This window comes from Sinocyclocheilus grahami, unplaced genomic scaffold (genome assembly GCF_001515645.1).
Source record: "Sinocyclocheilus grahami isolate Dianchi unplaced genomic scaffold, SAMN03320097.WGS_v1.1 scaffold47.1, whole genome shotgun sequence".
Taxonomy (NCBI): domain Eukaryota; kingdom Metazoa; phylum Chordata; class Actinopteri; order Cypriniformes; family Cyprinidae; genus Sinocyclocheilus; species Sinocyclocheilus grahami.
The window spans coordinates 3,507,475-3,578,301 of NW_015505226.1; the positions used below are offsets into that span (position 1 = coordinate 3,507,475).

At 37.7% G+C, this 70,827-nt stretch overlaps 6 protein-coding genes and 2 long non-coding RNA genes across 11 annotated transcripts; 1 reads left to right on the forward strand and 7 right to left on the reverse strand.

The window, feature by feature from the left end:
- Positions 1–262: 262 nt before the first annotated feature.
- Positions 263–5,410, reverse strand: LOC107582743 (transmembrane protein 106B-like). 3 transcript variants are annotated; one of them, XM_016268715.1, is made up of 8 exons: positions 5,216–5,410; positions 4,251–4,380; positions 4,095–4,155; positions 3,833–3,986; positions 3,601–3,741; positions 3,411–3,454; positions 3,199–3,252; positions 263–670 (listed from the first exon to the last, which is right to left on the reverse strand). In XM_016268715.1, exons 2-8 carry the CDS (start codon positions 4,372–4,374, stop codon positions 556–558), a joined length of 693 nt encoding a protein of 230 aa, XP_016124201.1. In that variant the 5' UTR covers positions 4,375–4,380; positions 5,216–5,410; the 3' UTR covers positions 263–555. The 3 variants fall into 3 exon arrangements, with proteins under 3 accessions (XP_016124201.1, XP_016124200.1, XP_016124202.1); XM_016268714.1 differs by having other exon boundaries at positions 4,251–4,417; XM_016268716.1 differs by lacking the exon at positions 5,216–5,410 and having other exon boundaries at positions 4,095–4,159; positions 4,250–4,315.
- A 655-nt stretch (positions 5,411–6,065) lies between these two features.
- On the reverse strand, positions 6,066–15,962 carry LOC107582742 (next to BRCA1 gene 1 protein-like). The gene is made up of 21 exons (XM_016268713.1): positions 15,735–15,962; positions 15,250–15,312; positions 15,050–15,068; positions 14,921–14,943; positions 14,593–14,775; positions 14,349–14,426; positions 13,959–14,173; positions 13,650–13,769; positions 13,090–13,341; positions 12,682–12,841; positions 12,349–12,594; positions 12,108–12,230; positions 11,143–11,218; positions 10,929–11,039; positions 9,904–10,080; positions 9,656–9,787; positions 9,030–9,495; positions 8,825–8,907; positions 8,222–8,288; positions 7,696–7,798; positions 6,066–6,980 (listed from the first exon to the last, which is right to left on the reverse strand). The coding sequence occupies exons 1-21, from the start codon at positions 15,834–15,836 to the stop codon at positions 6,801–6,803; spliced, it is 2,979 nt and encodes a 992-aa protein (XP_016124199.1). The 5' UTR covers positions 15,837–15,962; the 3' UTR covers positions 6,066–6,800.
- A 415-nt stretch (positions 15,963–16,377) lies between these two features.
- LOC107582747 (proteasome activator complex subunit 3-like) lies at positions 16,378–20,275 on the forward strand. Of its 2 annotated transcripts, none has more exons than XM_016268720.1 (11): positions 16,378–16,546; positions 17,172–17,204; positions 17,303–17,365; positions 17,473–17,577; positions 17,690–17,741; positions 18,291–18,409; positions 18,493–18,561; positions 18,804–18,871; positions 19,086–19,140; positions 19,230–19,316; positions 19,460–20,275. In XM_016268720.1, exons 1-11 carry the CDS (start codon positions 16,505–16,507, stop codon positions 19,538–19,540), a joined length of 774 nt encoding a protein of 257 aa, XP_016124206.1. In that variant the 5' UTR covers positions 16,378–16,504; the 3' UTR covers positions 19,541–20,275. The 2 variants fall into 2 exon arrangements, with proteins under 2 accessions (XP_016124206.1, XP_016124207.1); XM_016268721.1 differs by having other exon boundaries at positions 17,693–17,741.
- LOC107582748 (uncharacterized) lies at positions 19,756–28,812 on the reverse strand. Its single transcript, XR_001608973.1, has 3 exons — positions 28,711–28,812; positions 21,286–21,379; positions 19,756–20,976 (listed from the first exon to the last, which is right to left on the reverse strand). It is a non-coding gene; the product is annotated as an uncharacterized lncRNA (long non-coding RNA).
- A 17,290-nt stretch (positions 28,813–46,102) lies between these two features.
- On the reverse strand, positions 46,103–47,198 carry LOC107582848 (uncharacterized). Its single transcript, XR_001608981.1, has 3 exons — positions 47,152–47,198; positions 46,440–46,465; positions 46,103–46,213 (listed from the first exon to the last, which is right to left on the reverse strand). It is a non-coding gene; the product is annotated as an uncharacterized lncRNA (long non-coding RNA).
- Positions 47,199–52,176: 4,978 nt separating this feature from the next.
- Positions 52,177–53,416, reverse strand: LOC107582849 (homeobox protein Hox-B1b-like). The gene is made up of 2 exons (XM_016268863.1): positions 52,718–53,416; positions 52,177–52,605 (listed from the first exon to the last, which is right to left on the reverse strand). Exons 1-2 carry the CDS (start codon positions 53,289–53,291, stop codon positions 52,271–52,273), a joined length of 909 nt encoding a protein of 302 aa, XP_016124349.1. The 5' UTR covers positions 53,292–53,416; the 3' UTR covers positions 52,177–52,270.
- An 11,019-nt stretch (positions 53,417–64,435) lies between these two features.
- LOC107582850 (homeobox protein Hox-B5b-like) lies at positions 64,436–65,688 on the reverse strand. The gene is made up of 2 exons (XM_016268864.1): positions 65,106–65,688; positions 64,436–64,683 (listed from the first exon to the last, which is right to left on the reverse strand). Exons 1-2 carry the CDS (start codon positions 65,686–65,688, stop codon positions 64,436–64,438), a joined length of 831 nt encoding a protein of 276 aa, XP_016124350.1.
- A 1,386-nt stretch (positions 65,689–67,074) lies between these two features.
- LOC107582852 (homeobox protein Hox-B6b) lies at positions 67,075–68,220 on the reverse strand. Its single transcript, XM_016268866.1, has 2 exons — positions 67,800–68,220; positions 67,075–67,328 (listed from the first exon to the last, which is right to left on the reverse strand). The coding sequence occupies exons 1-2, from the start codon at positions 68,218–68,220 to the stop codon at positions 67,075–67,077; spliced, it is 675 nt and encodes a 224-aa protein (XP_016124352.1).
- Positions 68,221–70,827: the final 2,607 nt, after the last annotated feature.

Here is a 70,827-nt window from a genome sequence, read left to right on the forward strand (position 1 = left end):
TAATTAAAAAGCTTATAAGGTGGAGATGATTCAGAAAAGGCGGCATCTACATAAGAGGTGTGCTTCATTTGCTCTAGTCCCTGCAGTATTCACAGCAATGGTGAAGATGAAGGCCAGACTACTGGATACCACCAACTGCAATATCAAGGTGTATTTCATCAAGCACCGGACATTATTATTGGGTTTCATAATCCTAATTAAAACAGAACTGGGTGTCTAGTCTAACAGTTCTGATTGGATTTACTCAATAATTCTCACCAAATAAAACATAGGTCATTTAATGTGCAATTTTGTGTTGTGCAAAATTTAAAACACATTTATCTTATGTAAACACTAATTAACAAATCAACAAACAAGAAAAGTGGTCCAAGTTAACGGCACACATTCATTATTTCAGTGATATTTACATTGTATCATGTTTCTATCATTATAGTCAAAAACCATTTAAATGACCTGTAGTAAACTAAGGCATAAAATGACAATATTTTTGAAAGCAGCCTATTCTGATTTTTATAACATCAGCATTCCTGGCCATACATTGGCAATGGTTTTGTCTCAAAGCAGAGGGAAGTAATGAGGCACAGTTGAATTCACTCCACAGTCAATATACTCATAGGCATCCGTAGACATCTGCTCTGAATGGGACAGGTAGGAGACTTTGATAGTCAGTCTGTGGAGAACACAAAGAATTTTACATTAAATACTAAATATTAATTGTTTTTTTATAATGTTATCTATAAAACCAACCACTTAAATGTGACATGGTTAAATGCATAGTTTAAAGTAGAACATACTTATTCGATTTATCCTTGAGTATGTATGGTACAAGTACTTGCAACCCAAAATAAATAATGTCATATCATATGATGCGATTTCAAGTTTTCCTTTCTCTTTGGAGTGTTACAAGCTGTTCATGAATAGATAAGATCCCTAAAGTTGCAAAGACTAAAGAATCAAATCCAAAGAGATATTCTTTATAAAAGTTAAGACTCGTCCACGCCCTCCTAAAACGCCTCGTTTAAACATGCCCCCACACAAGTCTACATCACTGTGTGGGAAGATTTGCATAATACCACCCAAAGAAAGAAGGCGTAACTTCGATTCTCGCTGTAGTATTGTTGCTGCCGCCGCCATGTCTTGGAGACACTGTGTTTTGTTGTGAAAGCGAAACTACTTTGTTTGGCCTTCCAAAAGAGAACAGGACTAGAAATCAGTGGTTAAGTTGACTGTTCCAGAACAGTGCAAACCAAATATTCAGATGTGTGCAGCGCATTTTACGGAGGACAAGGACTGTTTCCTGGGAGAGTAGCCTACAATGCCGGTGTTCTGACAAATAATGCTCACAGCCTGTAAGTAAGTTTTTATATTTAAAGAATTTGCCACTGACAATTCAAACGCGAGTTTTGAGCAGTGTAGAGCAGTACTAGTTGTTTGTCATTTCTCCGATCACAAATGCAGACATGGTTTTATGTTTACGCGATGCAACGCGTAAAAAGACAGTATAAGTCATTACAATCAGTAATTATGTCCCCACTGGATGCAACAAATGCCTCGTTTATAATGGGTTTTAATGTTTTTGTCTCGTCGCGCCGGGACACGGCATCACAGTATGGTAGGGGCGTAACATTTCCGTCACACGCTTGAGGAATTCGGCCAATCACAACACACTGGATAGCTGGCCAATCAGAGCACACCTCGCTTTTCAGAACAATGAACTTTGTAAAAATCGACACGTTTCAAAAAGGCGGGGCATAGAGGAGAAACAATAATGTACAGTATGTGGAAAATTGTTTTTTTTTTACCTTGAACTGCATAAACATTTCATTACACCAAATACACAAAACAATGTTCATTTTTAGCAATGTCATATGACCCCTTTAATATATATATAAAACATTTTAATTAATTATTAATAAAAATAGTCAAAAAATATTTTGTTGTCACTATTTAACAAGGATGCATTAAATTGATCAAAATGCAGTTCTTTTAAACATTCTATCCATCAAGAATGATGAAAAAATTTATCAGTTTCCACAAAAATATTAATCAGCGCAACTATTTTCAACATTGATCATAATAATATGAGCATCAAATTAGCATATTAGAATGATTTCTGAAGGAACATGTGACTCTGAAGGCTGGAGTAATGGCTACTGAAAATCTACCTTTGCCATCACATGAATAAGTTACATTTTATAATATAATAAAATAGAAAACAGTGGTTTTAAACTGACCCCAAACTTGAACAGTAGTTTACATATTTTACTATGGGCGTGTATTGTTTTATGTCATGCACTTTATCTATAAAATGTCAATATAGTCCATAAAGTTCACATGACTGACAGTCAGAAAAAAAAATAATATCTCACTTGGTTTAACCAGTGACCATTTCTGTGTCATGGCCTGTAACAAATTTGAGTTATAAAGACATTTTTTTTTTTTTTAACTCAGTATTTCATCTTAGGCTGGTCCAAGCTCTTTGAAACAAAAACTGATCTTTAGGGAACATTTCATGGTACATGAATACAATAACTTGTGCTTGTAAGGTCTACAACAGTGGTTAGGGGACCTCAGCAAATTTCTAGGTTCCCCTTGGAAGTTTGTTGAGGCCCCCTAGTGGTCTTCAGTGCCCTACTTGAGAATCACTGCTCTAGACCTCACTGAATAGCACAAGCTATTGTATGTCAGTCATAATTACAAGCATTTACTGTGAAATACTGTACTTTCTATTTTTTATTATGCTTGTATTACATCTGTTAATTTATCAAAATTTACACCACTATTGCTACACCAAGTATTTGTGTGTTATGTAAAGATGAACATTGCTGCATATTTCTTTAGAGAGACTGCAGTGGCTAAATTTAAACTTGTTTAACCTGTTCCTATAATGTATCAGTAAGATTCAACAGATCTAATCAACTTCACATAGAATATAAACTGTTTATACTCTAACATGATTTAACATTACAGATGGACTGAAATACAAGTCATTGGTTGAATCAGTGCTGACAGTGAATAGCATTTAGATACATTTACAAGTTACACCAAATATGAATTCAAACAATTCTTCAATGAGAACCTTCCGAATTCTAGCCTTCAACACGTCAACCAGAGCTGACCAGTGTTCAGTGATTCAGTCAAATAGCATGCGAATAGAAATCTTAAAATAAAGCTGATGCAATAAAGATGAATACTTACTGCAAATGCAAGAATAAGGTGTGAATCTGAATGGAATGTGACTTGCAGTAATTACTGTAAAAGGAACAGACATTAGAGAAAGTTTCTAAGTATATTTTGAGTACTTGAGAATTTACATGATGTCATATACATTGGGATTATAGTGGAAAACAGAACATAATGATTAAAGACCTTAATGATGAGACATAAATATTGATTGAAGTATTACTTACTTAAGGCCAGAGTCCTCAATAACAATGTCGGCTATAACTTTAATCTGAAAGATGAAAGAAAAATGAATGACATCTTTATTTAAGACTTGTTTTGATTGTCAGGATCAGAGACTTTCAAGAATTATTTTTTTAATGCATATGAGAACATAGAAAAATGCTTTATATTATATACGTTTGCTCAAAGTTTTACCGTTTTCTGTGATCGAGGAGGCAGTATGGTGACATTGGGGAACTTGTTGTTGCCAACCACCGTCTCAAAAATGAATGATTGCACACTAAGATTATCAGCTGTGATACTGACAAAGTTTTGGTTGGTAAGGTTCATTTCATGCTAAAGAATGGATAATACAGACAGAGGATTACAAGTTATATATAATGCAATACAGCAGGCAAATCTTAGTGTGACATTTACACACACTTACCGTGATCACCATTTTTACTTTATCTGGAGTGAAATAGACCATAGATGACTTTAGCTCCACAGCTGACATATCCATACTCCGTGGGAAGAGGAAAAACAGGATCAGTGAGCAGATCAAGAGGCAAAGCCCCACTGATATAAACACATACAGTTTCCTGTGGGACATGAAACCATGTACATTAGTTTGAGATAACTGACATGACAAGCACATTTTATTAATCCCTGAAACTGACAATTACAGAAGTAGAGTTAGTGATACTGACGTGTGGTGAGGTTTCAGCCTTTGGTCGCTACAAGGAATGACTGCCACGAGTTGGTTCTGACCTGAGGATGTCAAGAAAAGATGGACAGAATAAGAGTGGGTGCGTTTAAAAGTCGAAACTACAAATAAAACGTTATTTGCAACCACTGAAACTTGCCTCTCGGAATGCGTCCTGTGCCCTGACAGGTAGGACATGGATCCGTCTGTCCTTCTCCACTGATACTGCCATAGTCCAACCATTTGGAAAGCCTCCGTTTCTCTCCATGTTTATTCTGGGACATACTGCTCTATTTCCAGAAGATGCAGGATCAAAACTAAAGGCCTCTACAATTAACAATAAGACAGCTTCACTAAGGTTTGCCTGTTGTAGGTACGTAATTGCAAAGAAAATCTTTTACTTAAGGTTACTGTAAAAGCGATTGTATTGTTCTAGTTCTACATTACACTAATGAACCAAACTGTCTCCAAAACATCCACTGTAGGTCACACTGTAAAGCTACAGTAAAACAATAAGCTCCACAACCATAAAACTCCAAAGATCATTATGAAAATGATTCAAAGTTTCATAATTTGATCAAAGACCTTAAATGGCACAGTTTCCGTGACAGTGGAAAAGTTCACTTAGAATTGTTATTTATATAGTAATATTTATGCAAGTCATTATGCTCTCAATTTACATTTGAATTAAAGTGGCATGGAAGAGTGCAGCACAATAGTTCATCATTCTACGTTACAAACAACGACTATGGTAGCTAAAGATGACTGTGCGGTAAATGCAATGAAATGTTAAAATTATTTAGCGTTAGCTGAGTTATTTCGTCCAGCTGTAAAACATCAAAACAACTGATAAATTGAGCTGCTGCTCGCCTAGAAAGCATTTGTAGCTCCAAACGCGTCTAGGTTTGCCTAGGTAGGCAACAATAATTATGCGTTTTAAACAGTCATAATATGTCAAACTAACACCATTTTAAGAGAGATAGAAGTACACACTCATCCTCACAATGTCGGATAGTTTTAAATCACAAAAGACTGTGCGAATTCATGTCACTTTCCTTAACATCATCATGACACTTCTTCTCGTGTCAAAACATTACTAAATGCGTTTGTCAAATCTCCACCTACCGTGAATTCATCGGAACATTCTTGTTTTATATTTCGATTTACTCTTTCCCACAGACTAAGGTCATTTGTTTCGTGAGTTATTAAAGACTCTACACCCAACTTTCCTTCGAGACTCGTTTATGAGCTTGGAGCTTTCGAGTACGCAGCTACTTCCCTCTTTGTTCCTCTTCAGCTGTTTGGTGTCGCCATCTGCTGCTCATAATCGATACTGCGTGTTGATGGACTACGGATGAATACAATCTCGTTAGATACTACAGCATCTTGTAGGGAAATTGCATACATTGGAATTATCATATTGGAATTAGTGTCAAGCCTTTGTAGAGGTTTTCTAAATGTGTGTTGTAAAGAATTCACCAAGAAAAAACGTTATCAATTAAAAAATATATTGAAAGAGAAGTGAATTTTGAAAAAAAAAAAAAATATATATATATATATATAATTTTTTTTCTTTCTTTTTCGAAATCTGACAAAAAAAAATTGTTATATCTACTGTGATTATTTCAGTACAACATGTATAACATTCTTTTACACAATCCAATAAAGCTTTGGGAATCCAAAAAAAATAACCATTTGAAAAATTTTTGTTTAATCATTTTACAATTAACAGAAATATAATTTAAACACTATAACCAAAAACAAAATCTTGTGGGTTGGGGAATCTGTGCTCAGTTCCTGTCTCATATGAGGAAGCTGGCTAAAGGAGTAACTATCTTAATCTTTATAACATTCCATCGTTTCAGCGAGTCAGATGTACATTAACCAAACATAGTTTTGCTGATTGGGGTGATTTGAACAATAGCAAGAACATTTATGATTATGCGATGCAAATAACTCAAACACACAGAAATGATAATGGAATGTTTTTTATTCACTATGCTGGACACAAAAAGCCATGTTGATAAGCCTTCAGTTCATAGTAATACATTGCACATGAAAATGACCAAAACTGGTGCCTAGCAAAAACTTTGACCAATCAATCACTGGTTGTGTTAAGCATGACTAATACACTCATTGCACATTCCTATAAGTTTGGCAGCCCACCACCTTAGTGTGATATATGAATTAGTGTGATTTAAAATAAGATATACAAATATAGAGGTCACTGTGACAAAAAACTAAATCAATGCAGGCTTTTATTTTTATATCTTTCCTCTGAGAGGCAAAAGTGCTCAAACAAACTGAAACCCTCTGGGCATTGTCTCAAATGTATCCTCTTATCTAATCAAGCAGTACAAAAGATACCTGAAGCCTAGCTAACAGCAGTCTATTCGTGTTAGGTGGGCACACACACTGAATAAAGAAAGCATTAAGACTGCTTATTAAACTTTATGTTGTTTCCTCATTCATAATGTCCTATATAAACATGAAACTAAAATTGTACAATCAAGTAATTGCATCATTGCAGCTATGGTCTGTTATAGTGATACAGTTCTCTTTTTCGAGAGTCCAAACTATTTCTCTAACAATAGACCATCAGAGATCATTTCAATATTTCACCATTACCCCACTCCTGTTCTGACAGAATGCTGCAACATGATGAAATCGTTTACAATTCTTATACTTTATTGAGGTTGCTCGGTGCGTCCTAATGTCTAGAGATGTGCCATTCGCTGTCGGTCAACTGCACCAGCTCGTTGACCACATCAAGCAAATTGTAGTGATGCTTCCTCAGCAACCTTTGATTGAGCGGCTGGTTACTGAAACCCATCTCCTGTAATACAGCCATCATGGAGGCATCCTCGCAGGCTGGGTCAACAGCAGGCCGCTGAAAGACAATCAAACCAAAGTTAGTATGTTGAAGGTCACTCACATGTCAAAGCTAGGATTTAGAGATAACAAGGAATGCAGAAAATCCAGACTGAAGTACACAAGGCATGATGCAACTACCATGATTATAGGACCAACTTTTCATATACAGTTGTTTTCTAGAAATAGTATACTACTGTTCAAAAGTTTGGGGTCAGTAAGATTTGTTTTTTGAAAGAAATCGATAGTTTTATTCAGCAAGGATGCATTAAATTGATCAAAAGTGACTGAAGACATTTATAATGTTACAAAATATTTAGAACTTTTTACTTAAAGAATCCTGAAAATAAAAACATGGTTTCCACAAAAAAATTAAGCATCACAACTATTTTCAACATTGATTATGATAAGAAATGTTTCTTGCGTATCAAATCAGCATATTAGAATCATTTCTGAAGGATCATGTGACACTGAAGACTACTGAAGAGTAATGGCTTCTGAATATTCACAGGAATAAATGACTTAAATTATAAAATTATAATGATATTTCACAATATTACGTTGAATGTATTTTTTATCAAATAAAGCCTTGGTGAGCATAAAATACTTATTTCAGAAACATCTTACTGACCAAGGTCTTTTGAACAGTAGTGTAATAAAAAGAAAGTCATTATATGGTGGCTGGTTATGTTCTGGTCTAGTGTGTCGTGCACTGATAAGGAAAAATGTCTCACCTGTGCAGGTGTGCTCTGGCCTGTAAAGAGTGCTTTATAAGCAGAGGCAGCCACAGAGAGAGCTCCCTTCACCAGCCCCTCTGTCAGACCACCGTGACGTGCCCTGCACAAGAATAAAAAATAAAAACAGAAACAAAAGGTCATGCCATAATAGTAGCGTGCCAACAAAACAGAAGGACTAGAGAGATTAACTCTCATGAAACCGTCATGAAGCAAAACTAAAAGAGAAACAGCTAAGTGAACATGCATAACTCGACCCAACTGGCTAAATGGTGTGCATGTTTAAAGGAATTTAAAAAAAATGACAACAAAGAAAACACTGGTCAACCACAGGGGGAAAAAAACTGTCTGCAGAGCTACTTCCTCCTCTGCTGAAATCAAGCTTTTATGTAGATATTCAAAACCAGATCTTTCTCACTTTCCTGAATATGTACATGTATCCTGAACTAAATATTATAATGTGATGCCTGTAATGCATGCAAGCAGAACAACAGCTCAAAACAATGACCTCACTGTGTTGTTATACCTGAGATCCTGGGAGCCGCAGGTCTCAAAGGCACTAACAGGGGCCTCTAAATGAGCTGATCTGCAACCTAGGGCAAAGAACAGACAAGCTATTCTGTCACACATTTTTTTTAAATGGCTTAAAGCTACACAACTAGTTTAACTACACAACATTTTGTTAAAATGTCAAACAATGTCTTACTGATTATTTAAATAAATAAAGGTACAGAACTGAAGAAATATATGCCTGCCTATAATAATAATAATAAATATTTAATAATAATTTTTACATCTCTTTGAATATATTTTTTTATTGTATTTATTGCTTTTACTGAATTCTTCATACCTCCACACACTTTAAAAACGTATAACCTATAGAGGCTTGACACTACTTCCAAAACAATAATTTCACACACACACACACACACACACAAAATAAAATAATAATAATAATAAAGTATGTTTTTATTTATTTAGTTAGTTAGCTAAATATAAATAAACATTTTCAACCAAAATTATAACATAGTATGATGTTAACTGTTGCATACAATAGAGAAACTTCTAACCAACATTTGATTTACAAATTTTTTTTTCACACAACTGACACCGAGACATGGGGACTCACCACTTGAGTCATCGTCAAGTTGATATGAGGTGTTGTCTTCAGAGGCCCCTGGTCCTGACTCAAGATCGTGAGATCTCACTGATCTGCAAAATAATCATAAAGCGATTAAAACAAATTAAAGTCCATGTATAATAATATATGGCATTTACTGTGCATTATTAATTAGTAAAAAAATTATTTTCTAATTCTCTGAATGTGATTTAACCTGTGGGTTCGAAGAGATGGGGGTGGCGAAAGAGCTATGGGCGGAGGTACTATCTCTGGAATTAGAGGAGGAGTGTCCAGTATCTGAGAGGTGCAGAGCATCCGCTTCAGGCTGTTTTGAATAGCTGGAAGGTGGATGGGCTCCTCGTTCTCTCCTTCAGCCATGCTCTGGATTTGCTGTGCCTCTGGCTCTTTGGCAAGAGGGACTGCAGGCTGGGACATTGCTGAGCTATACATTGATTCTCCCAGGGGCCTGGAAGTATCGAAGCAGTCAGGCAGGATGACAATGTAGTCCTCTGATGAGGCAGAGGACACCTGGCTGTTGACCTCATCCCACTCTCCTGCTTCTTCCTCTTTTTCTTGATCATTTTCATGTCCCTTTTGTTCCACTTCTTCTTCATTCTCGTCCTGTGCAGCTGGGTCGGTATAGAGGTTTTCATTTGAGCCAATAAATGCTTCCGAAAAGACTGTGAAAATAACCAAGTGTAAATTGAAAGAAGGTACAGCTCAAGTAGAAAAGGCATGTTTATTTTTAGCAAGCCCAAGCAGAAGGGCACACTCTCAGTATGTCTAAGCAACAGTGACATACATTTTTTTTTTAAAACAACGAAGGAGGAGCATGCACACCTGGTATGACAGTTTCCTCTGTTTTAACTGGCTTTGGCACAGGGACTGGGGCCTCAGGCCTGTTTATGATTGCCAAAGGTCTGTCGTTATTCACCAGTAATGATCTCTCCTGAAATCGAGCAGTGTCATGAACTGCAAAATAATTAGAAGCAAAATTTACAAAATGATAGTGACCTCTGAAATATCTATTGGGTAAATGAACAAAGCATTGAGTTCTGTAAGCACTTATACAGCAGACAGAAGCTCACCGTCATGCCTCCTCAGGTTGGGCCAGGCCCTGCGTTGAGGCTTGCGCTCTGGTTCCTCCTCAAGAGTGAGAGAGCGAATCACAGTCTCGCACACAAACTGGGTCCCACTGATGTCTTCATCTCCTTCCTCATTGCCGGGAACGTCCAGAAGTTCATTCTGTCTCTGAGGCTGCAACACTAATGGAGAACAAGCCACATCAGACTATGATTCAATCACAAAGGCTTTGATTTACAAAAAGATCATTTTAAATCTGTTTGTTAAATGTAAAAAACTAATTGGAGGTAATTTATCCTCCAGGTACATTGTTTGTGCTACTCTTATGATGTTTTAGTAGAAAAGTTAATGAGATAAAGTGTAGTATCATTTATTGGCAAAAGCCACTTACAAGTTCATTTTGAACTACAATTCAAAAGTTTGGGGTCAGTATTTTTTTTTTGTCAAGAAATTAATTATTTTATTCAGCATGGATGCATTAAATTGATCAAAAGTGACACTTATTTCAAATAAATACGGTTCTTTTGTACTTTGTATGAATCAAATAGTTCTGAAAAATGCTTCACATTTTCACAAAAATATTAAGTAGCATTAATTGATTAAAGTAATGTTTCATGAGCACCAAATTAGCATTTTAGAACGATTTCTGAAGCATCATGTGACAATTCAGCTTTGATTTCACATGAATAAATTACATTTTAAAATACATTAAAATGGAAAACAGTTATTTCAAACTGTAATATTTCACAATATTACTTTTTTTACTGTATTTTTGATCAAATAAATGCAGCCTTGACGGGGGTAAGAAACTTCTTTTAAAAATATTTAAATCTTACCAACCCCAAACTTTTGAGTGGTTTGTATGTCAAATACTGATTTCCGAATTTATGAATAACAAATGAGTAATTCTGCTTTAGTGCAACTTTATAGGAACTATCCTTCTATTTAGACATTATTTAGATCTAATCTATAGGGGTTGTTAGATGTAACTACAAATCAGTCATTCAAATTCCACTTAAGATGCTCTAACCTTGACTTTTTTTCCTGCCTGAATGTCCAGCCTCGACTTTGCTTAGCCCCGTTCCATGCTTTCCAAACAAGGGTCCATGATGAAAAGGTGGAGATACACAGGGGGTCATATCTGAGGAAATTACACAATTTGAGGCCAGACTAATTATGCACATGACGTTGAGGAACAGACCCTGAGGAAATATTATATAATTGTGACCAGTATGAGGCCTTACCAGCTGGAGTGTTGGCTGGGACTTTCTCCAATTCTTGCACAATGTTTATATCCAGCAACTCAAAGGACAACAGATCCTGGAAAACAACAAGACTTTGGACATTAGTTGTTAAGCACACTAGGGCTGTCAAAATAACTGAAAAACTAAATTCAAATTTAAAAGGCATAATTTCAGTTAGGGGGGAAAAAAGCTTTTGGCTTCTTTCCTGAGGCCACAAGAGGGCGCATGGAGCAAAATATTATGCACGTTTCTTCAAAGCATAATAAAATAACACGACTATCTTTGAAAAAAGTGCATAATGTTTAAAATAATGTTTATAGACCATATATAATTAATAACGTTGCTTAAACAATTAGAAAAAAAACAGCACCATGCATGTATTTATAGTTTAATACAAAGGACCGAAAACCAAATCACAAAGAGTAGGCTACTTTCTTCATTTAAAAACATGAGATACAGTGGGATGGGGAAAAATCGCCATAACGTCTTTAGACATGTTTTTTAAAAGTTGAACTTGCATTAATTTTACATGGCTTTCTAAACATGCCGCTCTCTGCGAGACGCGAGTGCAACGCTGATAGATGTCCCTCTAGAAAATGTGATAAATATGCGTTATGTGTAAACGGCTTGGTTTCAGTTTTGACGTAAACAACATCTTCTCCACACTGATGCTCTCATTTTCCGCAATATATGAATGAACAATGTAGCAGCGCCGCATCTAGTGGGTTCAACTGGATAGGCTAACAAAAGCATTCAAATGCAATCAATGACACATACATCGTCATCGCATCTCGTGTGCCACTGATAAGGCTGCCTGACGGCTGACGCAGACCTTAAATTCACTGTGGTTTTTTTGGTTTTTTATTCGACAAATATTCGAAATTCAAATTTTTTTTTGACAGGCCTAAAGCGCACATCACTAAACAAACATACAGTGGTGTCTTTGTGTCCAACAACGCACATACCTGTGCCATCAATAAGTCCACAGAGGGGAAGTAGTATTCTCTCTGAGAGCTGGTAGACACTTCACAATCTCTGGTGCCTGACCAGAACATGCCATCTTTCCTCATTAGACAAAGATCAGTCCTCTATAAGAGAAGATAGTTAAGCATTTAATCTCTCGCAATACTGTTATAACATGACCGTTAAACCTTAAAATAGCAATATTTGAAAACATCAAGGTACTGTGGTTTAAAGTTGACTCACCAGTGATTTGCTGCAGTGGGTGGGTTTCTGCTCTGCACTTGGCACCACTATAATGCTACACCACACTCTGGGCCCAAACTGCACCCCGCAGTGTGCCAGGCGCCAGTGAGACGTGTAGGTGCCCTCCACCAAGGGCGCCACAAATGCCACGCTCACCACACCAACCTGACCAGGCTGCAGAAAGGGCACTGCGACTTCTTTTTGCTCCCGTGAGCCCAGGGTCAGGTTGCCCCACATAAACTTCAACTACGAAAGACACAACACACATGCAAACGCAGCCCACAATGTGTGGAGACACATTCTTTTCAACCTATAGTGAGTTTCAAAAAGTACCTTGGTCTCTGAAGTCCAGCTGATGTTGCCAGTGTTCCTCATCTTCCAGTATTTGATGAACTTGGTGCCTGGCTCCAGACAAGTGCCATCTGGTAGATTCTCATCCAGAAACAAGGCAGTCATTGTGGGCACCAAGGTGGAGCAGGAGACCTTGGGACCCCTGGTTTGAGTGCACAGAGGATCGTCAGAACAGCTTTGTTTCAGTGTCTGTCTTTTCCTTGTAGCTCATATCAAAAAAGTACAAAAAGGACGTAATACATAAAGGCAGCGGGTGCATTTTGAGGTAGTTCCATCCACTTGCCAGCGATAACTCAACTATAACAGACAATGTGATAATCTTGATAATGATTGTTCTGGACTGGGTAGGGAGGTCAACCCAGCCCTGACCCCTCTCAGTGTGGCCCTTACTCTGGACTGGATGTTTGAGGGTCTGGGCACAGGGCCGGAGCTGGGGCTGGACCTGGGCCTAGAGATGTGGCGGGAGCGGGGGCAAGGCCCGAGCTGCCGGTCCCATTGGAGGCTCCACTCCACAGCAGACCTCTCTTCTCCAGCCTCAGCTTCTTCTTGATCTCCTTCACCTCGGCCTTAAGCTGCCTCCGCTCAGCTTTTAGCCGCTGTCTCTCCGCCTTTCGCACTGTCCTGTCACCCCGCCTCAGAAACCTGAGAACGAGCAGAAATTAATCAAATTATCAAGTGTAATTATATCTCTTAACACCACTCAGACTAAGTAGAAGATACTAGGGCTGGGAATCGAGAATCAATTCCAAATCGATGGAATCGATTCCATCAGAGGGACCTGACTCCTCTTTAATAGCCATTTTAAGTTCAGATTAGTTGATCACGTTCTTCACAAACAACGGTGAGGAATCAATTCTAGAGTCCCAGGAACAGGAATTGGAGTCATTTCCTAAAATGTTGAATTTGAACAGCCCTAGAAGACACACAACATCGTGATTATTTTGGCTTGCCTGGGTTCTGGAGTAACTCCACGTTCAGGAACAGACAAAGGAGTCCATGTTCTCTTTAGGTTGTGGCTGGGATCGTGTTTATGACTACATGGCTCACATAAGATGCAAGATGGACAAACGCTGCACATAGAAGAAGGAAAATGTTTCATATTGAGCTTAACATTCGACATCATGTAATTCAGTTTTTTTTTTTTTCAAATAGTGTGTGCTTATTAATTATTTTTATTTTATCATTTATATTTATATTAATGTATATATATTTACATCAATTATTTATAGTATCATTTGTTCGTTTTAGGACATTCTCACCTGCACTGATATCCTCCTCCAGTGGCTGGTCCTTTACAACTACTGCAATTTGGAGTTGAACTAGAGGCCCTTAGCGTGGTGGAGCTCGTAGCTTTCTGAGTGCCAGAGGTGCTTGGCTCTTCTGCGGGAGGATCTAAGGCTCTGTGTGTGCAACACTGGCCAGAAAACTCACTACACATCCTGTCCACCACCTCCCTTACCACTTGATCTTTAAACTGCAATGATGATTGAGAACAATTTTGCAACAATTTGGACCAGATTCAATAGAAAGTAATGTGTTTATTATGAGATGCTAGTTTCTCATGTTTTCTCAGGTGCAATTTTATTGTTACATGCAAAAATCAAAGCAAAGATCTATGAAATTATAAGACTTTCTTTAGGATACAGTACCCTGTCCATGTAGGATTTAAACCACGTTGGTACTGCTTCCTCGTCGGTTTTCATCCCTTTGTTTTCTTTGGCCACAGCCTGTTCAAGGAAAACAACTCAGTCTGAAATGATCTCAGCCTGTAATAAGTCCAGTCCATTATTATTCACAATGTCTTATTCAACAAGATATGCATGAACTAATAAGCAGCTCACACTATAAAGATGGCATATAGTATGTTTTATTAAAAGACTGCAAACTGCTTACCGAGTCCCGCTCGGGGGTCACCTGGGTCTCCTTGTCTGCCATCTTGACCCTTGCTCGATACGGCGGAGCTGGTCTAGGATCTATCTTTAGTTCTTTCAGCTCTGCCTTCACTGCACCACCTTCTGCCTGACCCTTCATCTTATAGACATTAATGTGTAGCTGGTTGGCCTGCTTAAATGCACTCTAAATAAAATAATAATAAAATAATATAATAAAAATGTGTTAAAAGCCTGCGGATTTTTTAAAATTATGATTATAATGATGGCATAACTTTTCACAGCATGGCTCAGATTTGGCTTGTGACTGAAAAAAAGATTGGTGTTCTTACCTTTAGAGCTTCTGTATACTCATCTGTGATGATAATAATAACATACAATAATAAATAATATAGGCAATAATATTTTATATTCACTATGATATCAATATTTGAACACTACAGACTGAATGTATTACATACCTTGACAGTTTATGCACACCTGTAAAAATAAGAAGACAATATCAATAGAAGTACTTTTGAAAACAGATTTATAACAATAGTCAACCGACTTTTGTCAAACTCATACTTTAAAAAATATATATAATCCATCAATGTAAAACTATGAAATCGCAGATATAATCAAAATGATATAAACTCGTTATTAAACTGTTATTATTTACCTCCTCGTTGTCCTCGTCAAAATATTTCACTTGAAAATGGATCAGGCCGAATGTAGTTTTAATCTACAAGTTATAAAAAGGCACTAAGTCAGCTAACAATGTAAACAAACACCATCAGGAACTGCAGACTTTCTTAAAGACATCGAAGAGTTACAGGCAGATTAGAGTGAAAATCGCTATTCTCCAACGTTATTATTTATTTACAAGCTGTCATCTGATTTATGGCCGAACAGAAAGGTCAAGAGCAAATGACAGATACAGTTGCAATTGATATCACTGGGGTTTGTATAAAAGACCCAACTGTGATATATGTTAATACATATCTATTATAATAGGATTAAATATTTTGACTGAAGGTTAAACGTCTTATACGTTACCCCCCGGTTAAGGTTTGTTTATGTAGGCCTCGGCTACGGCCTTCCAGAACCAAGAAATGTAAACGTCCCCACATAAACGCCACCCAGCAAGGCTTAATGACTCCTTACCCAGGCCTCCACAGTCTCCCACTGTGCTTTGTTCGTGTCCAAGACTGGAAATTTCTTCACGTTGCCCCTAAAGTTCACTTTGACAGTGACGGGGAGGTTCATGGCTGTTAGCCAGAGTCAACTAGTGCGTTTGCTGCGGGGATGTGACGCTCTATAAATGCCCGTGGTGGTGTCAACACTGTCAGACTTGTCTTTTGCGTTCTTGTTTACATCGCGAGATTTGTACACGCCCCCAAAACACGTCAGAGGAAGTGTCTCGGATTTACTTTAGGTCCTAAATAAATAATACAATTAAACATATTTGAGGGCTCGTGAAAGTATTTAACAGTTTCTTGTAAGTGCTTATCTTGTGATTCCATTAAATAATATTTTTACAGAGAAAAATATGACGCACGCATGCACACTACGTCTTTCGAAGTCGTCCCGAACATAGATGTGTGAATAGGTAGATACCGTTTTAGCACGGAAGCTATGCTGATTGCAGCGAATCGTCAGTATGTACACTATACTGTATTGATTTGGTTTTGTCATGAATGTCAGATGATTCTGCGTATTCCAGATGATATCAAATTCAAAATGAATGAAGAGTAAATATTACTCTTCAGGCAGAACAGATTTGAAGGCTATGTATTGACATCTATGGTCTCGAAGTGTTTACGTCATCTAGAAGCGCGCGAGTGCCTTGTGGCTGACAGCAGTTTAGTGAGCCACACGGTTAGTTAATGCTTTTAGGACAATCCATTACTTTTATCCTTTATTGAATCGAGACGATGTCTTCGCTTCTTAAGGTGGACAATGAAATCAAAAAAAAGGTAAATGTCTCGCCGCTTCCCTTATTTTAAGAGAGAGCACTCCGATGAAGCGTTTGTAAATGTTAGCTTGCGGCTAGCCGGCTTGCGCGTGTCACCTCGTGAGCGTGTTTGCTAACTTTTACTCACATATATGCTTGTGAAATCAGTTCTGTTTTAAGCAGAAAATACATGTTGTAATAAAGTATGTGAGGATTGTACATATCAAATCTTCAGGGTGAAGCCAGAGCTCCCACATGCGCGTTAACTGCGAGTGTGTGTGGATGAAGCGTGTTTTAGCACAGCAGCATGCCGCTGCGGGAGAACTGCATAGTGGTTTCAGCACGATTTTAACATCATTAAGCTAAAAGTATATTAAAGGCGTTTGTTTATGTTGTCAAGCGATTACGGTGAAGATCGCGAGGAAGGCTAACAAGTCACGGGAGAGCGGGAAACGGCTCGATTTCATGGGAACGTTACATGTTGTGATTCAGCGTCTTGAAATAGAAGGGCCGCCGGTTGCGGTTTTTCTTCTGAAAGTGCTTGACTTTCAAAGACACGACATTATAAACTGTGACAACAAAAATCTGATTGTGTATTACATGTCTTGTGGTTTATAGTTATATATGAATAATTGTTGTCTTGCCAGGTTGATGCTTTCAGGGAACGAATTACAGCAGAGGTAAACCGCTGCATTTACCCAGAGTTTATATGCATTTATATATATATGAATGGTTTTGTGACTGTTGGACCGCTTATGGTTTAATTATTCAAATTTAGGCTGAAGACTTGGTTGCAAACTTTTTCCCGAAGAAACTGTTAGAGCTGGACCAGTTTTTGAAGGCAAGTTTAATAATGGAAAAATTATGCATTCTTGACATTTACTTATTCAGATGAACACATTAATTTGTGAGAGAGCCGTTTGATTACATCTTGATTTTTTTTTTAAGGATCCCACAATTAATATCCGTGAGCTGAAAGAAATTCATTCAGAGATCAATCTGACGGTGCCAGACCCAATTCTACTTACAGACATCCATGATGGACTGGAGGGGGTAAGAAGCCATTTTTCTCTTAATAGGATAGGTTTCTGTTGCTTTGTGCAAAAGATTGTCTGTTTGGCATGAAACTAAAAGATCAGCCAGTAACCTTGAAACATTTTCTCAACAGCAAAATGCTAAAAAGAGGAAACTTGAAGATGGTGCAGGAGATGACAAAGGTGAGTTTTCCTTCCTAATAAAAACAGTATCTTGAATTTGGAAGGTGAATAAAATAAATTTGAGACCTATATTGATACCAAAACATCTTGCTCTCCCTCTTCCCTACATTATCCTGTGGCCCTGTTTACACCTGGTATTAAGATGTGTTTTTGTCAATCCAATCAAAAGTGGACAACACTAAATACAGGTGTAAACGGGGTCTAAAGCATTTTACTTTTGACCACTTTCAGAGGTAGCTGAAAACACGTTAGATTGGATTGCTTTCATAGTGTAGTTGGACCAAACCACATGAATTATGATCTCATTCACTGGCTTTCCTGCTCACTTGTACATTCAGTAATACTCGTGCGTCACACTGAGTGCTAATGTGAATGTGATGTTGAGTGTGACGACGAAATCTGAACACAAGTGGTCAAGAGATGCATTTGAATGCATGTTGATTACCAGGTGAAAAACATTAATGTGTCTCGCCTGACCACTTGTGATCGAATCACTGAAAATGCATGTTAGTACCAGGTAGAAACGGGGCCTATGATTTCTGTTTGTAGTTGGCGGTACCAAAGTCTTTGTCATGCCTGGTGGAATGATGAAAAGCAATGGCAAGCTGGTGGAGCTGATTGAAAAAGTCAAGCCTGAAATCAGAACTGTCATAGAAAAATGCAACACGGTAAGACCATGTAACCATAGTCTCAGACATGCTCTCACTCTTTAAAAGTGTGTTGGATAAATGTCATTTGCTTTGTTTTCTAGGTCAAGATGTGGGTTCAGTTGTTAATCCCAAGAATAGAAGATGGCAACAATTTTGGCGTCTCAATTCAGGTACGGTGCCACATTTTTCATTTCTTCATTTGGTACATTGAAGGTCTTGTATCAGCATAAGCTATATTTGTTGTAGGCAGACATAAAAAGACAAGCAGTGATTCTTCACAATTTATTGTATTTTTTTGTTGTTTAAAGAAAAATGATTCCTTATGTTTGGTATTGTCAGGGAATTTCAAATGAAAAGACTTTGTCAGCCATTTAGCTGGAGTTATGATTCTGTTTATCTTCACCATCCACAGGAAGAGACGGTGACTGAACTCAGAACAGTGGAAGGGGAAGCAGCTTCTTTCTTAGATCAGATTTCCAGGTACGTGTCTAAAGGTGATGATACACGGGGCAACTTTTTGAGCAGTGTTGCTGGACAGTGTCACCGAGCGATGTTGCTTGGGCACTTTCCCATTGAGAATGGGCAACACATTTTTAGATAAACTGGTTGTATCATCGTCTTAAGTCAATGTTAATCAAAGATTTGCACACTTTATTTTACCTTCATATTAAATAAATAAAAAACTTTTTTACAGGTACTACATCACAAGGGCAAAGCTAGTTTCCAAAATAGCAAAATACCCTCATGTTGTAAGTCATATCTAAAGTACACATAGCATTTAGATCAGGAATTCAGTAATTATTTAATATATGTATAATATATATTTTGACTGTTATAGGAGGATTATCGTCGCACGGTGACAGAGATTGACGAGAAAGAATACATCAGCCTCAAGATCATAGTGTCAGAACTGAGAAATCAATACGTAAGTATTGCTATAACAGTAATAATGCAAATTATCTTAAAGATTATCTTTATTTTGATGTACAGAAAGAAGTCAGATTACTGTATATATGTGCTGTCTGGGAGTTGTTGTGATGATTGATTTAATATGTAATTGTACTGCAGGTAACATTACATGACATGATCCTGAAGAACATAGAGAAGATCAAGAGGCCGAGGAGCAGCAATACAGATGCTCTGTACTAAGATCCCCCTCCCCTTTCATTATTGGCCTGTTGTTCCACCATTTGGAGCTAGCTTTAGCCTTCAGATGGTTCTAGAGCAGTCCTGTTACCCATTATACCCAGGCCATGAGAAGGACACCTCAATCTGGCCTGATAGTACATGCCACTTAAGATAGAATTGTAAAATATGGTCACGATTTTAAACCCTTTAAAATGAGCCCTTTTTGATTTTTATTATTTTGTTTCTTAGCGGACAGTATAAATGTTTAAAGGCAGAGCCTGAACATGCGTCCCGAGGAAACTGACTCCGATTTGTTTTTCTTTATTTAATTAAAGAAATGTTTCAACAGTGGATTTCATTTTTGTATCTTTTGAAAAGCCAAATTCCATGTAGTTTTTGAATGCATTTCAAGTGTTTCTGAGCTTCCTTAGGGGTTAAGTGATTATGGATCTACCCATGATGCTCTGTTTCTCCGGTTGAGAAGCAGAGCTCTTACTGATGCTGTATTTCACTTAAGCAGGTTATGTTGTTCATCTGAAATGTACATGTAGGCTAAAGTGGAAGCAAGGCAGTTATTGTGCGAGATTTTATTTGGAGTGTGATCTGACAGTTATTACATGGAATATTATATTTTCATCTGAAATAACTGATTCATCAGGTTCTGGAAGCTTTTTATGGTTTCATTTTGTCCGATGTCATTTGTGATACATTTTGCTGAATAAAGTATTGTTTTTACAATACATTTAAGGCACATCATTAAGTGCTGTTCTTGTGTTGTGCTTTTTTCCTGAATATTTTTAGAAGTAATTTGTTTTGCAGTCCCTATTTGAATACAAGTAATTACATTTTACACAAAAAAGTATACTTGAGTCCAAAGTGGCAAGGCTTTTTATTTTAATTAAACTGTGGTATGACAGGTTATTTCCATGGAGTAATATCTACTGAAATTGCTAGTAGTACTGTGAACTAAGCAATTTAAAAAAACAAATGCAGAGTTGAGAACTTTCAACATACTAAAGAATAACTGATAATGGCTCTTTGCAGTCACGGTCTTAATTGTACATTAAAAAGGATAATTGTATTCAATATTTTGTGCTGTTGAAATAGAACACAGCTTTTAAGTGATGATAAATGAGAAGTTCTTACACTACAAATGTTTTTCTTATGTACACCATTTGCATAAATGTGGCTTATGTTTGAACAAATCAGAAAACCAGTGAAATGTAGATTTAGACAAGCCTCTTAGTGTACACTAATCATGAAATATATAAAAAGGCTTATATACAAAAAAAAAGTAAGAAAATCTATTTGGTCTCGGATAGGGTTAAGGTTCTAGAAATGGGCTAAAATGCATGTTGAATTCACATTCTTATCTAACCATTGACAGTTCTCAAACCATGATGAGGTGTTAAAGTGTTATAACGCTGAACATTCTGTGATCTTCACAAAAAGCAAACCTAGAAAAGAAAACAAAAATATTTAACACCAGTTTGAAGAATATACTCTTAATGTGTGAATCTAAAATGATGCTGCCATATATCTTTGTAGTTGCAATAATTTCCAGCAGGTGTCAGCATGGAGGGACTGGATTTAATGCTGACGCAATTTTGAAAACTTCTGAAACTTTAAAACCGTGGTAAAGTTCATTGATGGATACAATGTGACAATTACACAATTTCTCACTCTCAGTTTAAGTTGTGTTTCTTTGTTCTCGTTTATGCCATAAGCTAAGTAATCATGTAGAATGATTCTGTGACTGCAAGTACCTCATAGAATATAAGCAGGATGTAAAAACTCCTTGGGGACTATGCCAATAGCGCCATCCAGCTCTCCAACCCACCATCCATGGATGTTATATTCCTAGTTTAGACAAATAGAAATACAGACACTTGTATGAGGATTTGGTCAACGATCAGAAGACACCAGTGTACAATTATTTTTCAACTGATTTAGTTCAAAGGTAATACATTGGATGAATTTCATTGTATTAGATACAAAATATAAAATCAATTAATCAGCAAACAAATTATAATAGCCTTTTTTGCATATATATTGTCTCCAAATATGTTCAATCTATATTCATATGCAGTCTTCTGTCACAGAAACATTGAGCTTAGCCACTTAGGAACTGATGCATGTGTGATGAGGATTTTTATCTGCAGAATCATAAAAAATAAAATGCTGTGGCAAGAGATGGTACTTATAGTGTTCTTAAGGATGTTTACTTAGTTGTTTGGATCATCAGGGCTTTAAAACTGCACATAAAACAAAGTATCATGATGTTTATAATACAACAAAAATTTCATGCACCTGCATACAGCCATTCGAATGCAAATGTAAATGTTAATTTAAATATTGAAACACCGATTTACCGATTTCTGTGGTAATTAAAGAAGTGTGCGGTGAATCTGTTGTTAGAAGTTAGAGACAATGATTGCCACTAGAGATATTGACGTAAGTTAGGTGACTAGTGTTTGGATAACATTGGTTCTTGGATGCACAAATGATAATATCAGGGTGCTGGAAAAGTATAATAACATGTTATGCCTTGAGGGAAGCAGAGGAAATCTCTATTTATTCTTTTCTTGAAGCTCTTTTTTTTTCCACCATAACATTCGCTTGATTCACTCCTCTCCAAATTCAAATACCTTTAAGAGCTATTCCAGGCCAAAACTCTTCAGAGTACGAGTGGAGAGAGCCCCAGATCTGGCCTTAAATGAATGAAGACAGATTCAGGTGGATGGGTTTATAACTGAGGAGATTAAAGAACATGTGATACACTGATAGTGAAAGACTGAAGTGTTTTAAGAGCTTTAGTATTCTAGCAGCACACACTGTACATTTAGACATGATGAGCATGTCATCCATCCGCTGCCTGCTGAGGAGAGTAGGAACTAATTACCTTCCCCTCTTTAAGCACACCCACAGTGCTGAGAGCTTAATGTAGTCCTCAGCCAATGCAGATGAGCCGCTTTAATTCGCCATGTTGTCATTATCACGAGACCTACCAGTGTCAGTTGTGTCACTTCACTGCCATTCACAACTCCTCTCCCATGGCCTCATGGTATAGTAAAGTGTCCATCGTATGCAAACTTGAGAATCTTGCTGGAGGTAGCAGGTCATCCAGCCAACTCTTTTATGAGTATTGTGAATTCAGACATACTATATAGTAGGGAAGTATGCGATTTTGGATGCAGCCCTCGTTTCAGAACAAATTGATTGAGTAAATGATTCAATGACATACGAATATGTACCATTTATTGATTCATGTCACTTCATTGAGTGAGTCACTGAATCATTCAATCAACCGATTTCTTCAAAAACACTGATTTATTCAGGAACAGACAGTTGTGCCTCGCCACCTACTGGTGTAACGAAGTAACCTGCAGAAAGAGTCACTGAAAAATCCCTATACTAACACACAGACTGACAGTGTTTCTGGAACAGCAGAATGTTAAAACAGTGAAAAGTACTTTTCCGAATTAACTGTATATTAGCAATCTTAGAATGGCAATCAGTGTCGAGGACTGGAACACACTGTTGTAAAATACTCCTCGAAATCACAGGTGCGTCCATGGCTGATCAAGCCATTTTGAACATGCTGCACCTCCTCCCATCCAACACGCCTCCTCCGCCCCGCCTTCCACACCCCCACCCTCCCCAACATGGTGTAACTGTGGGTTCAAACAGAGTACACACACAGTACAAGAAAGAGAGTCAATACATTCCAGTGCAGTCCGTCCCATTTCAATGACTCGTGTCCTTTTCATTCCTGCCTCATTTTTCCTGCCTCCCAGTATTAGCAATCTGCTTTTCGGCAATGCATCTGTCAGCTAGAGGCATTTGGGAGACCGTAGAAAGGGTTGTTATAGAGATTTGCCCGAAAGAACTGCATGGGACAGGGATAATGAGTGGCTTTTCGGGAAGCTTCTCTGTAACAGGACAGGGTCAGGTGCATCTCAGTTTGGTCTAGGTCTGGTGGGCAGCTGCTGTGAAAATGAAGTGCATCGCTACGATGACGCTGAGCTCCACATGACCTTCTCCCGAGAAAGGCGGAGTTGGCACAGGGAGCTATCGGGAGTGTGCGTTGCCATGACAACACCTGCAGTGTGCCACTGATATCATTTATTTCTCACTCAGGGGGGTGGCTGGCAATGGTATTCAGATGGGCCCATTGCTCTCCAGCGACCAGGGGACAGATTGACAGCTAATGATGCCTTAAAAAGGAGTGGCTTAACTTGAACAATATCATGACAGGATCAAAAGTGAATCTTGTCTATAATAACACCAGAATACCAATCAACCTTTTCTTCCTCTCCCCTCTATAAATTTCCCTCTAAGATGACACACTTTGCATGCATGCCTCCTTCCTCAATCGTGTTTTAATCATTTCCCTTATTTGCAAACTCTCCCTCAGTGCCCGTGTGCATTCATTTTTTTCGGTTACGAGTAGAAACGCACACACACCGTGGAGGCAGTAGACATGGTAATAAGAATGAGACATGAGGCCTCTGCCCCTGGCCACCAGCTGACTGAGGTAGGCCTTGGGAGTGATGGAGCGCAGGAAGTCTCTCATTGCCCCGCCGCTGAACCCGGCACTCGGGTGCTACAACCCCCTCCTCCACTTTTCCTCTCCTGCTTCTCTTTCCTTAACTCGCATCGTAAAGCATCAGCTCCACACGCTCAGTGCTGCACAGGGACTCACTCATCCAGCCATCTTAAAAGACAAACACCAATACATCACGTTGTTTGCTAGTCCTAAGCAGCAGACACGGCAGGTGGCGAACAGGTATTGATCTGCTGCTCGAGCAAAGACAGCCGTCGTTCAATTTATCTCAATCAGTGCATTTCATTTGCATGTCATTTTCATCATAGCTAGCCATTAAGAACTCGTAATATCAATATTTGTTTGGCGTAGTCAAATAAACCAGAGCGGAAACACCACAGGCCTTATTTAATCCCAAATACTGGGCGTTCGAAGGTGCGACATCTAGTAAAAATGTGGATGACCAAATAATCTGCCATTGTAAAAGTACATTTGGGGATTACTGATGGCACTTAAACTTAATAGGCATTTAAAGTGGATTGTGTATGCTGCTGAGAGCCTGTAATGATGGCTGTTTATGTGGCCTCCCATTTATAATAATTATGCAGAGTGTGAGGGGGGCGGCCGCTGTGTAGTTCTGGACTATTGGCTTAGTCTGAATAATGACCTACTGTAGTTGACCGAGAGATGACCGTTGCCTTCTGCATGACCCCAGAACCCCAGACTCACCCCCTGATGCCTCTGATGGTAAATAGAAAGCTCAATATGTCTATACAGCGCCTCTATTGCCACAAAGAAGGCAGGTCCTTAGATGAGTGCGTGAGAATGAGTTAAATAAAGGAGTGTATATTTCCACTGGATTTTCCTTTTCTTTTATGGCACCTTTTCCTTTTCTTTAGGCATTTTGTAGGAGACAGACCCCCTGGGCAGGAGGCCAACTGGAACAGTCATCTGTCTGAAGTTTACGAGGATGTGTCCCACAAGGGAGGAGATAACAGTCACAATCACCCAGTTTTGTCTGAGAGAACTGCACATTCATATGCAAATTCACATTTATGTCTACCTTTAAAAACCTGCACAGTGGAACATGAGAAAATTACACATAAACATATATGTTTATCAGATTAACTGGCAGTCTAAAACACAAACTATATATAAACTACACATAAATATAAATAATATATTTAAAATATATTTATAAATATCAATTTAATTTTAAATTTAAAATAAAAAATATAAATATAATGAGCCAGATTTTTAACACAAACCATCAAGTATTTGTTTTAAAAACCACTAGCTTGAAAAACCTTCCAATCTTCAGCCAGAAGGTGGCAGTAGTGTCCACAGCCATACTGATGGAGCATCTGGATGTTAAAAGTAGGTTGGACCTTGTCTCGACTGGCATCTAAGATTCCTGGTTTACAGCCCCTAACAGTGAGAGTGTAAAGCACATGCTGTAGAAAGGCCAAGACGAACTGAAAGAAAGGGATATCAGTGGGCTTGCATGTTAAAAGGGTCCTGGAGAAGTTTGCCTCCATCTTTAGTGCAATAAATCTCTTTGCTTCTCATTCCAGGATTTTAAGGGGATTCCAGTGGGAATTCTGGCATGTGTTGGGTCTGACCTTTGGTAGTCATGTATTTTGAATCTAGGCACATAAATTAAGAGTTTGGAATGCAAAAGGATGGTATGGTTGAAGAAGAAAAAAAAAGAACAGTTCAGAAAAAAAAACTCTACTGGGCCCTTCAACTACACATTTAGAAAAAAATAAACAAAGAAAACAAACTATAATGCAAAAAAAAAAAAAAAGAGTTACAAAAATAAGACAAATTAAATTACATGTAGATAGCGTACATGCAATGTGATTAGAGCAGGAAGAAAAACATCTCCAAATATCCTGCTGCCGTGATTCTTCAGCCTTGAGGATTGAGTAGGCTCTACCCAGCTGGCAGATGGATGTTAGCCTTCGCCGCTATTTCATGTTCAAGTGTTCTGAACTAAGGAACCATGTGGCATGAGCAGGGAAACAATGGTGTCAAGGAGAGGCTGATCTGAAGGAAACCGTGAGCCGTAATGCAACTATTATGGTTGCACACTAAATAAAATCTGAATGAATCACCAATAAAATGTAGCAAAAAAAATCAATTTGAGATTGTACTGAAATTCAGTGTTGGGCATGGCAGTGCAGTTCAGAACTTAAATGGATAGTTTACCCTCATGTTTGTCCCAAACCAGTATGAGCACAAAAGAAGATATTTTGAAAGGACTCTTCTGTTCATTCAAAGATAGTAAGTGGGGTCAAAAAACCCCAAATACAAATCCATTGGACTGTCATTGTGTGGACAAAAAAAAACTTTTCAAAAATAAATTGGTTCAGAATGAAATGATGGTGAAAATATCATGACCCCTTTAAATTTATATTCCATGTTCCATCTGAGCATTACCAAAATACTCTAATAATAAACACTAATAAAGCAACTATTTTGTGCATGTGCTATCACACTCTAAAATGCTCCCACATATTATAGATACATGTAGTGATTTGTGGAGATGAGCCGAATAGCTGTTTATTCACTGTAAGTGGTGGATCAATAAAGACTGATGAGAGAGCTTTTTTTAATCTGTACGCTCTGCTTACACCAATGCTATGACAGCGCTGTCGACCTCTTTGATTTGTGACTTCACAGCGGTCAATCATAGCGCTGCCTCAAAAACCTGTTGGTTAGCGGAACTGATTTAGCACTTTCCACGTCTTTATCACCTTGTAATTACGCTCGGTGTTGACACAAATATACTTGGCCTCCCCTCCACTGCAGCAGAATTTATGCACTCAGGTTTTATGACCACTGCTTTATGAGTGGAACCGCTAGAGTTAGGCTTGAGTTCTAGCCATTGGCCTATATTTCATTCAGTAAGGTCAACGTTCCAGGGAAGCACCCGTAAAACAAGAGCTGCAGCCCCACATTGTCTGAAACGATTCTGAGGATGCATCCGAAGAGGTCTAAGAGATTTGAGCGATACAAGTGCAGCCATTTCGAAAATACTGCCATCAATAAAAGCTATTTCAATTACATGTCAGTCACAGAGGGATTAAAAGTAAGAGCTGATAAATCTACTTGTCTGAATATAATAACAGCATGATGACAAAATCAGAGTCATGCTCCAGCTCTCTGAGATGGTTAGAATCATTGTTTACACAAATTAGAAATATGGCATGAGATAAAAATAAATGACCCATGCACATCCTTACCGTGTTTTGATAACCAACCACAGTGGATGTAATATATAATCACTGTTTTTTGAATAACTGAATCTGAATGTTATTTAATTTTGATTTTAGGGTTCATTAGTGGTCATATCTGTTCATTTCATTAGTGTTACTTGAATATCAAGAGTGCCAAAATTAATTGTAGAATTCTTTCTTTAACTTAAAAGAATTGATCACCCAAAAACAAAAATTCTGTCTACATTTACTCACCTTCAGGTTCCAAACCTGAATGAATATATTTCTTCTGTTGAACACAAAAGCAGATATTTTGAGGAATGTCGGTAACCAAACAGCTGCTGGTAGCCACTGACTGCCATAGTATGGAAAATAAATACTATGGAAGTCAATGGCTACCAGCAATTGTTTGGTTACCAACATTCTTCAAAATATTTTCTTTTGTGTTCAACAGAAGAAATAAATTCATACTGCAGAACACACACCCACAAAAAAAAACAGTAACAGTACTAATAACAGTAAGATATAAATATATTTTTGTGTGTGTAACAAAGAAGAAAAAAGGGCATACAGGTTTGGAACAACAATGACAAGATAGTTTTCATTTTGGACGAACTATCCCTTTAAGCTAACACTGAGCTCAGTTAAAGGCTAAATTAAAACACATTGATTATTTCAGTGGTGTATCTTTTAGAAACAACTACACTATGTGTTCCTGCTAACATCCCATTTGTAGGACACAAAAATGTATGGATTAAAGCGAATACTTCAAATAAAGTGGTTTGCTTGGCTGATCACTCAATTTTCCAAGACACAACTACAGCAATGAATCAACAGCATATTATTGAACATGTGCCTCAGTACAGTATTGCAGTGGTCTACAGACCACAGATGTACAAGGAGTTTTCTAGTATGTCAATATGACATGCTACAGGTTTAATCTGTAAGAAAAGTCATTATAAATGCATCTGCTTTGTTAGAAAGCTGATGCGTTGCTGATGCTATTCATTTCTTAAATTGTGTGATTGACATAGAATGATCATCAGAAAAAAAGCAATAGAAATAGAAGTCACAAATCTTGATTCATTATGTTTTGGCTGAGGCCTTCTTTTTAAAATGCTGCAAAAAGAATGTACTGACTGAGTGAAGACCATCCCAGCTTTGTCATTTAGAATACAGTAAATGAATAGCTGCTAAGAGAAAGTCAGTGAGTATTGACCGATATGACTCATCTTATGGCCAGCTGCGTATTATTCATCATTAGTGAGGAGATGGATAGTGCGAGATAAGAAAAAAGAAAATCAAAATACATGCAGAGCGCTTCAACTAACAAATCAACCAAGGACACAGCCAACAGGGATGAACTAAAAGTGTGTGTGTGTGTGTGTGTGTTTTTGTGAGAGATTGAGGGAACAAACACAGACCTTGCTGAGGATGTGGATGACATCTCCTCTCTGGAAGGCCAACTCATCAGGTCTATCAGCTTCACAATCCCACAAGCCTTGGTAATAATTTGCATAATCTGAAGACCCTTTATTTAAAACACAGAGATAAAAAAATATTTAGATTTTTTTTTGTCAATTTATAGAATTTCTCTATCCAGGGTCTATCAGCTTCACAATCCCACAAGCCTTGGTAATAATTTGCATAATCTGAAGACCCTTTATTTATAACAGAGATAAAAAAATATTTAGATTTTTTTTTGTCAATTTATAGAATTTCTCTATCCATGCACACAATCTACTTACCAGGCTTTTCACTCCACTCTTCAGCATTGTCAGTATTTTCATCATCTGAAAAATACAGAGGGTCAAAGGTTACAGAACAAGTACTACTTACAGAACAAGTACTACTGCTAAGCTTTAAATATACATTCATCTTTTGGCACCAGTCTACTGCAGCTAATAATGCTACATCTTCCTTGCAAATTCAACTTCTGGATCAACTTTGTGTACCTCTGAACTCTTTCATAAGTATATTAAACAATATCTGTGGTGCTGGCAGAACAGCCAGCTCCTGTTTGATTTATAGGGGAGGTGCCAGGCCGGGTTAGATGGCTTGTGTGTTTCAGGCAGACAGGCATTGATTCTGGGCGTGGCACCTCTAGGTCTATGAGGTGACAGTGATAGCCCAGCTTTCCGTCTCCCACATCCATCCTCACGCTGTCAGCCTGCCGATAAAACCACCGTCCAGCAACCCTATACTTCCCACAGCACAAGCTTGCCCTGAGCTTCCAGGAACAGCATGAGGAAAAAAACCTGTAAAGCTAAAGTAGCCTTTTACCATATGTGCAAGTGCAAAATATACATCTAAAACGTGAGAAAAAAAATGAGAGGTCAAAATGAGCAATTTCAAAGTGTAAACTGATATGCGCATTCTGAATCGCAAACATTTTCCAGTTAAAATCAAATTGTCAGATTAATTTCCGGGATAGTGCTGAAGCATTAATGAGGAATACAGATATATACACTACCATTCAAAAGTTTGTGGTCAAAATGTTTTTGAAGGAAGTCTCTTATGCTCACCAAGGCTGCATTAATTTGATCAAAAATCCAGTAAAACTGTAGTATTGTGAAATATTATTACAATTTATAATAACTGTTTTCTTTTTTTAAATATTATAAAATATAATTAATTCCTGTTATGGCAAAGCTAAATTTTCAGCAGCCATTACTTTAGTCTTTAGTGTCACATGATCCTTCAGAAATCATTCTAATATGCTGAATTGGTGGTCAGGAAATAATTCTTCTTATTATTAATGTTAATATTTTTGTGGAAACCATGATATATTTTTTCAGGATTCTTTAAAGAAAAGAAAGTTTAAAAGCACAGCATTTATTTAAAATGAATTTTTTTTTATGACCATATAAATGTCTTTACAGTCATTTTCAAATATTTTAATGCATCCTGGTGAATACAAGTATTACTTTCTTTTTTTTTTTATCTTACTGACCACAAACGTATGAACGGTTGCATACACAATTACATATACATAAATTTTTTAATAGATTAGTTAATATATGAGCACACCACATTCAGCACTTTTCAGACAATGTCATAAAAGACCTGCTCAGCACTTTTCCAAACTGAAAATCTGAGAGGCTTAAGAAAATGAGAGAGAAATGAATGAAGGGCAGAAAAGTGAGAGAGGTGGTCACTCGATCCGCCATATGTGGCCAGCTCAGCTGCCCAGCACACATGGCAAAGTAAGGTGAAAATGACAGCACTCCAGAGTGATGTATTTCTCCTCAGAGATCTCATTAGGTCCTCCGAGGGTCTTGCTATCACTTTGGGTGACCAGAGCTTGATATATTTGCTCTTATTGATGGTGTTCAACACTGTAGAGTTGATGGCTACAGCCTCAGTTACTTTGCTCCAAAATCCCATCAAAAACTGATGTCAGTGTTTTAAAGATAGTGATCAGGGTAAACAAATTCACAGTTATGTAAGTTTAGCTATCAGGATAATCCAATATTTAACTCTGTTTTGTTAAAAGGGCCATTGAATGAGATACATTGCTTTTTATCTCTACCTGGAAGCACTTCATAAATGTCCTCTTCATCCTCTTCTTCATCTTCCTGAGCCTCTGCTTGGTCCTTCCATTCCTTGCGGCTGCTTTGGGGGGTTTGTCCCAGACTCGGGGTTGTAACTGGAGCAGATGCTGGCCCAGGACGTGGTGGTGGTGGTGTGGTAGCTCGTTCAATGTCATCATATGTCTCTTCCTCTTCTTCCACCTCCTCTTCATCATCGTCAAAGGGGATGAAGTTAGAGCTCAGATCTTGGAGAGAAGCCATAAAACAAACATTAACAACTAAATAAAGAAAATGACAGCACACAAATTATATACATTCCTTGTGCATACAAACATACTTGGCAGTAAATCTCAATCTGATTATGTTAACCAATCTACATGTTGTGATGTCCCAAAAGTCTGAGACCACTAGTGAAAATGCTTCTGAGACCACTAGTGAAAATGCTATTGTAATCAAAAATTCAGTAAAAACAGTAATTTTTAAAATAAAAATAACTGTTTTCAATCTAATATATTTTTAAATGTAATTTATTCCTATGATGGCAAAGCTGAATTTTCCTCTAGTGTCACATGTCACTCTCCAGATATTGGAGAGAAGCCATAAAAACAAACATTAACACCTAAATAATGAAAACGACAGCAGACAAATAACCGATCTACACTTGGTGGGTTCCCAAAAGTCTGAGACCACTAGTGACTTTTTGCAATTTTCCTAATTTAATGCTCTTTATTACAAATGACATTACCAGCATAATTTAATTTGAGTGAAAAGCTGAATTAATAACATGATTTTCATAGCCTTTTCTTCCTGGTTTGTCACAATTTTGATTTAATGACAGCAAGAATCCAGCTGCATTAACTCTACACATTTGCACTGATGATCATGTGATCCAGCATGATTTGAGAATACTCAATGTCACAAATTTGCTTTGTCAATAAGTGGTACATAAAGAGTTAAGAAAATCAAATATTTAAATAATTAAAAAAAAATTTAAATCCAAAATCATTCAAATATTGTTTGTTTCAGTGTGTTCCAATATTTGCAAACATACTTGGCAGTAAATCTCAATCTGATTATGTTAACCAATCTACATGTTGTGATGTCCCAAAAGTCTGAGACCACTAGTGAAAATGCTTCTATTGTAATCAAAAATTCAGTAAAAACAGTAATTTTTTAAATAAAAATAACTGTTTTCAATCTAATATATTTTAAAATGTAATTTATTCCTATGATGGCAAAGCTGAATTTTCCTCTAGTGTCACATGTCACTCTCCAGATATTGGAGAGAAGCCATAAAAACAAACATTAACACCTAAATAATGAAAACGACAGCAGACAAATAACCGATCTACACTTGGTGGGTTCCCAAAAGTCTGAGACCACTAGTGACTTTTTGCAATTTTCCTAATTTAATGCTCTTTATTACAAATGACATTACCAGCATAATTTAATTTGAGTGAAAAGCTGAATTAATAACATGATTTTCATAGCCTTTTCTTCCTGGTTTGTCACAATTTTGAGAATACTCAATGTCACAAATTTGCTTTGTCAATAAGTGGTACATAAAGAGTTAAGAAAATCAAATATTTAAATAATTTAAAAAAAAATTTAATCCAAAATCATTCAAATATTGTTTGTTTCAGTGTGTTCCAATATTTTGGGTCCTCAGTGTAGCTTTGAAGAATTTATTTAAAAAAATTATAATATCAGAAATGTAACTGTGCAGAAATCTGGAGAAAAAAAAAGAAGTGTTAAATATGACATTTATTACAGCGCTAATACTAAATGACGCTTGTGCCATTTGGCTGTATGTACATGTGCGAAGGGGGGTGGGGAGGGAGAAAACTATCTCAGGAGTGTCCCTTTTACTTTCGACAGACTTATTTTGACTTATGGCTAAATTTAGGCAAAATTTTTTGAAAAATATAGTACAAACAGTACTTTTGTGAAATATTGTTACAGTTATAAATAACTGTTTTCTATTTTAATATATTTGAGAATGTAATTTATTCCTGTGATGGCAAAGCTGAATTTTCAGTGGCCGTTACTGCAGTCTTCAGTGTCACATGATCCTTCAGAAATAATTCTAATATGCAGATTTGGTGCTTTAAAAAGTTTAAAAGAACTGCATTTATTAGAAATTGATTTTTTTAAACGATTTAAGTATTTACTGTCACGTCTGGTGAATTTAATGTATCCTTGCTGAATTAGAGAATTCATTTCTTTAAAAATAAAATCTTACTGACCCCAAAATTTTGAATGGCTCTGTGTGTACACACACACACACACATCATTTTATATATATATATATATATATATATATATTAGGTGTAGATTATGTACAAAGGTGTACCCTTGAGCTTTTGCACCCCTAAAATTACAATTTTTACCTGTCAATGTAAGGTAGTATAACCTCTAGGTTTAGGGAAGAGGGGGCCGACCCATAAAAAATTGTCCCAGGCACCTGATGGCACTGCTAATATGATGACAACTGTAATAAGAATATATCAAAATATGGTGCAGGGCTTGCTGCATTTTAATCTGCACCCACGTGCCTATTTTTAGCATGTTTTCTAGGGCATATGAGAGTGGCAGCGCAGGCAAACAATTTGCTGCAAACAGGGAAGCGAGACACAAATCCTCACCCTCGCAATCCAGCTTTCATCAACTTCAAACCTCAAGAGCTAAAAGAGAGCGTAGGCGACAGGTGGGCCTCTGGGCATGCTACCAGACTTATTTAAAACTAATTTAGACACGAGCAGATACTCCCTTCCCTGCACACTGATGTTGATCTCTGTGGTATCTCTTCTCTTTGAGCCAAGGCTGCAATTCGATGCATAAAACAGACAGTGTTATGCAGTCAACTGTGCAGTCGTCTTAAGAGGGCTGTCTTGAACTTGTCATTGGAAAAAAATGTCAAAAGAACAACGATAAATGCAACTTTGATATGAGCGGTGGATATAACAGCTTGGAGAGTCTAATACCTCTATAAAGAAAACTCAGCTCATCAAACACACCCAGTCTGCGTGACATCACCAACAAGCTCTGTAGCCTGCCATGTTATGTGTCTAGTTTATCAGACAGATGACCATCTCGCAGAGGAGCCCTTTGACCCTCACTTGCATTCACGAACACACATGAGCCTTTTCCGTACACATGGTCACATCTACGTCGTCATAAATACAACTGAACTACACACTGTTTGTCAAGGATAAGTTGATGTATCATCGAAAAAAACGGAGGCCTCGGTCCAGCCACTTCTCTGTTCATTTTTCTCTTTGTGCGCTTTCGTCCCGACACCTTTTACTCCCCTCATCCATCCACATCCCCCTCTGTTCATTTATCTAAAAGGTCAAGCCCCAGTAATAGTTCAGAAGAAACAGAATAAACAGAAGAAATGTGAGAATGGCATACAATTAACCGTCTCTCTAATCTTCACACACCTACTGACAGCCTTCTTCCTCAGGCCTTGCTGTCTGACCCCATGGTGCGGTCAGAGACTTAAGCAATGGCAAAATGAATGGTGAATTTGTGTTCAGTCATTCTTCACAACCTACGACCTGGCTTTCTGAGGAAACCAAACAGTGGGCGTTTCTGGCCAGTCACTATATTCGTGATTCTTCCACAGGGTAGCAGTGTAACCAAACATTTCACCTACAGAAAAAATGGCATGTTTTTCTATTCTGAACTGTCTCCAAGGAAACCCAAGATTCTGATTGGCCGAACAGACGCAACATTTAACTTCAGCCATTTCCTTCAAACCAATCAGAGCTTGATATATTTAAAGCCACAGAGGACAAAAAGCTGCCAAAAAAGAGCCCGAATTATATTATATTTCTGCCTGTTTCCTACATTGTCAGTTCTCTTACACTGTAAAAAATGATTGTGATTTTAACAGTAAAAGACTGTAAAAATGCTACAGTAAAAACTGTTAACTGGTTAACAGTAAGTTTCCATACTATATTCGGTGAATAAATGTAATTACATTTAATGTAATTTTACAGTAAAATACTGTTTAAAAATCCAGTTTTTGGAAGTGAAAAAGTCATTGTATAATTTACAGTGACAAACCGTAAATTGACACTGCCAGAATTCCCTGCATGACACTTCATTTTTGAAGTTTTTTGTTGAAATAACATGTTTCTTGTTAGTTTTTTTCTTATCAGTTGTGTACATTAGGGTTTAATCTTAATGTTGTTCAATTCATGTTTATTGCATTATTTCAGTATCATGTGTGTCACCCGATGGGGTTTAGTGTTTGTGTGAATGACACTGTGCACCTTCTATATATATATATATATATATAAGTATTTTCCTCAGCTCATAGAAAAGCTGTTTGTGATGAGCTTTGGTTCATCATGTGACTTTCTCATCACCACCAGTTTTTGGTGGTTATTAGTGCATTACAATGGTTCAAAACAGATATTAGATTACTAACATTACATCAGTTAATGAAATACGGTATTTTATTGTGAATTTAACTTAAGTCTGTAAAACCTAAAATATTGCTACCATATTTTTTGCTGTAAAGTTCTGGCAACCACAGCTGCCGGTATTTTACCGTAAATGTCACAGATTTTTTTTTTTGCAGTGTAGATTCTACATGTTTTTAAAAATATGCACATTTGAAACCATCATAAACAAAATAATTTACCTCTGTATAATTATTAAAGTGACATAAAAAAATGCACGTATAGCACCGGTCTTGAGAATTTTCATTTCGCCTATAAATTGCATTTTTAATTATTCAGAGCAGTGAGGTTTCTTAATTCTCACCCCTTGCATTCTCCCTCCTTAATTAGCATAAAGCCAATCATTTCCTTTTAAACGTGCTGCGGATGTTTATGAATATTTCAGAGTGCTACATCACCATCATTCTCAGAGGCTTTGTGCTGTTAGGCCTTTTCCAATTTCATTTATTTTGTTTTCTCATGTTGTTCGTTACCGACATCAATTATTATGAAGTATTCAAAGGGAAAAAAATGGAGCATCAAAATGTATCAAAAAGAAAAGCATACATCAGAGTACTTATATATTTAGTTTTCGCTAAGCAGACGTCCAATTCCAAGCTTGATTTTGTCAGTAACTCATGACAAGAGGCACACAAAAACAAGGAGATGTGGGGAGAGGAGAAAGGGAGCGACACAAAGCTAATGACTTTCCTCCAGGCGCTCTCCGCGGCTGCTAGATGCTTTGTGGTGATGCATGGCACGGCCTCTGCGATGTGGCAGGACGAGATTGGTGGAGTGAGGCATTGAGCGTGCCACGCAGAGGGACGTTCATCAGTGCCACAGCAGCAGGAAAGCGGGGACTGATGCCACGAGTGGAGCTTGGCGGGATACAGCAGAACCAAGACATGGCGGGCCCAGCCTCCCTCCCCCTCCTTCTGCAACATGGAGGTAGGCACAGCTCCAGGTCACACTACTCCTATCACTCTGCAGCACACTGCCTGCCACCACCAATGGGCTGCTGCGTTTACTCCTCCGGACTCGTTCTGCAGAGAACCCTTTTGTAACAATGACATCGAAAAATTTTACACCGAGAGCTGCAAGTCTCAAATGAGTGGCGAACAAACAACCTCATATACTATTTAATTAATTACTGTTCATCATAAGCTCATATCAGGTATTCATATCGGATAATAAAGCTGGGCTCTGTGCGCATTTAATATCCTCACCAACATGCATAATACAGCGCTCACAGGTGATGTTATGAGCACAGCAGGTGATCCAGCTATAAAAATCGGATTGATGCTGTAATGATCCGGGGAAGTTAATGTAAAACACCATTAAATAGCATCACAGTTGAGTGGCTATGAGTCAGTGACAGGGAACAGTAAGCAGTGACAGATGCAAAGGCCCATCACATGACTGGTCAATTTGTTTTCTTTAATTTTTTGGCTGATATCCGTCAGCTGGCTGATTTTAAAATTGTATACTAATTTGTCTAAATACATTTTAAAAACACTAAAAATGTTTAATCATTTTTAATGCTACAACTGAATTTTGTCATTAAAACAATGTACAGTATGAAAATGAATATTCATTTTGACAGTATTTAAGAGTTTTAAGTTATTAGCATGTTATATGTTATATTAGCATAAGAGTTAGGTTATTAGAATGTATATTAAACATATACACACACAATATTGATACATTTTTTAAAAATTCAATATTAAGCAATAAGCCAAAAAAACATGAAGATGCCTGCATATACAGTATATAAACAGTGCAAGAAATCTGCATCAGATCGATGCCCTATCCATGTCTTCCAGTTACGCGCCGTGTGCACGGGATGCACAGGCCTGCGGCTGACCTCGGCATGAACCTCAGAGATGAGGTGAAACAGAAGGCACGAGGGTCCCAGGGGGGCTGAGGGGAGAGGCAGGGGAGGAATGCTGATCAGGGAGAGATGGAGAGACTGGAATTACTGCGCTCTCCTGTACAGCACTTGATTAGAAAAAAGGAGCACTCCGAGCATCCTTAACCCCTCTGTACCACACACCAATACACAAACTGCACACAGAGAACAACAAATTGACACATTTTTCCTCATTAAAAGCAAAGGCAGTGGCTTCTGTGTGATGCCTGCGCATAGCAAACATTAGGAGGGTGACAAAAAAAGAAGGGAAGGCATTAGGGAGGGAGCGAAAGACTGAGAGAGAGAGATCCCTAGGTGAATGGCTCAATTGAACATCACCTCTCTAAATTGTCCTTAACAAGAACTGATTCGATTTGAATGAAAAGGATCTGTTATTCACAACATGAGACCTGAAATCATGCAGCCCCTGAACAGTTTTGTAGTATTGCTTATTATTTACAAGATTCCAGGATGGACCTTTAGCCAGCCTCTGTTTAAAGGCGCAATTGTGGGCTTCACACATGATGTGGGAAACCATTTAGCATGCTTTAGTGCCACAACATTGTTCCTTTACTGACGAGCTGCACCGTACAAGAGGAAAATTTATAGTCTGGCAATGAGCAGGGAAAGCAAAGGGGGTCCTCCGTTGAGAGACCAGAGCTCTATAAATTTTACAGCCATATATTATGACATCCATTCAAAAGTTTAACTGCAAATACTATAATCCTGAGATGGCAGAGAGGTGGACTGGGGTGTGACAGCCAGAGGAGATATGACTTGCAAGCAGTGTCATCATCACACATGGCTGCAAAGAAAAATGAGTTTGGCGAGATGTGGAAATATACTTAAAATAGTGGAGCTGAGGCATGAACAGGCTTGGAATTCGGTGCTGTCGGTTATAGCCAATTCACAAAGAAAAATGAACTAGACATGAATATACAATAAAAATTAGTGTGTGTTCATTTCAACAAGAATTATAAACAGGTTCCTATTTTTTTTTTTATAAATGTTACCAAAAAAACTACATTTATTTAACTAAAAATGACTGGATATACAGATCTTTATCTAATATCTTTGTATTGAACAAAATTAAGCTAAAAACACATATTAAATGTTTTAAACTACTTGCATTAGACAACAATGTGGCATTAAATGTTTTGAAGTGTATAATTCAGGCAAGCAGTTGTTATTTATTTAATTATTTTTAAATATAAGCCTAGCATTGCATTGCTGCTGCAGTTTTAGCCGTTCAATATCATTTTGGATCCATTTACAAGACACTCTGTCACAAGCGAAAGTTTTGAATGTGGGGAGAAATTGAGACATTCCTATAAGAGAAGAAAAAAAGGGTTGAGACGGGGAGTGTTGTATTTCGGAATGAATTGTAAAAAAAAACATCAGTTTAACCAATTAGAAAGTAACTTCAGTGCTAAATTATATGCCCACCACCCTCTTGAGGTGACAGTTAAGTTGTAAGTCTGTACAAATATAAGGGATTTACAGGACAAAAAAAAAAGAGGTAAGGAAGTATAATTTCTTCTGTCTTATAACTCCAATGGTTAATTGATGCTAAATAACAGAACTGGTATCTTAAAATCAGCGGTTAATTTTTTTTATTTTTGTCTACGTGTTTAAAAAAAAATAGGCCTATATAAAAAATATATAAATATGGCTAATCAGACGGGTTTGTAACAGTTTACAGTCTATTCCAACTGGACTGCACAGAATGGGAAAACAGGCTTCATTTATCACAACTAACACACCCTATACTGTCTGTTTTGTTAGAATTGCTCACCTGTTTTTTGCATTTCTTCTCTATTCGTTTCCAATTTGATATGCTAAATAAAATTGAAATATAATTTGTGTAGCATAACAATAATAAAATAAAATAAAAAAGAATCCACGTTTTCTTGTACTTGACATTAATGTTGAAACAAAATAGCCTATGTTATAATCCTTCCTGGTCTCCCAATTGCAGCTATCGATTTAATGCATTTGAATTATATGAGCGCATGATCATTTCGACGGTAACAAAAAAACAAAAGAACATCATAAAAGTCTGTAAAGGAATACTATTGGACAATTCCGCCGTTTTACGACTCTTATCTGCTTGTTCGTTAGGTTTTCTTTGAACAGTTTTGATTCAAGAACGATTAAACATGCCAGCGGACACGTGTCGACTGTCTGTGGACTGCAAATCAAGATGTATGATATCGAGCATCGATCACACGAGGAATGCAGTACGGTCGTAAAGGTTGACGTGTTTGTTAACGCTCACATTCATGTGTGCCACACAGGTATTTATGGCCGTCTGATAAACTCCAGAAAACTGCTATTGTGGGTCTGGTGTATTTAACTGAGAATGAGTGAGTGAAAATCACCAGATTTCGCTTTTCAGAAAAACATTCGATAGTAGCCTACTAAGCGATAGCCTAAAAGTGCCGTTTAGTAGGCTACCTCTTTATAAAAACGTGTAAAAATCAGCTGAATTGCTTTAGTTTTAGGAAAATGGCAAAAGATAAAAAGTCCACCAGGTGGCGCGTGTTAAGTGAAAGTGAATGTTGTTCTCTGAAGAAAACTGAACTTCGACAACACTTCGACTGTTCTAAAATAATTCACTCTATAATAAGGGTAGCAAACGTTAAAAGAGAATCCAACAGAAGATGACAACAAATAAAAAATTAATAGTAATTAAACGACATCCTAGTAAAAATAACAGTAGGTACTAACATTTGTCTCTGTTTCTCACAAATGTTTATATTTAGTGTGTTTAGGCTTGTATAGGATAGGCCTAGCCTATATCTAGATTTTTATCAGGTTTTAACAAATCCCTAGTTGTATTGATTTCTGGTAGGTCTGTTACTATTGTAGACACGTTCACATTAAAAACTATTTTTAATTTATTCATTCATTCTACCATAAACAATCAATAAACGTTATTAACTCAAGATCGTGTTATATTCAATTCTACTAATCACCGGGAATGTTTCGACCTGTGCAAAAATAAGACATCACAAAATAGCCTATTATTTTATTTCAGTAGGCTATATGTAAATCGAATTAAATAGGCCAATACATTTATAAATACATATAGCCTATAGGCCCATATTGGGCTAAATTAAAGGCTATTTATTATTACACCTAAATTGAGAATTTAGGTCCTCCAAATAATTAATTTAATGCTAGAAAAATCCATCAGTGGAGTTATTTACTGCATTCCTTATAACCTAACTATTGTTCTGTTAAACAACTTTCGTTTTCAAATAATAGGCTAATTAAAAAAAAAAATAGTCTACATTTACTATAGCCTACCTTTTCCAAATGTTATATTTTTAGGCCTACATGATTTTCGGATTCTCATATTTTTGAGAAATTCGTTTAGAGTTAAATAAGCTGTTTCATTAGGTATAGGCCCGTATACATATCAGAATAATATTCAAGAACCAAAAACTAACAGTTCACATTCGAAATACTTTCTAAATACCTTCATAGTAATTTGCCTATAAATGTTGTCTTTATGGAGCAGCACTTATAGGTGCAGCACGTGAAGACCCCGCCTGCATGTCCTTTAGTAAATAAATAGAAAGTTCAAAGGCTTCAACTGTTAAATGGTAGACCTACAAAAGCCAAAAATTACACATCTGTAATCTTAATCCAGCCATATATGAGCAATGTCCTCTTTATAAAAATAAAACTTGTGCTTTATTTTAAATAATTTATTATATACACAACACAAATCTGGACACAATATGCTACTCTATAAAATTTTGGAGAATAGGATAAGTTAACTTGAAGTGTTTTTATTGGCTCAAGATGTTTATGGACTGCAGCCAGGCATTGTTGTAACAAAAATCATGGAAAAATCTTCATCTTGTGATAACATCAAGAGGATTTTTTTCTGTTGTACATTGGAATCTGTCATATCATGGCCCTGCCGGTCATCATGAAAATTATTTGGTTCAGTGGTTACCGATGGTTGTGTTTTATCACACACACTGCAGTAATGTGCATTACCAGGCCAGAAATCTCCCAAACTTAAATATAGCCTCTCACTCGTGAAGCTCCTTACTCAAATTCAGAACCATGTGGGGGGAAACGCTTTTATGATTATTACATGTTTCAACACTCAATTTAAAACATATGGTAAATTAGGCAATTAGCATAATATTTTCCATTTTGGACAGATAAATGATACCTACACAGGCTGACAAATCATAGGGTAGAAAGACATTTCATGGAAAAACAGTTTGTCTGGTCAGTTTAAATTTGTGAAAACATTCCAAATGCTTCTGTAGAACAGACCTCAAAGAGTCAGAAACGTCAAATGGATTATGTCAGTAAATATAAAGACAAAAAAAGTACTTGACCAGCTAATGTTCATTTCTAGCATAAAAACACTCCACAAATACCCTTGTAAAACACAAGCATTAGTAAATATTAAGAATGCAAAAGACCGGTTGCCAAGAGCAAATCTGCATTTAGCTAAACCTAAAAAAGACATAGAAGACATCTGAACAGCACTCCTTCCCTGTGGGTGTACAGGCGAACACACCTACACACGCTTTCATTTGTTTCCCAATGAAAGCATCAGGCCACCTGGGCCTTGCATCGAAACTTCATCAATCTCCAGAAATGGAATCCAGTGGAGAGAAAAATCTAATTCTCATTTGCAAGATGGGTAAGGGAGAGAGGAGAGAGAGAAAGAGAGAGAACTGGAGGTACCTGGGAAGGCTAACCTCTAGCTGAACCCACAGCATTGAATCGTTTTGCCATTTGTCTGCAATACTGACAGGCTGCAAAGAAGATTAGACACTCAAGGTTGTGACTTCCTATTCTGCTTATTTCATCCCTTGCAAATCATGAAAAACTTCCTCTCCTCACCCACGCTAACTTTTACTAGACCGAGACTTATTATATTGAACACAGAAGCAATATTTTCCTAACCAATGAAAGAAAATGCATGATGAATATAGTGATGTACGCTCTGTTGACTCATCATTGCACAATGAATAGACTGACAATGATATGACATTAACAGTTGAAAATCTCTTCCGAATGATCAGTATACTGGGCAGGAGCCAAAGTGAGAGCGTGTTTGGGTGAAACAGTGAAATTACAAATGAGCGAGAGATGGAGCGAGAGCACATATCAGCAATTTCTGCAGCATCGTAGCCTTCTGAGAGTGAAGTGAACTTTTGAACCCTGTATGGCAGCAGCAGCGATGCACTGAGGATGCTCCGGTCTAATATGTGTCAATTTCAATTAATTAATGCGAAGGGAAACAGAGGGTAGGAAAACGACAGCGCATAGGAAAGATGGTGTCATCTTTGCCAAAGTCATTTAACGTGCCCTATGAAGCCTGCCAATGCCGTATACTTTACGCTTTCTAACTGCACAAAACCGCATCGGAATATTAATCGCGATTGGAGGAAATTAATGGATGATTACTAGAATGGATGGATGCTTTTGGGGGGGGGGGCAAGATCCAAATCTTGTCCCAGTCAGTGAAACTTTATTTGAACTATGCTGTTGCTATGGCATACAGGTCAATAATGTAGACTCAGTTGCCCTACAGAGTTCAGACAGGTCACGAATTGACCAGAACAAGACCTAGGGGTCAAAAGTTTACTGTAGGGAGGAAGAAACACTCAAAGTGTGAGCATGCACTCACAGTAAACGTATAGAGTTAAGAGGCATGGATGAGTACCAGCTAACGGCGACTCAAACACTGAGGTCATGTAAGGTGTTTATGATCACATGACTTCACCTCCACATGCCATTGCATTAGGATAAATATGACAATCCGAGGCTGCAGGACAGAGCTCTGCCGAAAATCCTTGACAGTAATTGTGATGATGACGAAAATGAGATTTGGTCACTATAGTTTGCTAAGGGTTGCTTAATTGCCAAGCTAAAATGTCTTTTTCATTGATGCAAGCTCTTTTTGGACTCTCCAGAGATTCATTACAACAATCAATTTCACAACCATTAATTACGAGGCTCTAAGATCTTGAGAAAAAAATTTAATTTACATCTTGATGATCTAATTTGCGATAAAGAAACAACTTAACTCTGAATCCTTGGCCTTTCTGATTGGCTTCTCCAGCTTTGCCTGTAAAGCTTTGGTGGGGTAAGATAACAGGAACGAGAGGGGCTTTTGTTTCTGAACATAAATCAAATCAGTGCACACAAAGAGCCCAGAGCATGTGCAGCCTTTGATAGGACATGCATTGATATTAGCCTCTTAAACACACAAACTCCTGACAGAATGAAAAAAACCATACACCTTTTCTGCTCTATTTGTTATTACTGAAATCAAATGATCGGTGTGTTGTCTTGTGTGCAATATTTTTTTATAATTTTAGCAATCAACCCAAGCAAATATCTACTCAGCCCATTCAAAGCAATAAGAATGTTTTTGTTGTTGTTGTTGTTGTTTTTTACAACTTTTGCATTTCCTAAACTTGACCTGGCAAAATATCCACCCCACCGTGAGGCTCCCTCTGCCCTGGGCTTCCCATCCTCAGCTGCAGGGCTGCTGTCATCCAGACGAGGCTGCAGGCACGGTGGGGTCAACCGTGCGGTCTGCGGGTGAAACTCAGTTCACATTACCATACAGACAGGGGCCCTGACAATAGAGCACCCATCTGTTCCTGTCAGCTATAACATCATTTTAGCAATCAACCCAAGCAAATATCTACTCAGCCCATTCAAAGCAATAAGAATGTTTTTGTTGTTGTTGTTTTTTACAACTTTTGCATTTCCTAAACTTGACCTGGCAAAATATCCACCCCACCGTGAGGCTCCCTCTGCCCTGGGCTTCCCATCCTCAGCTGCAGGGCTGCTGTCATCCAGACGAGGCTGCAGGCACGGTGGGGTCAACCGTGCGGTCTGCGGGTGAAACTCAGTTCACATTACCATACAGACAGGGGCCCTGACAATAGAGCACCCATCTGTTCCTGTCAGCTATAACAAATCTAGTGTCAAACCTCCCTCTGGAGACAGGGAAGCAGCGCTGGCTAAATGAAATAACACTGACTCCTCCCATCGACGAGTCAACGGCTGCCTCATCCTCCAGTCAGGTTAGAGCACAAGCAGACACAGTCAATTTCCCTTCCTCACACAGGCGAGCATGTGACATCACGGAGCGAGTAACGGTGCAAGCATTGAATGCCTGAACTACATTTACCCTCCGCTACAATAGGGTAAATTTGAAAATATCAGCATGTGTAACAGAGGTAAGAGAGTAGGTGCTGTGCTGGTAAACCTCACACTAGAGGCTGCAGTCTTTAGCCACCTTGTTAGTGCGTCCGCCTCCCATGCCGGAGACCCAGGTTTGAGACCCACTCGGAACGAGGTGTGGCGGTGAGGACTCGGGAGAGAGGGGTTACACATGCAAGGGCACCAGCTCATTCATATCACATATGCATTTTGTTTTTCATTCACTCGAGCTAAGCAAAAAAAGGGCTCAGCATGGAGCATCCTTATTGAATAAAAAGCAAATGAGAAAACAACTAAATCTGAATTGCTGGAAAAGGTGCACATTTAAATCTTAATCTTCATGATTATATTCCTCTCTCTAATTTCATATGCTCCAAAATGCTCTCCCTCTCAAATTCCAAATGCCCTCTCATAGGGTTTGATGTGAGATTCCCAACTGGTGAACTAAATATGAACCATGAACTGCACTTGCCCTTGCTGGTCATTATCTTTATTGAAAGAGCGACATGAAGCGAATCTTCTTCGAGTTACTCCTCTTTGACTTATATGCCTTTTCCGGCAAAGAAGCGAATCAAAGGAGCACATCCAGGTTTGACCCCTTTTGTTGCTAAATTACAAACAACATATCAAATAAATGGAACGATGGAGTTTTCATTTTTACCAGAGTGGTGAGAAGTTTCGTGTCAGTGAACAAGGCGGCGTATTCAAGATAAAAACAATAATTTATGGTTTTCACAAATGGCAATTGTGTAGCCTGACATTTTTTTTGTGTTCAATCTGGAAAACTGTTAAAAAAATAAAATAGTTCTATGAAGTAAAAATCTAGCAAAAAAAGAGAGAGGATTACAGTCTCATCTCTTTATTGGATTACAGTATCATCTCTGAGCTGGTCACTACAGATCAATTCTATTGACTTGAATATCCCTCAATTCTTTTCTTTTAGCTCTTTTCTGCAAAGCTGCAGGCTTTTGATCCCTCTGAGAAAATTGTCAGTTGTATGGTGAGTGATAAATTAGAGAAAATGGATAAAACGCCCCTCAGGTACAGGGTTGAATTTCAAGACCAGCTGGTTACAGAGGAGCCGGGGATGATCAGTCACAGATCTGGCCCGAAGCAACAGCAAACTGCTCACATTAGTAAAAAAAAATAATCAACAAAGACAAAATACAGATTTTGACGAGCCATTTTCAATCTGCAGTACATACTGTTTTTCTCTCTTTAAACTTTGAATTTTGTTCCAGTTTGCATTTTTCAAATTGTAGTAGGCTATACAAGTGTAAATATTATTGCTGTCAGAAGGACAAGTAAGCTAACATTTCCACACCATTGTTAAACACAGGCAAACATGCCACGGCTTAACCCCAAGAACCTCAGCAGCACACATTGCCCAAACATCCCACTCGCCTGCCACTAGAGGGAGTGCTTCATCTCTTTTGTATGAAGGGTAAAGACCACCCTCCCATTCCCCCTCCACACACTCCTCAATGCCAGCAGCAGAGTTGTGGGAATCCACTAGAGGGTGATCTGTTACCAAACACCTCCACTGGGGTATTTCATCACTACCAGTGAAACCCCCACAACAAGAAATGTGCTAAAGATGCTTTAGACAAGTTTCCTGTCTCTACCTATCACAGCTTACACGCATTAGACATACAAGTAAACACACTCATCTGCACAAAGAGTGGCTTGAACTCACGTTCAGAAGCACCTTCCTCCTGGTAGTCAGAGGCCACTGACATATCATCTGAGGGGGCAGAGCGTCCCAGACTGGAGCTGCGGTTGTCATCTGAACTATCCTCAAGATTGGATTCAACTAGAATAAAAAATTAAAACAAAAAAGCAAGAACTTTATAAAAGTAGAAACTTTGTCGAGTTAATTCGACAGACATACATAAAATGAAAATGCTGTGGGAGGAAAATCGAATCATTTTTGTAAAACCGACTTTTTTTCTAAAGAACCATTGTTCCGGGAAAGACAGAATCGGAACGGAAATCTCTGTGGGCAATTAATTAGAATCATGAAACAGCTGTGCACTTACATCTGTGGGGGAATTCTTGTGGGTATCTGCAAAAAAAGAGGATTTAAAAATGCTTTTAGAGAAGAACATCTTGTAATGGATAAAATAACCTTCTAACCAAATGGACTTTGCAATGTTAAAAAAAAAAGGATTACTGTATAATGCTTATAATCAGATATAACTGAGGTTCATAAAAATAGTTTGTATCGTTCCACTGTCTTTCTTAGTCACAGTAGATAAACATTTCTGATCTGCAATGAAAGCGGTACTACAAATTCTAAAAGAATCGAAGAGGCGTTAGATTGATAGCAGCTTGAGTATCTGTAAGCACATGCATCTGTGAAGCAGTGCACTGCAGCGTTTGCAAATGTTGCAATGACAGCTAAGTATTCATGTAGCCCAGTGCTGAAAAAAAAGTATGCTTTTTCTCTTTGCAAACACCTTGTTTCAGCACAGCAAACCACAAAAACCACTCCAGCCGGCAAGCGCTGTAATTGTACTCCTTGCTTCTAAAAAGACAACAATAGAAGAACTGTGCAATTTGCTTCCTGTCTGTTTAACTGTTGTGTTTCATTTGTAGCTCAACTGGGAGCACAGATTTTGAAGCTGCAAATTATTTGCTCCTATAAATTTACTTTTTATGGTATTCAATGTGCAGTACAAACAAGGAGGAACAAGTATGTGTAAGCTCTAATAGTCGCACATGAATAAATCATACTGTGACATCCCTCACCTCTTTTGGATGATATGAAAATTTCGTAGGAGAATTTCCCTGGCCTCCAGCCATATGAAAGGATCTTGCCTTTGTAATCCGCCCAGGATTACACCTCCCAACAATGCACTGCTGAAAGAGCGACAAAGACCCAGTATCAAACACAGGCCTAGGCTGATGAGAGGAACCTGCTCTCCTACCACCAACACTGCCATCAGCGCCTCGCATCTCTCCAAGAGAGCTCTTTTAGCATTCGCCTACTCCTTTCTTCTGTCCCCTTATCTGGGGACACAGGCTTTTTATCTCTGCATTCCTTTTCATTTGTGTTTCACTTGGGGGAGGGGCAGAACTGTCATCTGAGAGTCCCCCCCCCCCCTAAACTGCCCCGACCTGACAGAAATCACACTCCAACATGGTCACACACCCCTCTAGAGACCAGGGGTCAATATGAAGGCACTGGAACAGTTTCAGAGTTTGTCGTCTTTTCCATTATGAGATTCAATTACTATCAATTGGCTTATAATGCCTTTCCTGTTAAATGGTATGAAAACATTTCTGCCCGTGCAAAGCCTTGGGCTCATCTCTGTCGCTGGTTTGACCCTTTGAACTCAGTTCTGCTCCTTGCTGCTAATTAACCTCCCCACACATGCACAAGACACTTCAGGCAGGCAGCACTTAGAAGCTGTTTTTGTGGGTGTTTAAGGACCTGTGTGGTAAATATTTCCAAAGTAGATGGGGGGAAAGTATGATCGTTTGTCAAAGAGTTTCCATGGTATCAGTGTATGTCAACACCCACATATCAATCATGGTGAACTTAGAGGAACAGTTTTCACTAGCTCTTAGAATAAATTCAGTTCTTAGTTTTCTCTTATGCTAATGGCTAAATTGTATAGGACCATTTGAAACTGTTGAAATGGATAGTTCTGGGAACTTCTGAGCCGAAAAAGTTTGATATAAGAATTTTTCAGAGAAACCTCTATTCATGTGCATATGCTTAAAGGGTTAGTTCACCCCAAAAAAGTCATCCTTATGTTGTTCTAAACCTGCATGCATTTCTTATTTTCTGTGGAATAAAAAAAAAATTCCAGGGTTGTTTGCTGTCATGCTGTCCGATGCTGTTTTGGACCCCATTGACTTTCATTGCATGGTCAAAAACAAGTTAAAACATTCTATTTTTTTTCTTTTGTGTTGAAAAGAACAAATAAAGTCATACAGGTTTGGAACAATATGAAGATGAGAAAATATTGACAGAATTAAAATTTTTGTGTGAACTATCCCTTTTAAACATAATTACAGTCGATATTTTCCTCATGAAGCCACAAACACAAACTTTAAAATTGTTTAACTGATTTAGCTGTAGGAAGGAAAAATATGAATCAAAAAATAATATCTTGTTAATTTTATTACTGAAATCTGATACTTTGGTTTTGTAGCGTCAGTGTGTCATGCTGCACTCATATTCTGCTGGCTGGAATATAAAGCCTTTGGGATTCTGAAGGGGGCGTTGGTTGTATCAGTATCCACTAATATTCAACCTTCACCGCCTTCTAAAAGAGACCAGGGAGGCAGTCCATGAGATCAACGATCTGTCACTGATAAAATGAACTGTCAGCTTTCATTTGTCTCCCTCTGGCGCGCACTACTTGCCTCTCTAAATCATATGAGTGACGGAGCACCGGTTACACTTTGCCAAGCTATAAGATCCCTACAAACAAAACCACATGCAGGAAATTTGTCAATTCAGTTATGACAAAAACACTGTAGTGTTGGTTTTGAGAGTAACTGGCAATTTTCCAACTCGCCCTCTCTGAGCAGGTGCAATAACTTCACTTCTCTCTCATAATCTAATCAGAGTTATACTATAAAAAAAATCTTGCACATGTTTGTTTTTACACTGCCTAAGCCAATATCTGTTGGTTGCTTGCTGGCAACAGCCCAGCTCGTGTGCTGCAGGGTCTTTGAAGTTTTCCCTCTCGGTTACTCAGCTTATAAGGCGGTGGACTGATTATATGGCCTCGCGAGGACATTGATACGATTGAGCGAGAGGGGGAAGGTCATACGTGTCTGTGTGGAGAGCACAAGAGGAAGACTTCCTGTTCTTCCTGTTTTCAGCGAGAGGAGGTGGCTATCTGCATGTGGCCACTGTCTTAGCTGTTGACTGTATGTCTGTGAAAGACAAGAAGACATATAAAATGACCCCCTGACCCCTGTTTCAAGCCCATGAATAGTGTATACAGTATTCTTTTATCTCTTTGAGGTCATGCACCCCAGCAGAGTGACATGCTTCAGAGGGACTTGAACAAGACTCTGGAAGTCAAGCCAGGCATTTGATTTGTAAAAGACTCTCTGACAAGCACACCCAGCAGGGAGAGTATATACCTTGCAAGCTTCAGATCTGCCCTAAACATCACAGCAAAGGCGGTGTACCTGTCAATATGATTTTTGTCATTGAATTTTTAACATGAAATTTCTCCTTTTTTGCCCATTGCATTTTATTAAATACTGGAGGTAACTGTTGTTGTTTTTAATAAATTGTGAAATATAATTTATTCATGTGATGGCAACACTCAGTTTTCAGCAGCCTTTAATCCAGTCTTCACTGTCACATGATCCTTCAGAAATCATTCTAATATGCTGATTTTGTGCTCAAAATACATTTTTATTATTATCAATGTTGAAAACAGTTGTGCAGGATTTTTTTTCTGGATTCTGGATGAATTGGATGTTTACAAAACATTTATTTGAAATTGACATAATTTGTAATATTATAAATGTCTTTACTGTCACTTTTCATCAATTTAATGCATCCTTGCTGAATGAAAGTATTCGCTTTTTTTTTTTTTTTAACTTCCTGACCTTAAACTTTTGAATTGTAGTATATTGTCCTTCCAGGGAGATTTAAATATCTATACAATTTTCCACGAAATGATCAAATCTATCAAGTAATTTTTGCCAGCAAAGTGATATGCAATACTGTGGCATCATTTAACAGTAAGTGCATCTTTTTTGAAATATGTGCCAATCTTACCCAATGTAATCTTAAAAACAGTCACTCCACTATTTCACAAAATTACAGACTTTCTGATGACTATTGCTGACTGCCTCTTTCACAGATGCACATTTATTTTCTCTCTCCGCGTCTTTCCACACATAGCCTATTTCTTTATACGCATTATTGTCTGAGGATGCTATTTTTATCTTCTTTTAATTCTCCGATGCTCCTCTTGCCCCACATTCTGCAGTGTGAGCCTTTTCTGCACACTGACAATCTGGTGAAAAACAGCCTCCTCCTCCAGGCTGACTGAACATCTGTCTCTGCAGCACTGTAGCTCTTCCACTGATGCCCACAGATGGGAGACCCATAGGAGCCCAGAGCCACACAACCCAAAAGAGCAAGCAACAAATACTAGATACTTAATAACTTTAAGTAAACATGCAACATTGTAGCTTTTTTCCCCTTCTGGCTGACCAACTGATATATTTGAATTTGATTTTTGAAGTTTCATTTGCATGGCCATTTCAACATTGATGTTTGTGTCATTGTGGCATATTTATGAATTTTCATACTGAAATAAAGATGTTTTTAATCAGCAGCATGTCCTTACCACCAGTGTTTGTCATTTAGTTAGTTGGACTGTCTTGGGATGGATTTAACTAAAACTGGGCATACTACAATATAGCTTAAAGCATAATAGTAAAATTAAACATATGCCGGTTTCGCCAGTTTGTCATGATTTCACCTTTATTTAAGTGAAATTTTCAGTTGAACTAATATCTAAACCTCAATAGCAGTTTCATTTAATTAATTCATTTAAAATCTATTATTGTCTATTTTTTACTAGACATTCAATTCAATTTTCAGTTTGTAGTAGATAATTCATTTTTGAGAGAGATAACACTCTGATTGACCTCTCATCCCCTGCTGGACAGGCCCGTGGCTTTTGTGTATTAATTTAGGCCTGAACTCTGAGTGAACCTGGTCAGTGGAGAGGGTGCTGACAGTGCATGGCTGCTGGGGCAAATACTGTGCAAACCCAACACCCTGGGTAAATATTGGAGCAGTCCGTCAGATGATCAGGGAAATTAAACCTTGCAAACTTTCTAGAAGAATTGAGGCAAATGGAGATAGTATCTATCTCCATTTAAACATTTTTTCCCCCTGTAATTGCTCACCTCTTAGCATACATTTTAATCTGATGCCCCCAAAAAATATTACATGAAAAAATACACAGATTTACAGTGAACTGTTTATGCAAACAAAGGCCATTTGTTTTATTTCTTAGTACATTATTATAATCTACAGAATTTGTTTCAATATCTATCACTCTTCTTTATGGCCTTGGTTAAGAAATGTACAAATGAAATGAATGGGGCCTTATAAATTATCTTGTTAGAAAGAGTTAGAAAGGGTCTTATCTTTTCTTAACCTGCAGTATCATTGTGCTGTGCCAAGTAGGATTGAAACCTCAAATCTAGTCAGTGAGTGGTATACTGAGCACCAAGGAGTGTTTACATGTTTAGAAAGCCTGTAGGCACAAAAAGGTGAAAAGGTCATAGGAAGCCACCTGGTGTGTAATGCAACATTCCTCTTGTCAAACTATACAGACTAGAGCAACACTGATTTAAATGAGCTCCATTGTATTGCAACATCCTCTGACAAAGGACGCAATCATACCAACATCATGAAGAGCCTTTTAATTAAAAGAAAATCGATAAATTGATTTAAATTGGATTAATTCCACAAACATGTTTGAGAAAAATAAAATGTATTTAATTATCAGAAAGTCACTGGCCAGATTGTTTTCTAAATACATAAACATGTCAGTCTTTTCTACATTTTTTTACTCTTTCAACAAAGGATGAATCAGTAGTGCAAAAAAGGATATCAACCTGATGACAGAAAAAAATAACATTTAAACGTCTTGCTTTGGACTATTAAGCATATACCCTGTTAATGCATTTTGAACCATGAATTCGGTAGCTCTAATGCAGCAAAATTGAGTATTTTGCGTTATGTATAAAACACATGCACGTGCTAGCGCATATTTTATGCTTTGTCTAAGACAGCAGAATAAGTTAAGAAGTTCTCCACAGCACAATGATGAGATGTAAGTTCGTTTGCCACAAAGGCAAGTAATCATCAAATAGCAGTGGAAGAGTCTGAGGTAGGCGAAGCACCCGGGGATGAGCTGTTTGAGTTGTCTGCGCTTTGACCAGCAGAGCAAAGAGTCACACGTTTAATTACCGGTGCTGTTCCTTCCTTCTCGCGCTTCTTCTGTTTCATTCTGCGATTCTGAAACCAAATTTTAACCTGCGTTTCGTTCAGTTCGAGGGTGGCGGCCACTTCCACTCTGCGCGCCCTGGTCAGGTACTTGTTGAAGTGGAACTCCTTCTCAAGTTCGGTGAGCTGCTTGGTGGTGAAATTGGTGCGTATTATGTTCTGCTGGCCGTGGATCCCATATTCGGCGACTTTAACTGAAAGAGACAAAATTATGAACAAAAAAGACTTAGAAACCTCAACTGACATACTTTTTAATATTACGTACTTCCATTTTTACAGTAGCCATTGTAATTAGCCTTAACTCACCTGTTTTAGGAGGGTTCCTCTTGACTTTCATCCAGTCAAACGTTGGCGCTTGTTTGATGTTCGTCTTGGAGTCAAGGGAGACCTGGTACTTGCTTAACGAACCATAGCCGTGTGGTTCCTGTTCTTCATAGGGATATGACTGATAGTGGCTTGCAGAGACCGAGCCAGGCCTGCAGTTAGATTCACTGTATGTTCCCATGTTGGTTCCCATGTTCACGACAGAAAAAGCAGGGGACTGAAGACGCAAGTGGTCGTCTGCTTGAGTGAGAACGTGTTGATGTCCATAATCCGAGAGAGGAGGTCGAGTTTGCTTACAAAAACTGGTGTGTCCAGTTTCCGCCATGTCCATATTGATATGGTATTGCTGCGAATTAAGTTGTGCGTAAATTGTGCCATGAGTTTCGAGTTGTGCGGTACAAGTGTTCCCTCCAACTGGACGTCCCTCGGGAATGTAACTATTTGTACTTGCGCAAGCACTTGGCAAATATTCTTGCTCTATAGGAAAACATCCAACCTTCGAACTATAAGTGTTAGCACCACGGTTATAAATCGTATAATCTAAGTAGGAATTCATTGTTGACTGACCAAGCAAAATTGATTAAGCAGGGTCAATATAGGCTGATGTGTGGTCCCAGTGCCCCTACAACCTCTAAGCTGTATGTCAAACCACACAAAGTTCTATCCAAGCTCATATCAGTTAAGTGACAGATCATGTGACTAATTATGCACCAATAGTGTGCGACCTGCGGTAGCACTCTGGGCGTTGCAGGTGTCCATCAAACGATTCGTATTTACATGACAAACACATCAATCGAATCCACCCATCAATCTGATGTAATGAACTCGCAATGTAGGTCTAATGTGAATTAAAGCGAGCACAGCAGTTATAACAACGGATTTAGCCTATAGTGTATTCGTGACGGCGAGGAGAACTGGAGTTGTGTAGCGAGCTATAAATAAACAGGGTTTAAAAAGTCATCATAGGATAGCCTACATACCATTTACTTGAAATAGTCAGCCTTTGAGTTTTTGTTTTCTAGAGAGTTTCTTGTACTATTTTCAAATCTAAATTCCTAATTTAACTGGAATGAACCACCAGGCTATACACCAATTGCCTGAGATTGGCTTTTTCTCTCTATCTCTATATATAGTGGGCCATCCTACTTTTTAAAATAGTGCTTATAGATATAATCTCCCATTAAAATAAGTTCGTGTGATGCTATAATAATGTGCTCCTACACAGAGGGAGTTTGGGAAACGTGTCTTTGGTTTCTAATAGGATTATTTCCTAAAATCTAAAAATACGAGTCTAGTTTAATTCGACTTTTTAGTTAAACCTAAAGCCATAATTTTACTTAATACAGGTGACAGACAGTCTCCATTCGAATACAGAAAATTATTAATAAGAGTTGTAAATGGTCACAGATAAACTGATTAGATCATTTCAAATTAACATCGGGAGAAGCAATAGCCTAAATAGGCTAAATAAAAATAACAAGCACTAAATGTCAAATTCATAGGGCTATTCATTTTCACACAATAATTGTACTGATTTATTAACCACAGTAACGTTATTCAATCAATCAAGTACTTTAGCCTACTATGCTTATTTACCATTAAACATTATATGAAAGTGGCATTTAATCATTTCAAGGGGGACTTTATTATAGGCTACGCTCTGGGAACATGACAGAATGTGGAAATCGTCCAGAAGAGACAGAGAATGCCATTAATCTGGATAGCCATACTCATACTACATACTACAGCTATTCTTCTTCAGTCATATTTGCGGAAGGACGTCTCACCTGAGGCACTGCCATGCATACATCTCTTGAAGCTTCACTCAAGACGGTGGTGGTGGGTGTTGGTCAGAGATGGTCCAGCTAAGAGAAACATTCTTTTCAGCCTACAGTCTTTTTTTTTGTCTCATCTTCCGGTTCTGAAACCAGATTTAAGTTTGAGTAAAACGACCATTTCCATACGTCTCCGCCTGCACAGATATGGGCTGAAGTGGACCTTCTCAGGCTCTAGCTGATCCCTTGTATAAAGCAGTACGTGCTCTTTTTGATGCAATGAATCCCGAAGGGGGTTTCTTGTCGCTCCTGCGCTGTTTACATATTGATATGATTTTAGCTAACGATTCTTATGCCAAAATTCTAATATTGTTTTGTTATTTATGTTACTGCTGGTCATTTAATTTAGATTCTAACTGCATTTACTCACCTCCAAATAACGCCGCGCTCCTCTTTGTCGCGTTTGCTTGAATTCTCATCCAATAAAATATGGGCTGGTGATACAGTGAACTTGTGATTCCTTAAGTTATCTCCGGTATAGTTTGCAGGAAGAAACACTGATGAGTTAGTACTGTCTTGATTGAGGATGGTGTACAATTTCCCATTGATATAACGTCCTCTTTCTTTATCTCGTTCAGTATTCCATTTCACTGTACTACTAGTTGGTCTTTTGCGGTCGCTGACCCAATATATTTGGGATGACGCATTTTGTCATTACGTTCAAATGCATAACGACTTTTTTTTTTTACAAATAATTCCCCGAAATTGTGAGGCAGACGTTCTTGTTGTTGTTCGTTATTTGCATTTTCTGGACAGCTTTCATCAGTTATCTGTGGTCCTTTCTGTGGGGTTTAGCGAAACTCTGGCCTCTCGTGTCATGTGACAGTATGGTTCCGGAGGCCCGCTGGAAGATGACCTGCAGGGTCAGAGCAACATGAATCCATCATCGCAACTAAAAGGGAAAAATATATGAATAGTGTCTCTTTTTGGTGTACAATTTCCCATTGATATAATGTCCTCTTTCTTTATCTCGTTCAGTATTCCATTTCACTGTACTACTAGTTGGTCTTTTGCGGTCGCTGACCCAATATATTTGGGATGACGCATTTTGTCATTACGTTCAAATGCATAACGACTTTTTTTTTTACAAATAATTCCCCGAAATTGTGAGGCAGACGTTCTTGTTGTTGTTCGTTATTTGCATTTTCTGGACAGCTTTCATCAGTTATCTGTGGTCCTTTCTGTGGGGTTTAGCGAAACTCTGGCCTCTCGTGTCATGTGACAGTATGGTTCCGGAGGCCCGCTGGAAGATGACCTGCAGGGTCAGAGCAACACGGTGTGAGTCAGGGAACATGAATCCATCATCGCAACTAAAAGGGAAAAATATATGAATAGTGTCTCTTTTGCGGAGTACGCACTGCCAGAAACCAGAATATCTTACTGTGTTGCTGACAAAAAATGGTCTGTTTTCTTCTTCATGATATAAGCTGCAAAAAATTAAAAATTAAAAATTAAAAATTGGATATCCAGTGTTATTCAGTGTGCACAAATCACAAACTCAAAATAGGGTGAATGCAATATAAAAATGTAGCCTATTTTAAACAATTTTAAATAACACTCGGCCATAAAAAATGTGAAAAATAGAATATAGCCTACATGCACAAACAATTGCATAAAAATATCCAACGATTCATGAGAAAACTTATACAATGTAATTTAACTTATTTGAGAACATGTTTTCCTTTTACATTTTGTTTTTGTTTTTAACTGGTACACCATAAAACAAATTGAATTCAGGGTGTCGAAATAATTCTACACATTTAGTCTATTGTGTGTATCAAAATTAAAAGAGCCATGTGCACTTCTTATTCTCGGTTTATGTAGACAGTATAAGTTTCTCTGAGGCATCTGCTTTTTGTATTGCTGGTGTATAATTTTTTTCTTTTGGCAATTAGAAAAGGGAAGATTTCATTCATCCAGAAAAAAACGTTTGGAAAATAGTTACGAATCGGGGCAAAACAATAATGCCCTTATTAATAATTTTTCCCCCGAATGTACAGCCAGATCCCTATTTAAAATCACTTAAACAATACAATGACATCAATGCTTGTGGAAAATAAAAGTTAAAAGCATTTCAAATAAGAAAATGGTGGGTATTTGAAATTGCAAACGGCATTTCACTGTATTTATTTTTAATCGTAACTGGGTTGATAAAAACTAAAATAACGAAGAAAGAGACTAGTTGGGAAAAAACAATGGGAAGGGGAGTGTGCAGTGCTAGCCTACAGAAAAACGCACAAAGCCCAGTGAACTCGTCTTGAACCTTAGCCAAAGTACTAGGGCGATTAATCACCCAGACAGATCCTTCGCCATTCACAAACTGTGAGCTTATTCTCCAGCAGCTTGGTTCCGTGGATAACTGGAATCAAGGCACAAATCAGAGGGACATTTACTAATAAATATATTTTATGTAAGTGTACAGGCTAATTCACTCTAATCAACAACATAAAAAAATAATAATTAAAAACCTTGCTGATAACAACAGCCACTGATCATTGTATATTTTCAGCTCCACTCCGAAGTCCTACTGTAAGTGTCATTGAGTATGAGTTAGCCTATGTCTTCTTTATATGTAGAATTTCAATCAAAATATTTACCTCTCCATTATATGACGATAAAAGCGCAAAACAAAGCTTACCTATAAGTGATACAAGCCAAAGGATCGAGTGAATCAAATTTACGGGTAAAAACTGCAGAAGACCCCAGTGTAGTTACAAGATAATGTGACCCAACACTAATCAGACACACTTTAGAAAAGAACACTTCATAACGAAACAAAAATACGCTCTATTAGCCTATGCATATTCTTTTTAAATCCAACAATATCAGACTGCTGAAAGGATAACTTCCTCTTCTGGAAGAGGATTACATGTCTTGAACGTAAATGCTGATGGAGGCAAAGAAGGATGTCTCTTGGAGTTAGCAATCGATATAAATTGAACTGCGAAACAAACAAAAATTAAGCAAGATCAGGATGTTGCTCTGAAGCAGTATTGACGTGATGTATACTTACCAAACGACCTGGAATGGAGAAACTAAGAATGGAGAGATGTGTGCTATTTTCAATTAAATAGGTTAATAATGTCTGGTGTAAATTGGAAGTGTAAGTATATGTAAATACTGATACAGATGCTGCTGTATATGATTTTTTATATAGGCTATAGCTTGTATATACCTATATATATATATATAAATTTACAAGAACCATAAAATGGTTTAGGTGCTTTAATATGTCAGCTAACATCTTTACCATAAAACTGTTGAAAACGCTTGAAAAGGAGACATCTGTTTCGAATTATTCGTGCATGATATTGTAATTAGTGATGTTGAAGATGAGAGAGTGCCGCTGTCTTGGGACGGTCCTGCGATCAATTCCCCAAAGGTCCAGGGGTCTTTGATCTCTCAAGTTGATCCATTACTTTGCTCATGTCACTGTAGCAGTGGGTTCGTCATAAATGGCATAAACTGGGTATAGTCACCACCAGACGAGCCAATAGGCCTTAACAACCCAACCTTAAACATTTACTGATATTACCCGTCCTTAACCCGTGACGTACAGCCTACTACAATATACTTTAACGTAACGGCCACTTCGTTGCATTAGGCCTAATCATCGAGACTTTTTATATGAGCGCAGTCTGTTACAATAGTACAGCCTTATAAAATATTTAAGAGCATACTACACAAAACCTGCAATAAAATAAATTAAAATAATAATAATAATAATTTACATTCCTAACATAGATTATAAGAATAAACGTTTAAGTAGGCTATACTAAAGAAAATGTCACATTAAACAATTTATTCTGTAACAAATTTCGCAGTGAACAAATGTTAGAGAAACACTAGTTCCTTACATTTGTAATCTAGTTTAGTTATCACGACAGGCTGAATAATAAAGTGTTTTCATACAATTATATTGAAATAAACGGATGAATTTTTATTCATGAAAGAGCAGTGTAAAAAAAAATATGCATCTCAGTTTTGGCCTTTACGTGTTTTCTTCGAGTCAGGAGACAAGACCGCTCCCAGCAACCTATCTACAAGATTTAGATCTAAAATATAGGCTTACTCACAATGTGTGGTGCTTATGCTGTGCGGTTGCTCCTAGATTCTCCCTCTTGACTGTTCACAGCAATGAGGATAGCTTCTCGCGAAGGAAATGCCCCAATAAATTTCGCCCAAACTCAAACAAGTTAGCTCGGCGAAAAGCCAGTCTTGACGAATTGGCTGCGTCGCCTTTCTGCTCTGCAGCCTCTTCATTAATTATTTAATGAATCACGTGATATAGCATATAAGGGATGCGGAACCAGTATCTTTACCGTTTTGATTTCATCCACCTCTTTACTAGTCATCGTGAATTAGCTATACCTTTTTGTGTCAACGAAAGAGTGAAAAAAGAAGCCAATTTTATTCAAGAAAGTAGACATATTCAGCAAAAATAGTAACCACACAGCACTACAATACGGATAAACTGACTAGCCTACTATTCCTCATCATTCATGCATTATATAATCTAAAAACAAAGGTAAATTCAGCTGACATCTCACAGTATTTCCTGATGTAAAAATTACCTGTTTCAGGTCATGTTCCTTCTTCTCATTGTCTGCAGGCTGTCCGTTTGATGAATAACGCGTGGAAAACATGTCCTCAAAGGGTCACATGTAGCCTCATTGGGAGACACTTGTTGCTAGAAAAAAAAAGTAAAATCAGCATAATAAAACAGCATAATAAAAAGTAACACAGCAAAACAGTTTGTCAAACGACATAAACATCACATCCTCAAGTATTTTAGATTGTTGTTTATTATTCTTGAATCGTTATATACTTGTTTCATAAATGTTACTGAGCCTGTGCGTTATGAGGGATTCAGATTTTTTGCGTGACATCTGGAAAAAAAAAAAATTCAGAAAAAATCAAAAAATTGTCTCCCTCTGAGAACATGGGAAAATACAAATACAAAACAAAATGTGGTGACCAAAACTTTTACTTGAATTATCCTGCAGGATTATTAAATTGGAATAAATTTCGCACGTTGTCGCATGAGCATTTGTCACCATATAACAAATGATGTAGCGCCATCAGGTGTCTAATTTTCAAGACCACCACATGTTTAGTTTTTTTTTTTTTTAAAGCATGTCTCCAATCATGATAGATAGATAGCTAGCTAGATAGATAGATAGAAATAGCAGTCAGTATGGGTACAAAAAAGTGCATCACCAATTCCACTAGCGTTGGGTTTATGCCAACTACATATTCCCCAAGACACGAATTTGCGACTATCTATTCACACAAATTCGGATCTACAGGGTATATATAGATGACAGACATCATCGGTTTTGTTAAGCTTTGTTAAGAAAATAAACGTTACTGTTTACTGTGAATTTGTGGGAAAGCAACAACTATACTTGAGCAACAGACACAGTAGATTTTTTCACATTTTCACCCATGTATCACCAGTGCATCATCCTCATTTCAATTATTTACTTTCCAATATACTTCAATATTTCTAATCCAACTTCTTTAGCTCTGCGTTATTAAACTATGCATCATTAAACTTTGCGCTACCAAGATCTATCTTATATAATTATATTATATATAGTTGGAAAATAGTTATATTAATAATAGCTGTCATAAAATAAAATAAAAAAGGCAATCCCGCAAATCTGATTCATTGTTTGTAGTTGGATGAAATTATTAAATGAGATAGGTAAACTTACTACATGCCTCACTCTGTTTTAGACAAACGGTGGTCCCCGTCTTGTTTCACGTTGTCTCTACATTTTCTTTGCCTCCAGTAAACACACTTTCACATTGTAAATCCATTTGTAAAATTTTACGTATTGAGCATAGCCTATAGCTTTTTTTCTTTCGGACTTTCATTTCGTGTGTGTCTCTGCAGGACTATAGCCTTCCAACAGCTTCACTGGACACATCACACAACCTTTTGGGCGCATAACGATCGATTAAAGATGAAAAATTCAAGATAACCTTAAGCGAAATATCGTTTATCAACTTCATTAGGCATCCTGCTGCTGCACACTTCGATTAGTGCTTCCTGAACGTGGGATCGCACTACTATCGAATACAAACAGACCTCTAATACAGACCACTAATTAAATATTCACCCAGAATCCTTTTTTAATTCAGTTCAATTTTTAAAAAAAATTGAAAAATCATTAAAAATGTATGTTTTTGATTGACTAGACAAAATAAGCAGTATGGTTAGCCTATTTGTATGGTTATTTATATATTTTATTTTGGAACAAAAAAAATAGCATACTTGAAATACATCATGCAAGAATTTTATATCTGAGATTTCAGTCACTGCTTTCAATTTTTATTTATGTTTTGCCATTGCAGCAAAAGCTGAGAATGGTGCCAGCAATCACAGAACATAATGACCTCCGAATGAACTCTGATCCTTCACCATGCCCCGCACTGTCACTGTAGGCTATGTTTTCTTTGTCAATATCCTAATAATAGCGTTGATGTTTTCACATTTCCACCATTAATATTTCTACCATAAAGCTGTTCGTTTTATCTCACTAGGTCTCATGGCTATTTATTTTATGATTACACCCTTCCTCATAGTTTATTTAAAAGGCTATTTTAACAATATTAGGCCTATTTAGACCTGGATCACACACCAAACCCAAGAAACGAAAAATATAAACCTTTAGAACTTCCCAACTGAAAAAAACTTTCCATTTTCGTGGCTTTTAAAAATTTTCTCCCTGAATTTTGTTTTCATGAAAAACCTGAAGCATCCGAATGTCCAGCAATGCAGAATGAGTAAGAACAGATCGGGAGCTCGGTGTGAGGCGGGCCCTGCTGGTGATGAAGCAACATTACATCAATCTACCTAACAACAAAATTAGCCGTTCACAGACATGGTTTTTATTTATGATTCAAGCAAAACGATATTCATAATAGCAGAACTTTTAAAATAATCTAATCTTTTTTTAGCGTTGCCTCGACTAATCAATTTACTTGCTCGTACAACTCTTCCAACAAGTCCAAGTCTGTCCCTCTCAAATATGTCGTTTCAGTCGTTTCAGTACAAAAATTAGAGACCTGGATCACACACCAAACCCAAGAAACGAAAAATATAAACCTTTGGAACTTCCCAACTGAAAAAACTTTCCATTTTCGTGGTTTTTAAACATTTTCTCTCTGAATTTTGTTTTCATGAAAAACCTGAAGCATCCGAATGTCCAGCAATGCCGAATGAGTAAGAACAGATCGGGAGCTCGGTGTGAGGCGGGCCCTGCTGGTGATGAAGCAACATTACATCAATCTACCTAACAACAAAATTAGCCGTTCACAGACATGGTTTTTATTTATGATTCAAGCAAAACGATATTCATAATAGCAGAACTTTTAAAATAATCTAATCTTTTTTAGCGTTGCCTCGACTAATCAATTTACTTGCTCGTACAACTCTTCCAACAAGTCCAAGTCTGTCCCTCTCAAATATGTCGTTTCAGTCGTTTCAGTACAAAAATTAGACAGTACTGACTGTTGAGCGAAAATGTATTCCAGATCTGCGTAGGATTACCAGCTAGTCGTTTTGGCATGCACCCTGTGCTTCTCTGGGAAGGCATGTGTGCCACTCTCGTCTCCTGACCTCGGAGTGATCCCTTCCCAATGAATAATTGATGAGAACAGCGCCCAGATTACCCCTATCAATATGCAAAACACATTATAGGGGTAAAATGGGACTTTAATAGTTATGAATCGAGGAACCGTTCCTATCACGAGCAAATTGTAGTTACATTCTTACATCCACTCTATCTTCTTTTTTTTTTTAAACACAAACCAAATTCTCTTATCTCCAAAATGTTACACTTATTTCAAAAGTCCAGACATACAATAACAGGCAAACACATCAAAGTGGGTAGAACAAAAAATGATCTGTAATTTTTCAGATTGCTTGATTGATACCAATACACAGTTTACCATGGAATACCAACAAAATCTGCATGTAACACCTCTCTGCCTGTATTATTGTTTAACAAGAGAAAGTGTTACTATTCTTAATTTTTGGACATCTGCTATGAAGCCTATATGATGTTGTAAAACTGAAAGAATATCTCTGCAGGTATTCATTAAAATATAAGGACGACATATATTCCACAATCCACGCTAAATACATAGCTTCGCAAATACTAAATTCAACCGGTCCAACCTTGCACTTATTGGTTGAAAAATATGCAGCAACACATAATGATTTTTTTTTAAATCTTTTTTATCCGAGTCAAAATCCATCGAAGTTTACATATGTATTTTTATCATTGTAAATCTAACAAGTCAGCATTCTCTGACACTTACAAATCTTTGAACGAAATTGTAGCTACATTGGTTAAAATGCGTGATGCTTTTTTGAAAACAATTAATTAAATGACCATCTGTAGCCAAGGAAGAGACTTACTTGAGAACTACAAAGAAGACCTCTTATCGTTTCACATTCAGCAGAAATATTATGAAAATGATTGTTGACAGAAAACAGAGTCAGCATGGGATATTACGACTGTCCAGTTTGAGAAGGCTCCGCATGCTGCCCACAACCTTTAGAATCCCGCTGAAGCAGTTAAACAGTCAGTTGCATTCAAGAATGTGAATTATGTAGCACATTGTCAACCCCCCTAAAACCATAAAACTAACTTTATGGACCTCACGTGCCTTACCAAGAGCTACATGTTGGTGTTATGGACTGGACTTCAGAAGAAAATAGTTGGGGTAGATGATTTGTATGTTGTGTTTCATTCAAATAATGCAGATTGTTAAAACAACCTAAAGATCGTTTTGTTCATCCGCTTTGAGCACTGCGAGGTAAGTCGAGGGGTTGAGTTATTGTTGTGATGTGACACACAAGAGCTGAGTTTGAATATTGCCATATTATAAGCCATTTTATTCTGTAACGAGATACAGAGCGCAGCAAAAACTGAATGGACTATCCTTTGTTTTATTAGTCGTACGCACTATGACTCATTAACACATATAGCTTTCATTTAAGAGCAAAATAATTATTTAAAGTGTAAAATATAAATGCGATGTACTGGTGGGTAAAATGAGTTGCCGATGTAATGCATGGTCCAACGCTGGGATCACTCACCAAACAGGCCTACAGACAAACAGAGACTGTCATGTATATGACTGAGAGAAAACTTTATTTTTCTTTTTGGAACAATTCATTTTCAGTTTAGACACAAATACAAAAAATGGCAGAGATACCATCAACATGTCAATGACAAAACATTTTTCTCCAACTTTTAACACAGAACGTCCATAACTCACGTTGTGCACTACAAATAACACATTGGTCACTACTGTATAAAGACATTCTTCATAGGACATCTCACGAGCCCAAAGTAATCTTGTGCTGCAGCCTAAGTGCACAAATGTAAGTGCGAAAAGATCATTTTTCTCGCAGGTATCATCTACGAGAAATCAAAAAAGCCCGACACATAACAAGAATATAGCATGTTGCGTGAAGAATACATGACGTTTCAATACAAGTTCAAGGATACAACAAAAGTTTCTCTATTTTACACTATCATTTAAGATAGTTAGGTAGTGCGAGTTGTACTGTACATCGTTTTTGTAACAGGTCTAGAATACGTTGCACGAATAGCTCACATGGAACATGCTTTCCTCCACGAATGTATAAACTTGACACACTTGACATTCACACTCATTTAATGGCAATTGTAACTAGCTTAGCATATGTGATAACAATATTCAAAAGCTGACAATTTGGAGCTGCATGGGGGAATCACACGTCGTCAGGTGATATCAACAAGCTGAAAGGTGCAGCGCTGTAACAGTAGTCGAATTTCCCAATTATTATGAAATGATTTGATCAATTTTGAAATGCGCTCCCCGCCGTAGCTAGATTCATACTTTTCAGTTTATTGTCCTTCTTCCATTTCATCCTGCGATTTTGGAACCAGATTTTAATTTGCCTCTCTGAGAGGCAGAGAGCGTGCGCTATCTCTATTCTCCTCCTGCGCGTGAGATATCTATTGAAATGGAACTCTTTCTCCAGCTCGAGCGTCTGGTAGCGAGTGTAAGCTGTTCGAGCCCGTTTTCCATCAGGTCCAGTCATATCTGGCATAAGCAAGGGCAAAGAGACAATAAGCAAACATCACCAAGCCATCAAACCTAAATGTCTGTTACATTTTGGATGTTGGACTGCTGGTTGATTCTAGATTATATTCAAGGCGACGTGCAGTTTAGTAGCCTACCATTGCATTTTATGGCTTTACTGCTGCACAATAGTTCTACATGCAGTCACCTCCCAGAGAGTGGTTATTCTCTATTTAACCTATACTTAGGTGAAACTAACGGTCCGTCTAAGCATTACTGTTTTGTAAGACAAACATTAGCAGGCTATTAAACGAATATGGAAATCTGAAGAGCAAAACATGCATTTAATCCACGCATAACCTAAATTTACGTAAGAAACAATTATCATCAAAATAATTTAATTTTGATCATGCCTAAATAAGAGATCATAGAGATGTGTATACCATGGTTAATGTGCAGCTTCCTCATCCATGGGAATATCTGTGGAGTTTGACCGTCGTTAGGTGTTGTAGTCGAGCTCGCCACAGATTCTTGCTTCTGCGTACGTGTGGTGGTGGTGGTCTGTGCTCCATCCTCGGTCTCGGACGAGACATTGGTCTCGTCTGTGTCCGCAAAATGTGTGCTGTTGCTGCTGGTGAGATTGTTGCTGTTGGTGAGTCTGCTGTTGCCGGTTGGTGTGCTCTGATCAGATGGAGGAGAGGAACCCTTCAATTCCAGAGACTCGCTGGTGGCACAAGACAGGGGATCTGGAGACGAGAGCGAGCAGCTCGACTGTCTGTACCGGGTCTCCTGACCCGGATTTTGGAAAGCATGAGAATTATCTCCAACCGCTTCGAAATGGCCATTGTTGGGACGATTTACACTAAGGTCTATTCCATTGTAGTTGTAACCGAAAGACCCGGAATGCATGCTGGTGGAGTCCCTGTAAGAAGCGTTCATTGCGCCGTTAGTACCATAATTTAGTAACTGATAGTCAGACCCATTTGGACAGCGCCCTGAGAACGAGTTTAGAAAATAAGAGCTCATTTGGATGTTTTAAAATGTCTTGATTTGTAGATCTTGGTCGTTAAAATCCAGCGCCGCACAATTTATGATGTAATAATGAATTATAGCAATGCACTGTACTTCGTTTTTGCCATGTATGCGGCCAAATATGGGAGAGCGTTAGGGCATCACGTGCCTTTGTTGACCAGTCGTAAATTCTCTCTGATGACTTCAAGAGGTAATTCATGCTCTATGGTTACAAATGATGACGAAATGATGATCGTTAGGTTCAACTCAACGGTGCCTCCCCATCGCGCCGCATCCCACGTTAGCGGAGGGCGTCACCTACTGGGAGAACTGTAAAATGACCAAACACCTGCCCATTTCGTGAAGCCTTTTACTGCATAATTCGGCAACACTGTGCTTTCACTGCATAGAACTAAGTCGTATTTCCAAACAGATTTACGATCAATTAAGGCAAAGTGTGAATATTTCACATCGTTTGTAAATTTTTGGCTCTCAAAGCAATCTTGGGTGCGTCAGCGACTTCATTTAGTCATTCAATGAAATAAATATGTGTCTTATTAACATAGGCTAGGTTAGATATTAATCGCCAAACCAAGATGTAGATCTACAAAAAAATAAAATAAAACTGGCGAGATTATTATACAATCAAACTGGCCCGTTTTACCAGCAGCAAAGCTTCAAGGAGCAGTGAAGAGATGGAAATTATATATATATATATATATATATATATATATATATAGCCTAGCATATGTATATCAGATAAATTATTTTGTGTCTTGAAGAGTGCCTTACACCAACGCATATAGGCTGATTATGAAATGTCTCTGCCTCATTATACCAGAGAAGATGCCCATGTACACATAAAGAAAAATAAACCACATAAATTGTTAAACAATCATTTTATTGACAAAATGACATTGCTAACAAAGTATGATATTATTCTTGCTGCATTCACATACACAAAAACAAAAGTGACGACCCAATAAATTAAGCATCAAAATGTCCCATTTTCTCCTTTTTCTAGCACACAACGGACTGAAATACATATTCAATGTAAGACCTTTAATCCCAAAATGTTAAACTTCGAATTTATGTTTTCTTTCAAATTATAGGCATTAGAATGTTCAGCAAGAAAACATTTGTCTCATTAGTTTAGATCGGCCAAATACAGCAAAATATATAACAGTGGTAAAAGCACCCCCCATATCTTTTACCGTCTTTACAGAGGTTGATTCAGACGCCTGTTTTAATGAAAAAGAAAGTCTTCTCTTGAAGCTTTTTTTATGTCAACATAACACTTATTAGGGTAGCTTTTTTTCTTGTTGGACAGACCAGTACTTGTTAATTAAAACTACAGGCTACATGTTATGTACAGTGTTTCTAGGGCTGCTTTTTTATCATTTATCCCGCCTTTCCACCATCCTCCTCTTCGCTGACCTTTGCGGAGTTCAGCACTGTATTCTCCTTTTTCCATTTCATTCTACGGTTCTGGAACCATATCTTTATCTGTCGTTCCGTCAAACACAGAGCGTGCGATATTTCAATTCTTCGTCTTCTGGTCAAATATCTGTTAAAGTGGAACTCCTTTTCCAGTTCAAGAGTCTGGAACCGAGTGTAGGTTTGACGACCCCTGCGGCCAGTGCTGCCAGGCATTCCTGTCAAAAAAAAGTGGAAAAAGGACACACTAAATCAACATCCAGTAAACATACAAACAGGTCGATGTAAATAATAAAAGAACACCGCTACAATTACATCATTATGATTATTACGATTACTGTTATTACTGCAGTGACATCAGATTTGACATCTGCACTTTATCTACATGTGAGAGTGGAATCTTTTAAGAAATTATATTGATAAACGTCACTGAGATACACTCAGCTGAGTATCTCTAATATCTAATAAGAACGTGGAGGAATTTACGCATCGGGTTGCTTAAAAGCGCAATATTCAGGATGCATTGGCAATTTATTTTGCCTAGGTATCACTTTTTCTAAAGACTGCAGAATGTGATCATTATATATGTTTCCTCGTTTATGTGATGACAGAGTCGTAGTGAAAAGTCATGTAAATTACGCCCCTACTTCTATGACATGCAAAACAGCGAAATTGCAAACGGGTCTTACCATTACACGAGTTCATCCTCTGCATCCACGGGTAAACCGGGGTACACGCTTTGTCTTCACTGTTAAAATACCTCTCTGCACCCTGTTCAGTGCAGTCCGTCTTGCACTGGTCCTGGGTTAGGACCAGCGAGTCTTCCAGACCTCCGATAGCGCACGAGCGGTCCGCGGTTCGGTAAATGTTGGGTGTTGTGTAGTCACAAGCACTGGTGGACCCGCTTCTCCCCAAAACACCCCCAGCTTGCTGGTAATACGAGGAGGTGTAAACCTTGTCCTGGACATTGGTAGCTCCGAACGTAGCGCTTGGATAATGTCTTAAAGGATCTGTATATCCAGAGGAATATAGCGGTATCTGACCCAAGAAAGACTCCTGTCCTCCGGGTAGAGACACGGGAAAAGTTGAGTTGACGAAATAGGAACTCATGGGGTGGCCAGTGTTATTGTCCGAGTGTTATGATTTGTTGTGTTTTATAGTCCAAGTGGTTTTTGCCATTACTTTATCTGAGATTTGGTTTTAGCCGAAGGGGGGTGGCGAGGTGCCAATCTGAGACCGCGGGGAAACGGACCAGCTGATCAGTGCCTGACCAATCCTGAGCACTTCTGACTACAGGATAACGTGTAAGGTGGGGGCCCTCTTGTTGCACAGAATGGAATCCCCAGGGCATATCAAAACACTCAGACTGAAGTGTTTTTCTCCGTTTACCGAAAAGAAACGCACCCATATCTATATAAAATGCAATAATGTTAATAAATAGTTACTTTCTATAATATATACAGGCCTACTTTATATAATAATTCATTTTCCCTCCATATTTTCTAATTTTCTCAATCGAAATATGCTGTAAACCTCAAATATGTTTGCAACTGCACGTCATTTTTCAACCTTGTCTTCAAAAAAAAAAAAAAGTACCATTTCTCAAAAATTTTCAACATTTGTATGCAGACATCTAATTGGCTCAATTTAGGTGCACGAGAGAATTTCAGAGAAGCACAGACGGACTTTCACTCGAACTTATACTGACCTTTACCCTCTTTATCTATTAAATAATACCGTACGATACAGATATTTACACATACAGCGCACTCTCTTGCTAAAAAAATTAATACAAATAGCCTAATCAAAAAAAGAATCAAATTAGGCAGACAAAAACTACGCTATCTATCCATCTATCTATCTAGTTTACATAATGGCGTTCACGTTGTATATCGAATACAGTGCAATTTTCTGCAGAAGCGCAACAACTGTTTAGTGATATCAACATAAAAACCTGCTTCAGCAATACATTATCTAACCACGCTGGACATAAAAAACAAGCAATTTTCCTATATCAATAAAAAGAATGCATGCATTGCAAACAGACAAAAGAGAAATACAAACTCAACATTAATCCTTAAGATTCGCTAAAACATACACCAACGCCATCACGAACATTTAAAATGCAGCCCGGCCCATGTTGTTTTTGTTGTCCTCTTGTTTGAAATATACACCGTCACAGATATATAACACGATTATAGAACGGATTTACATTTTATTTATTTTTTTAAATGTCTAGTGTCAATGAAATACCAAATTAGTAATAACAAATAGGCTAAATGAATTAAACATTCTTTGAATTTAAATATTTAAGTAGCCCATAACAGTTAAGCTTTTAGTTAAGACAAAAGGAAACCTCTCAGAAAAAGCTAACCATTAATCACCATTCTGTTTTGTAAATGAATACAAATGGATCTTTAGAGGTATTATTGAATATCGATAGGCTGCAGCTACGTAAGTACACAATGACGTTATTGTTGTGAGTTTATGCCTTAGAAGGCTGAGACATCTTCATATTCTTAACACTGCAACGATTCTTTTGTCGTTAATAAATAATAATAATAATAATAAATGTCTGATTAAGTAAATGCTATGTATGATTTTAGTTTTTCCTTACTCTATAGCTGAATCCAAATAACTCGTTCTTTCTTTCCGTATCATATTGTATTGTATTATTAATATAATAACTGTTAATAAAGCTTATTAACAAGGATATCGCACAATTTCAGTGCAAGGTCAATAAGAGCAGAGAAAAATCAAATATTGTAAAAGAATTAAGATTAGCAAAGACCATTCAAAATGACACCCAGGCATTAACCATTCACAGACTGCATTTGTCGATGACTTGCCCATCGTAGACACACTCTGGCTTAACACATTATCTAGGGATGCTAGAGGTCTTTGAGTCAGCCAGATCACATGCAGAGAACACCCAAACACAGAATTTCACCACAGCTACCAAATCTCGTCACTAGATGACATCACAGAGCAAGAATTGAGAAAAGGTGTGCTTCTTCAGGGATTCACCAGAACAATTACCCCTGTTATTGTAATTCCAAATCAAACGTTATTCAGATTAAGAATAACCAAATTATCTATAAAAAAAAAATTAATAATAATAAAGGTGCTACTAAATATTGAATTTTTGCTTTCCCAAAACAATGACCCTCTGTTGATGCATTTGAGGCATAATCGTCCTCACAAATGTCAAAAACATGAACCCCTCACTGATTAACTGAAAATGTCATGGGTTTAAGCAAACATTATCCAAAATCCACCAGAGTAAAAAAAGAGAGAAATAACATCATCCAACTTTTTAATAAAAAAAATCCCTTAAAATGCAGAATGAATGTGCTGTAATGCAGATTCCAGAGATGAGCCGTGCCTTTGCCATTCAGAAACTAATGCTGATTTGAATACTCAAAGTTAATGTAAATATCATATAATCATTTGAATGCAGCGGCCATCTTGCAACTAACACTAATACATCTTGTAAATAATATAATACTTCCTTTTAAGCATATATATTTTCCGCATTTTCATTGTCAGCACACAATTAGGCCTATTTGCGAATCGATACACATCTTGTTCGATCTTTTTAAAGCCCCTGAAGTCTATACGTTCATGCGAGTTCTTATCTACTTGTCTAATCTAACTTGAATGTGTTTTTATTATATATTAACGCTTTGCATCATGCTATCGCTGGGATAAGTAGAG

What these genes read in the sequence shown, in the direction of transcription:
- LOC107582743 (XM_016268715.1), bottom strand. Translation starts at nt 4,374, where the DNA reads ATGTCCCAGAATAAACATGGAGAGAAACGGAGGCTTTCCAAATGGTTG. An exon ending in CACAGGACGCATTCCGAGAG is followed by an intron (nt 4,156 to 4,250) that starts GCAAGTTTCAGT and finishes TGACATCCTCAG; the next exon opens with GTCAGAACCAACTCGTGGCA. An exon ending in AGGCTGAAACCTCACCACAC is followed by an intron (nt 3,987 to 4,094) that starts GTCAGTATCACT and finishes CATGTCCCACAG; the next exon opens with GAAACTGTATGTGTTTATAT.
- LOC107582742 (XM_016268713.1), bottom strand. Translation starts at nt 15,836, where the DNA reads ATGAACCTCCCCGTCACTGTCAAAGTGAACTTTAGGGGCAACGTGAAG. An exon ending in CCCACTGCAGCAAATCACTG is followed by an intron (nt 12,231 to 12,348) that starts GTGAGTCAACTT and finishes CTTCTCTTATAG; the next exon opens with AGGACTGATCTTTGTCTAAT. An exon ending in CAACCTGAGGAGGCATGACG is followed by an intron (nt 9,788 to 9,903) that starts GTGAGCTTCTGT and finishes ATTATTTTGCAG; the next exon opens with TTCATGACACTGCTCGATTT.
- LOC107582747 (XM_016268720.1), top strand. Translation starts at nt 16,505, where the DNA reads ATGTCTTCGCTTCTTAAGGTGGACAATGAAATCAAAAAAAAG. An exon ending in TCATAGAAAAATGCAACACG is followed by an intron (nt 18,410 to 18,492) that starts GTAAGACCATGT and finishes TTTGTTTTCTAG; the next exon opens with GTCAAGATGTGGGTTCAGTT. An exon ending in ATTTTGGCGTCTCAATTCAG is followed by an intron (nt 18,562 to 18,803) that starts GTACGGTGCCAC and finishes CACCATCCACAG; the next exon opens with GAAGAGACGGTGACTGAACT.
- LOC107582849 (XM_016268863.1), bottom strand. Translation starts at nt 53,291, where the DNA reads ATGAATTCCTACTTAGATTATACGATTTATAACCGTGGTGCTAACACT. An exon ending in GAGGAACCCTCCTAAAACAG is followed by an intron (nt 52,606 to 52,717) that starts GTGAGTTAAGGC and finishes TGTCTCTTTCAG; the next exon opens with TTAAAGTCGCCGAATATGGG.
- LOC107582850 (XM_016268864.1), bottom strand. Translation starts at nt 65,688, where the DNA reads ATGAGCTCTTATTTTCTAAACTCGTTCTCAGGGCGCTGTCCAAATGGG. An exon ending in GAAGCTGCACATTAACCATG is followed by an intron (nt 64,684 to 65,105) that starts GTATACACATCT and finishes TGCTTATGCCAG; the next exon opens with ATATGACTGGACCTGATGGA.
- LOC107582852 (XM_016268866.1), bottom strand. Translation starts at nt 68,220, where the DNA reads ATGAGTTCCTATTTCGTCAACTCAACTTTTCCCGTGTCTCTACCCGGA. An exon ending in GAGGATGAACTCGTGTAATG is followed by an intron (nt 67,329 to 67,799) that starts GTAAGACCCGTT and finishes TTTTTTTGACAG; the next exon opens with GAATGCCTGGCAGCACTGGC.